The 56,796-nt window shown below is 32.9% G+C and overlaps 7 protein-coding genes, 1 long non-coding RNA gene and 2 pseudogenes across 14 annotated transcripts in view; 5 read left to right on the top strand and 5 right to left on the bottom strand.

Annotated features, from left to right (window-relative positions):
* LOC118036213 (B2 protein) overlaps window positions 1-652 on the bottom strand; it is a 1,545-nt gene extending 893 nt beyond the window's left edge. Inside the window, exons 1-2 of the mRNA XM_035041907.2 lie at window positions 172-652; window positions 1-25 (exon numbers count right to left, since the gene is read on the bottom strand). The exon at window positions 1-25 is cut by the window's left edge and continues 76 nt beyond it. Coding sequence (XP_034897798.1) covers window positions 1-25; window positions 172-565 — 419 coding nt within the window. The 5' untranslated portion in view covers window positions 566-652. The remainder of the gene's footprint in view (window positions 26-171) is intronic.
* Window positions 653-11,355: 10,703 nt separating this feature from the next.
* LOC118036212 (protein BEARSKIN2) lies at window positions 11,356-14,318 on the top strand. Its single transcript, XM_035041906.2, has 3 exons — window positions 11,356-11,615; window positions 13,130-13,407; window positions 13,521-14,318. Exons 1-3 carry the CDS (start codon window positions 11,447-11,449, stop codon window positions 14,175-14,177), a joined length of 1,104 nt encoding a protein of 367 aa, XP_034897797.1. The 5' UTR covers window positions 11,356-11,446; the 3' UTR covers window positions 14,178-14,318.
* A 12,223-nt stretch (window positions 14,319-26,541) lies between these two features.
* Window positions 26,542-29,745, bottom strand: LOC118036210 (uncharacterized). Its single transcript, XM_035041905.2, has 6 exons — window positions 29,341-29,745; window positions 29,136-29,244; window positions 28,922-29,013; window positions 28,505-28,763; window positions 27,656-27,799; window positions 26,542-26,877 (listed from the first exon to the last, which is right to left on the bottom strand). Exons 1-6 carry the CDS (start codon window positions 29,697-29,699, stop codon window positions 26,782-26,784), a joined length of 1,059 nt encoding a protein of 352 aa, XP_034897796.1. The 5' UTR covers window positions 29,700-29,745; the 3' UTR covers window positions 26,542-26,781.
* Window positions 29,746-33,148: 3,403 nt separating this feature from the next.
* Window positions 33,149-36,540, top strand: LOC118036209 (uncharacterized). Of its 4 annotated transcripts, none has more exons than XR_004685337.2 (5): window positions 33,149-33,784; window positions 33,866-33,910; window positions 34,612-35,336; window positions 35,432-35,829; window positions 35,998-36,540. It is a non-coding gene; the product is annotated as an uncharacterized lncRNA (long non-coding RNA). The 4 variants fall into 4 exon arrangements; XR_004685336.2 differs by having other exon boundaries at window positions 35,957-36,540; XR_004685335.2 differs by having other exon boundaries at window positions 34,612-34,717; window positions 35,014-35,336; window positions 35,432-36,538.
* Window positions 34,155-34,236, top strand: LOC118036219 (small nucleolar RNA snoR64a; annotated as a pseudogene).
* Window positions 34,361-34,443, top strand: LOC118036220 (small nucleolar RNA snoR64a; annotated as a pseudogene).
* Window positions 36,541-39,127: 2,587 nt separating the features above from the next.
* On the bottom strand, window positions 39,128-40,505 carry LOC140954171 (uncharacterized). Its single transcript, XM_073407000.1, has 2 exons — window positions 39,909-40,505; window positions 39,128-39,699 (listed from the first exon to the last, which is right to left on the bottom strand). Exons 1-2 carry the CDS (start codon window positions 40,357-40,359, stop codon window positions 39,206-39,208), a joined length of 945 nt encoding a protein of 314 aa, XP_073263101.1. The 5' UTR covers window positions 40,360-40,505; the 3' UTR covers window positions 39,128-39,205.
* A 113-nt stretch (window positions 40,506-40,618) lies between these two features.
* LOC118036208 (GCN5-related N-acetyltransferase 3, chloroplastic) lies at window positions 40,619-43,155 on the bottom strand. Of its 3 annotated transcripts, none has more exons than XM_035041901.2 (4): window positions 42,478-43,153; window positions 41,971-42,029; window positions 41,433-41,489; window positions 40,619-40,973 (listed from the first exon to the last, which is right to left on the bottom strand). In XM_035041901.2, the coding sequence occupies exons 1-4, from the start codon at window positions 43,009-43,011 to the stop codon at window positions 40,817-40,819; spliced, it is 807 nt and encodes a 268-aa protein (XP_034897792.1). In that variant the 5' UTR covers window positions 43,012-43,153; the 3' UTR covers window positions 40,619-40,816. The 3 variants fall into 3 exon arrangements, 2 of the variants coding, with proteins under 2 accessions (XP_034897792.1, XP_073263102.1); XR_012168915.1 differs by having other exon boundaries at window positions 40,892-40,973; window positions 41,971-42,039; window positions 42,478-43,155; XM_073407001.1 differs by lacking the exon at window positions 41,971-42,029 and having other exon boundaries at window positions 40,833-40,973; window positions 42,478-43,154.
* Window positions 43,156-44,515: 1,360 nt separating this feature from the next.
* LOC118036207 (DEAD-box ATP-dependent RNA helicase 57) lies at window positions 44,516-49,766 on the top strand. 2 transcript variants are annotated; one of them, XM_035041899.2, is made up of 12 exons: window positions 44,516-44,750; window positions 44,843-44,963; window positions 45,072-45,184; window positions 45,319-45,410; window positions 45,887-45,983; window positions 46,187-46,267; window positions 46,335-46,573; window positions 47,502-47,696; window positions 47,775-47,865; window positions 48,460-48,582; window positions 48,810-48,960; window positions 49,374-49,766. In XM_035041899.2, the coding sequence occupies exons 1-12, from the start codon at window positions 44,670-44,672 to the stop codon at window positions 49,580-49,582; spliced, it is 1,593 nt and encodes a 530-aa protein (XP_034897790.1). In that variant the 5' UTR covers window positions 44,516-44,669; the 3' UTR covers window positions 49,583-49,766. The 2 variants fall into 2 exon arrangements, with proteins under 2 accessions (XP_034897790.1, XP_034897789.1); XM_035041898.2 differs by having other exon boundaries at window positions 44,840-44,963.
* Window positions 49,767-51,726: 1,960 nt separating this feature from the next.
* LOC118036206 (probable aspartic proteinase GIP1) lies at window positions 51,727-53,432 on the bottom strand. Its single transcript, XM_035041897.2, has one exon. The coding sequence runs from the start codon at window positions 53,224-53,226 to the stop codon at window positions 51,889-51,891; it is 1,338 nt and encodes a 445-aa protein (XP_034897788.1). The 5' UTR covers window positions 53,227-53,432; the 3' UTR covers window positions 51,727-51,888.
* Window positions 53,433-56,796: the final 3,364 nt, after the last annotated feature.

Genomic DNA, 56,796 nt, shown 5'->3' with positions numbered 1-56,796 from the left:
GAGTCCCTGTACTTGTGTGGAAGCCCTGCAGAAAGAATTGGAAGTTCATCGTTATATTCATTTCTTAAGACCATCCGCCATAGCTTCAAAAACATGTTTGCAGTAGTTGCATACTATAAAGTAAAGATTGAAGGAGGAGTTCTTTTGAACAGAAAGATTGTGAGAGATTACCGAAGAGCTGGCGCCGGAGATCCTCTTGCATGGTCTCGTTGTTGCACACGAAGATGTAACCTCCCATGACTTCATTTCTTGGGAGCAGTTCAGCTGGGGGAAGTGTCTTGTAGCTGTACCACTTGGAATTACCGAGCTGTTCTTGCTGTCTATCGAAAGGGTATTGCTGCATTTTAGTTGCCGGATTCCTCACCGATATGTCACTGAATAGAGATTTCCTGTAGCAACCATCTTCATTTGCGCATTGATTTTCCTCCATCTTTCTCAATTGACTATCAAAAGCAAGCCTTGATGCAGCTGTTCTCCATCCTTGAAGCTCATTCGCGGAAGCAATGCCATGCTGGGGCTGCCACATTGAGCTTCCAGTGCTGACATTATTCTTGATTATTGACATTTTGAGTTTGAAAACGATTTTGTACGAACATTGAACACCCTTTTAAGGACTCTTGTCGGCAATATATACTTGCTTGGTTTTGTTTCAATACGTGATCTGCTTTCGGTTTTGTGGGATCTCTTTTCTTTTCACTTTTGTCTGTCTCAACATTTGAATCCAATAGTCCGCCATTGCCAGTATAATGAGATTTTGAAATCCTTATTCTAGTCCTGGCCCACAGAATTGAGTACACAATTAAGCTCCTTTTGCTATTTGAGTTACAACTTCTATTGATGGAGGTATATATTAGTTAAACCCATACAACGCTTTGGGTCGAAACAAAAGCTCTTTTTTTTGACATTGCAAAAATAGAATACGTAGGCGTCACTGATGTATCTTCTAGTGGCAAGATAATTGTGCATGCGTGGCAAGATAATTGTTTAGTTCAAGATTATTAAAAAACTTGAGTGAATTAGTTTTATATAAAATTTTAGGGTAAAAAAAATGGTTACGACTAGAAAATATATTAGTATTTTTAGTATATCTTGTATGAGGTAAATTATATTTATAAGGTAAATTGTATTAATTGGTCTGTATCTTAAAAATTATTGATAAGTTTATAATCAATAGTCCATTTATAACTTAGAATAAATATTTATTTACATAAATAAATCTAAAATTTCAAATTTACTATGAGCATGCATGTCCAAATAAATTTTTATGAAAAGAATTCATGAAGGTGCCCTAACAGGGTTTACTTATCCTGAAAAGCAAAAGAGTTTTTCACAAATTGTGTATTATGATAAAAAAAAATACTCTCAATTAAAACTGGTGAATAACCAAAATAATTTTGAAAATTTTCAAGTCAATTTCTAGTGTTTAAATGCCAGTCTACTTGTAGATCAAACATTTATACCACAATGTTGACCATTAATTCTCATTAATTAAAATTTTTAGGGGCTATTGAAATATTAGTCAAGTTCTCATGAATTCAATCTACTGGTTATTAAATTCATAAATACATGCAAAGATATTTTTTGAATATTTTTATACATAGAAAAAATATTAAATCATACCATATGTTTATATATATTTTTTAAGCAAAATATGATTTTTTTTTTCTTTTCTTTTGAGAGACTTGGCTAAATGCACACAAAATAAAATATATTTTTGAAATAAGAAATCTTTGTCATAAATTTTCAATTTTTTTTTTTATTTTGACAAAAAAACATGTATTTTAATACTAGGTCAACATCATAATTACATTGTAAATCTACAACCTCAATATTAAATATAATTGTTGGAAAAAAATGCGAGGGATCCACAAATAATTTTAAATTAGTCCTTGACATTTTTTTAAAAAAATTGTTAGGAATTTATTTGGTGTCTTGTATGGCAAAATACCTTTTTTTATTTAAAAACAAAACTATCAAAATAGACTTAAAGATGTGTTTGTCACATAATCCCTAAGGCCAACAATTCCTCAATAAAAAAAAGGTAACAAACCAAACAAAATCTTAGTACCCGACCCAAACAAAACCAATTAAGTTGACTCGAAAATACTAGTTCAACCTTGAACCAAACCGAAAACCATAGTTTAACTCGAAACTAAAACAAAACAAACAATTAAACCAAAAACAAATCAAAACTAAAATACATAAAAACATATATTTTTTTTACAAATATAGGTCAAACACCAAGAATATGAAGAACACGATAAACATTCAAACTAAAACCCAACAAAAACAAATCACAAGCTAGACAAGTTTTCATGTAATTAAGGGCAAGGTTTTGTTTGTAATCATGCATAGATAAAAAACCAAGCATCCATTTTCTTCAATTAACACTAAAAAACCATGATTTGGTCAAAATATGTTTGAGCAATTGAAAGAACCCTAGAATCTAAATGTATGAATACGTGTTATTGATGCATTTTAATTCAGGATTATTTGCTAAAGACAACAAAGTAACATGTTTGTGTCAATAATTAACCCAAAACAAGAGGCTAACGCAAAGTTTATATAAAGAACATGAACCTAGAATTTGAAGAATTTCCAGAAATTGAAGAACTCCTGCCAAAACCCAGATTTAGCTTTCTAGGCCTCTAAACACACTACTCTGGATCCTTATAAACCATATTACCAATACCAAGCATAATTGAATCCAAAGAACAAACAAATAACATCAAATTATCAATAACTTGCATAAAAGTTTCAATTTTTAAAATTACCAAATCTTATTCAACCTACATATCTATGCAATATGGATTCAAAATTAGTTTCCTGAACATATTGTCATGAATAAACCTTTAAACCGAATCAGCAATATTGCTTCACAATGCATTAATCAAACAAAACAAACAAACAAACAAACATTGTTTTATCAAAACTAAACCAACTAGAAAGCCTTTATCGCATTAAAAACATCAAACACACCCTAAAAACAAACTTAAACCATAGCATTACAATAATAATAATAAAAACACAACCCTTATTCTCTAAACATCATCATATTTACAAAACATAAAATGCAGACCAAATGACAACCAAAACATCCTCAAGCAAGCCATATGGACTTCGCTTTTAGGTTATAAAATATATCTTTAAAATCCTAGAACAACTACTTCCTTTTTTACTCTTCTTTGTAAAGTTTTGCTTCTACAAATTTAATGCCCTTTTAAAACTAAATCAACCCTTATATTAGGCTTGTAAACCCTCAACTTGGGTATTTTATCAATATTTCTCTCTTTTTTTTCTTTTCTATTTTTCCTCTTTATCAGCTTTGATTTTAAAAGGTTATTTATAAGGTTTTGCTAGGTGTTTTTTTTTGTTAGATTTAATCGAAGATTAATCACGATTGATCAATATTGGCCCAATGAACAGAATGGAAGGGTTTTGGACAAAAACAACCAGCTGCAAGCTCTATATTAGGCTAGTTTTGTAGTGGTGGTTTTGGTTTTGAGAATTGTAGTGGTTTTGCCAAATTTAGAGTCTAAAAAGAGACTGGGTTAATCACTTTCGAGGCCTTGTCAGAGCATTTTTTATTTTAACATTGCTTAAGACCACTTAAAGTTGGTAAATGAGATGCATACCTTTCACTTGAATCTAACCTTGCTTAGTTTTGAGATATGTAACTTCATAGTCATTCTTTCAAAGGTGCCATCTCGATCAGCTAAAAATCTAAAAATGCAAGGAAAGTTGATCGAGGAGAAGATGTTGAAGATTTCTATGGAAAATTTATAGTGTAAATGTCTAATTTCATGAGCATGAGGTTGTAGAAGGGGTTCTTTCTAGTTGAATGATGGTGGTTAAAAATTCTAAGGTGGTGAAGGTGGTCGGAAATGCTAAATTCATTCACCTAAATATGCCTACTTAACCAACTAAAATTGTCAAAGAAAGAGATGAATCGTGGGTCAACGACATATCATGTAGGTTAAACCCTAGAAATTAAGATTTTTTTTAATTTGGAAATTTTCCAATTTCAATTTGGTCCATGATCTTTTAATTCATTTTAATTGTTCTCATAATTATATCTCATATTTTAATTGCATGAAATTGCAACACTTTCAAATTCAAATATCAGCGTCAATATCCAATGCCTTTTACAAACAAGTCTTTATTTTTTAACTTGTTCAATTTCATCATTAATTAGCCACTAAAATTTTAATTTATTTCAATTTGGCCCCTAATTACACCAATTTCTACCTCTGAAATTGCTCACCACTTACATGTTGGTCCTTGGTTTAGGGAATCTGCAATTAAGTTCTTAAATGACCTTCAAACTTTAATATTTTTACAATTAAGGCCCTGATTTAACCAATTAAACCTTCCAAAATCTAATTTCAATTCATGAACTTCAGTTTCTTTCAATTAACACCCAAATTGATTTCAAAAATTGATTTTTCTTGCAATTAAGTTCTCGATAAAATTAATTTAGCCTTTCAAAATTCTCATTCAGTCTTTACCCATCCAAATTTGTATTTCTTTACCTACATAAAATATTTTCACCAATGGGGCCTTTTGTTAGTCAGAATTGATTTTCTAATTTTATCAATCTTATACAATTTAGTCCTCAAACTTTTTCACTTATCATCTTGGTCCTCCACCACCAATCTTGGGCATTCTTTTTTACTTTCTTAATGTATTTCCTCTTGTATTTTTTTAATTTTTATATGTGTGGTAAAAAATAGGTAAGAACAATAATTATTAATTTGGAACTTAAAATTTAATTTGCATATTAAATAAAATAAATTAAGGATTACATGCACTAATAAATGTTAAAAAATTGTTAACTCTACCTAAATACTAAGTTGTGAAGTTGAGAAACATACACAAAATAAGATATTTGTTCTTATATTATGGGGAGCCCTTTAATTTATTCACTTAATTATATGGCACTAGCTTCTTTTCTTCTTCTTTTTTTATATATGAAGAGTAATAATTTAAATTCTATTGAAATAGATTACTTTGCTAGTATAATTCTTATTTTTCTTATTACTATCTTTAATTTCTAGAAAAAAAAAACTAAAATTGTGTTCAATGTTATTTATTTAATAAAAAACCAAAGCATCAAATCTTTATGATTTAAAACAAGGATATAGAATATATATCTCTAACTAAATATATTTTGAATTTTTTTTCCGGAATATTTATTTTTTAGACAACATTATATCATTACTCCAAAACCATGTTATACTTAAAAAAAATTGCATCCTAATATTTTTATGCCATTGTATTTAAAAACATTAAAATACTACACACACTCGTGTGTTGTTGTGGGGAAATCTTTGGCAGTGTCATTAGACTTGTTCCGGTTGGACAATCTTGAAATATCCCGATCCGACTCTTTGTCTAACTTGAGTTTTGAATTAATTTTTTTGAGGTTGACACGATATGATCCAATCAACTTGGAAAGTCTAAAGACAACCGGTAAAAACTAGTTTGATTTAAAAAAATCTTAGGATGAAATTATTTTAAAAAAATATTGAGACGACAATACCAAAATTGGCCCCAAGTTAACTCCTTAAACCTACGATCTAAGTCATGAACTCAACTAGGTTTAACAATTATATTTTGTTGAAACCATTACTTTAATCATTATTTTTTATTTAACAATATAATAAAAAAAACAAATAAAATTAAAAAAGAAGATCATGATGGGTTGTAAAAAAGAAATTGTTGCTAATGTTATTAAAAGACTACTATAATATTCTTCTAAAAAAGGAAAAAAAACAATGAATGATATTTAATAAAAAAATATCTAAAATCTATTATCAATTTTAAAAAATATATATGTAAGATATTTTATATTAATTAAATTTAAAGAAGTTAAATTTTTATTTAAGAAAAAATTAAATAAAAAAACTTAAAATAAGTTGGGCACGGGGGCCTTAAAACAAGTTGAGCACGTGGGCTTGTGGTCCATCATGTTAAATTCATATTTATATTTGGACATGGAATATATAAAACCAAAAAAGCACATACCTAGCAAGCCATTAATTTTTTTTTTTTTTATCATTAACAAGTTTGTGAAAGGTCAACAAAACTATTGGTTAACAATTTTAAATTTTATTGATTTTAGGAATAATAAAAAAATATTTTTACTATATAATAAAAAAAAATAAAAAGATTTTATATCCTCAAGCAAAGCAAAGCTTTAGAAATAAAAATGTAAAGGGTAAAATAGTTATTGTATTGTAAGAGACTTGGAAAGCACTATTCTACCTTTAAGCAAAGCTTCAAATATAAAAGGGTGGAGGGTAAAAAAGTAATCTTAATGTAATTTAAGATGTATTTCACTATATATTGGAACTGAAAAACCCACATAATTTAATTTTTTTTAGTTAATAACTTTAAAGGATGGAACATGGGGGTGCAATTTTATTTTTATTTTTTTACTTTAAGGGCAATAACTAAAACAAATTAATTTATTAAATTTATCAATCCAATATAAAAAGCATCCATCCTTGAGGTCATTTCGATTGATACGCAAAATATTCTAAGATACTATAAATAGTAAGGTCAAGCACTCAAGCTACCTGAGCGGCTCGCCTTGACCGCCTTCTAACTAGGTTGGGCTAAAGCCTATTAATTTTCAAGCAGGTTGCCTAGCCTAGCCTGAACCTTCTTTAGCAAACAAACTAAACCTTCCCTTTTTTACTTTTCAAAAATCATTATTCACCGACTTAAAAAAACTATTCATTTACTGTATTTTTTTTTCACTTTGATGTTTATAATTAGGTAACTTAACATTATTATTTTTAATTTCATTATTTAAAAGTTATGTTACCATGAAGCTCAGATATATTTCGATATTTTTTTTTATTAACGTGGTCCACTCAGTATTTAAGCCTGAAGCTATACTTTTCTTCTTCTTCTTCTTTTTAATTTGAATTGAGTTGACACAACTTCACGTAGAGCCATTAACAGCATTTATGCCTCTTTTTTTTTTAAATTAATATGGTATTTGAAATTAATTTGTGTGTATTTAATTCAATTAATTTTTATAAACTTTGTTAATGATTATATAAATCTTGATGGCTTTGAAGTTTTTGAAATTCAAACTAATAATCTCTACAAATTAAATTTAAAACCTGAATAATTAAATATATAATTATTAGTTCCTTCGTGACTGTTTTTATCATTATATTTATTCCCTGTGACACAGCTAAGGTATTCCAAAGTTTTACAACGTTCTTCGTTAAGATAAAGCTACATGTACGAACCCAGATGAAAGTGCTTCCAGCTCCAGGGCGGTCTCATGTATCCGATTCCCAAAGCAGACAGTTTTGCAGCTGTTTTACTCTTGCAGGACGTAGCTTAATTGTATTCTTTCTTGTGCAAGTTAACGACAGTACTCTTCTTGATCCTGCAGTTAACAAACATAAGCTACCGCAACCTTTCTGAATGATTTTACCGTCCTAGAAATATTCGAAGTAATCCCAGATAACAATGTCGCACGATGCCCTGAGATCAGATGTTCTTTATTATAGCTTCTCAACGTCTGGGATTGAACCATACATGATTAGATGAAACTAGCTAGATTGCTTTGTAAGTCAGCTAAAACTCAAAACCAGGAAAATACTAGCAAAACTTGGATCACTAAACTCTTAATTGCATGCATTAAATTACTATTAGCTTGCTAGTTCTTGCTCATTTGCAATGGAGGAGTTCCAAGAAAAAGGGGACGTGGGGGTTGCACCCTTAAATTAACAATGGCTTCAGTTTTCTAGGCTTTCATCTGTGTAAACAATACATTACCTGTAGTCTTTGTCAAGATCACAAGTGGCCAAACAATATTAATTAATGTGTGAGCACATCTTTTCTGCCCAAGCTAGCTGATTTGATTAGTTCGCAGCAAAGTTAACTTCTTCAATTACAGTTTTCAGAATAATCTGTGTGAATATATCAAATTAACTAGCTAGGGCAACAAGGAATTGTTTGACATGCCATGCTAAGCATGAGGAGCTATATGTAGAAACTGTTGATCCAGGACCTGAACACGATCGGTTCTTCCAGAGCTGAAATTCCAGAATGCGATATATATATATATATATATATATATATATCGTGGGAATGCGCAGAGCTGCTTTTGATTGGTCCAAACCTTTTAAATTTCCACCAAAATAAGACAGATACATATGAACATATGATCTGCTCAAGCTTTAGAGTTTAAAATTTTTTGAACATCTTGCCACGGTGTTGCAGTCCCCAGATCAAGGACAATAAATCCCAAAAAACAGAAGGAAAGCGTGCAATTCAATCAAGTAAATTAATCTGGAGCCCTTAAAGTCGTACCCGCATGTGCAAGCCGAAGCTATGGCGACTGCGTCTCCAACTGTTGTTGTTAATCTGGACTATATAAACTCAAAGTTCGCATAAGAATGCTAATAATGTAGTATATAAAACTAGTCATCACTCAAAATTCTTGGCCGTCCAATCAAAACGCGAGAATTCCAAGAAGGTTTAGTAGCTGTTTCCCCAATGCTTTGCTTTGATAACAATCAAACATCCCATAATTTTATCATTTTATTATTTTCTCGGGATCATTTTTTCCTTTAATTAATTCCATTCAACTAGAAAACCAGGTAGCATGCAGGAAGCAAGTGAAAATCAGGTAGCATGTAGGAAGCCAAGAGCCACCTATATGCTTAGCGCGTGGAATGTAATGCTAAACAATAGCTGTCTTTGTGCTTGTTCATTCCTGAGAAGTATTGTACATTTGAATGGATGCATTTAGATTTTAATTAAATTGTAAATTGTTAATACAAAATCATTACGATAATTTCAGTATTTGATATGATATAAACCTATGCAAGTTTTAATTTTTTTGACTATCTCTTGACAGTGTGTTATAATCTTATATATCTTGTCCAAAATTACCAGGAGACGAATTAGACAATAGTATATGTGTTTAGTTTATAATCATTCAATATATAACATCATGATATATTTATAATTATAACAAAAATCTAGCATGCTTACTATATATATATATATATATATATATATATATATATATATATATAAACTTGTATAAAAATTGAAATACAATCCCAGTTGCATACTAATCATACATGAAATTACATATAAGAGAACTAACATACTTTCTAAGCATATGATAAAAATATACTTAAACAAAATCAATAAAAAGTACTTAATTAAGCATATAACTAATTTGAATTTGTTGTTATTTCAAAGAGTTTTTATCCTTAAAATTTTATTACTCCTTATTTGGTGAAAAAACATTAATTTCAATAAATCTCACAAGATTCCAACACCACTATTAAAATCTTATTAATGTACTCATAAGCAACGGACAACAAATTCAAAGAAATTTGTACTTAATATCTCTACAAAGATCGAATATAAGCTCAAGATTATGAAAAAAAATAAAAAATAGAGCTTAATATTGAAGACAATAAGCTGGAAAATTGGGTAAAATAAGAGCCTAAGTTGTTATAGAAATTCTATCCAAAACAGTGCAGAAAAATCAACTTGAAACACTCCTTTTCAGCTCCCTTTTATAGAGATTCTTGGAAACAAAAACTGACAAAATCTCTACCACTATCAACTTTAATTAGCCTTCATAGAACATGAATTAAATTGAATGTTTTGACTTTAAATTAGATATCTTTTAATTATTTAGGTTTAAAGAAAACTCTTCTAGAAAAAAACTTATCAAGTTTTACCATTTATGGGTTGAATTGGACAAAACAATGGGCTGAAAAAAATTAATGCTAAATATATATTGAAAATATACTTAAACAAAACCAATTAAAGATACTTGTTGAAGTACTAAGTATATAACCAATATGAAATTTATTGTTATTATTAAAAATCAATTATTTGTTCTTGTGATTTTATTTCCCCTCACTTTGAGCAAAAAAATTCACTTCAATAAGTCTTTTAAAATTTTAACAACAACACATTGTTTATGCACACTCCTAAACAAGGTTCATTAAACTCAAATGAATTTGTATTTAATATCTTTCTATAAATACTGAAATTAAACTCTATATTATGAGGGGCCGGGAGAAAACAAAGTTTAGATTGAAGAGAATAAGATGGAAATTTGGGTAAAACAAAAGTCTAAATTTCTGCATAAATTATGTTCAAAATAGTGCAGAAAAACCAATCCAAAATACTCATTGGCAACTTCCTTTTATAGGGAATTTTAGAAATTAAATTAATTGTTTGAAATAACTAGATTTGTGATGATGAAAGTTTCATTTGTGATAAAATTGAGAGGGTTGCTATTATTTATAAAGACAAATAAAGGAGGAAAAAGAAGAAATGGGGAGAAGAAAAGAAAGGGTCGCTTGACATGTTATAATTTAAATATTACTAATGAGTTTATTTTGTTAGTAATACCGTCAATAACAATAACATGTTATTTTTTTTCTAATTATAATTCTCTTGATATATATTAATATAAATTTTTTATTGGTATGTATTGAGGGGCATAGCAATGCAATATTTTATCAGTATTTTAATTTATATTTTTCAATTTCATAGTGCAAATATATATAGTTCATCATTCAGTCATGTAAATGTAGTAAATTTTGAAGTATATTATGCGTAAAGGAAAGGGCGAAGAAACCGTGCTTGATGAAAAGGAAGAAAAACAATATATACCTGGCAACACAAGTTCCCGTGGTTTTCTACCCGCACACCTTTGATCCAACTATGGAAGATGACCACAGAATCAATTCAGCGGATTTACCAAGAGAGAGATCTAGGGATTTAAATATTAAGTGGCCCATTTTGCTAAGATATGTTAAGAAAGTTTATCTAGGCCCTGTAATATTTCTTTTGCGTCAATTTCAGACAAAACAATTGGTTCATGTCAGTGCTAGATGTTTGGTCTTTCAGTGCGTCAGGAAATTACAACGTATGACCTTATCACTCCGAAACCTTCCAATTTATAAGTGAAAATATTAACTTTGTATTTTTCACAGAAAAGAAACACTATGGCCTAATTAATTTGGCAATGCATTTACGTAGTAAACCTGCATATAATTAAGGAAAGGTGTGACCACGCTCCACAAAAGCATGTGGAGATATGAAACCATCCTAGAGTAAAAACACAGCAAAAAAAAAAAAAAAAAACTTGGTTAAATATAAGCTATGGTCTAAGTCCTCATGCTTGCCTTTCACGATATCTTTAGCCATGCCCGCCGGCGTAGTAATTGGCCGTCAACTTTTCTCACATCACCATACAAGTAGTTCCCCGTTGACAATCATCGTCGTATTTAAGCCCCAAGGCCAAAGAAAATGAATGCTATTTACACATTTATACACCCTAACACTTTGAAGAGTTGGTGTCTTCTATACAACTGCTGGTTAAAAGTAACGATTGGTATTTTTTTCAGCTCATCATCCAGACTGTTGTGCTAGTTGCATGGTGATGGCTACGTCTTCTGGTGGTGTGCCTCGAGGGTTCCGGTTCCACCCGACTGATGAAGAACTGCTCCATTACTACTTGAAAAAGAAGGTTTCGTTTCAGAAGTTTGATATGGAGGTCATTAGAGAGGTGGACTTGAACAAGATGGAGCCTTGGGAGTTGCAAGGTAAATATTATTTGAACCATAATCTAAGTTTATTGTGTGGTGTGCATATACTTGAGTTCATGGATTTCAAAGGACTATACAAGGATTTTAATTGAAGCTCTCTTCAAGATGATATGTTTTGGTTGAAACAATTCCACCCTCTTTATGCTGATTTTTGTTTTCATTCATAATGCTTTAATCTTAAAATAATTTGAAAATTACCATTTTCATTGTGAAGGTTTTGTTCATCCCACCAGGTAGTAAAATTTCATCTTTTTTTATATATATTATTATTTTGCTTGACAGTTTTGTACTTAAATGGGAATTACATGAGTAAAAACCTGGAATTATTAGTTCATACCAACCGGTTACAAACAATGAGATCCACTATATCAACCAATTTAAACATTACTTTTATTTTCATCTAAAAAGTTGTAGAAATAAGTAAACATTCGAGCCCGTTTAGTTGTAGAGAATACTTTTTCATTTTGTTTTCATTTTGTATCTTCATTTTTTTCTCTACTTCCTTTCCTTTTGTTTTAAAAAGTGTTTATTTAGTGAATGTGTAAGACTGTTTTCTCACTTTGGAAATTGAAAAGTAGGTTCAAAAACAATTGTTTGTCTCAATAATTTTCTAATCTTTTACTTGTGTGTGTGTGTAATTAACTTGGATGAAAAATTTTATCTACCCTAATTGATTTTAATATATTTTCATGTAATATATTTTCTATGATATATTGTTCATAATATTGCAATTATTTTTTCATCAAAAACATAAATATATATAATAGGTGGAAATGTATAGAGAGCAATTAAATCCTAGAGGAAAAAAGTAATGGTGCTCTTGTACTAATATAAATTACATGTAGGATAGATTAGAGATTTTTATAAATAATAGAGGATGCATGTTTTGTTACCTCAAAAAGGAAACAAGTGTTTTCTAAATTGATAGAAATAAATATTTTCCACACCATAAAATTTTCCGCTAGGTTAGAAGCTAGAGAATCAGAAAAAACGTCTAAGGCAAAAAAAAAAAAAAAAAAAAAAAAGAAAGAAGAAGCTTATTTCAACAAAGAGTGTTATTATTTTCTATTTTTTATGTAGATATTTTTCAAAAATATAAAGTAGTTTCTCGTGTTTGATTAGCTTTGTCACCATAACCGGAGGTTAGAACGTTTTAGGACTCTCAATCTCATCTAGATAAAATAGAAGAATTATTAATTATTAAATTTTATGGCACAGAGAATAATATATATGCCATGTAAAGAGAATACACTGATCCAATGTGATTCTATAAGCCACTCATCTGATTATTAGTCCGTCATCTGCACGGGGATGTTGCGGCTGCAATATTATATATGAGATGCGCTATGCCTTGTAGATTTGGTTATCTGTTCCTATATATATATATATATATATAGTTTATAAAATTGTATTTTGCATCAAGCACATGTGCGTATAAGTTAAAGATTTATACTATCTGTGATGAATTTGATGATTTTACTATATATAGTCATGCATGGATGTGTGTGCAGAGAGATGTAAAATCGGGTCAGCGCCTCAGAACGAGTGGTATTTATTCTGTCACAAGGACAGGAAGTACCCGACTGGGTCACGAACCAATAGAGCAACGAATGCAGGGTTTTGGAAGGCAACAGGGAGGGATAAGTGCATCAGGAACAGCTACAAGAAGATTGGTATGAGGAAAACACTTGTTTTCTATGGAGGAAGAGCTCCTCATGGCCAGAAGACTGACTGGATCATGCATGAGTATAGGCTTGAAGATGGCGATGATGCTCAAGCAAACCTTGGTGTAAGTACTCTCTCTATCACCTCAGTATAATTACAACTCAGTGAATCAACTTCATGACATATTGATTAAGGCATGGCTTCTTGCTAAGATATTTGTTTCGTATGCATGTGCAGGAAGATGGCTGGGTGGTTTGCAGGGTGTTCAAGAAGAAGAATCTGTTCAAGGTCAATGGCGAAGGAGGAGCTACAAGCATGAACTCATCTGACCAACAGCTCCACTCGTCGAGCACCAGTCAACCTCGAACTTTCATGCACAGAGACAGCCAATACTCCCTCCGTCAAAACCATAACCACGGAAATATTCAACAACCCTTTGTACTAAGCAAGGCTGAGCTAGAGCTTCACTATCCTCACATGGCAGCACCTCATCAGTACTCTCTCTTCCAATCCCAAACCCTAATGCCACCTAACAAGTCCTTAGGTTATGACTACTCGGGTCTCCCCAAGGAATCACCGGTCATGGTTAAGCAGCTCATGTCAGGCGCTAGGGATTGCGAGAGTGGCAGTGAAAGTCTGAGGTACCACGCTTGCGAGCCAGGACTAGAGGTGTGCACCTGTGAAGCACCTCAGCAAATGGTTGCAGGAAGAGAAGATCAACAGGGCTTGAATGAATGGGCTATGCTTGATAGGATTGTCACTTCTCATATAGGAAATGAAGATTCTGCTAAAGGGGTGAGGTTTGATGATGCAAGTAACGCACCATCTGCGCACCCAATTAATCAGCTCCCGTTACGTGGGGAGATGATGGATTTTTGGGGCTATGGAAAATAGTGTTTTGGTTTTAGTTCCTTCCATACCTCTTTTTGAATGACTACTATGAACATGGACTGAAACCGGTTCGGAAAAATGGCTTTCCTTTATATTTATTGTTAATTGTAATTGATGATTGTTTGTGGGATATATAAATATATATAGTTGGACTCAATTCAATTTGTTAGATTATAATCATCTCTGGTTAAGTTTAAAACAGAAAAACAAAAAACTAAGAAATAATCAACAATTTCTTGAGGCATAATATTTCCAAGAACATTAGAATGTCAAAAACAATACTATTCAATATATCAACAATGCTAATTTCCACTGATTTTTCAATTCTATGCAACCAATTTACCTTGCGCATAATATTTTCCTTCCATTACACACTACTAATCACATTAAACCAACAAGTGTGAATCAAGTTTTCCAACTTTTCCATGTTACTTTCACACAAAAAAATAACCCAAAAGGTAATCAATTCTACATTTCTACATTCACATGACAACTATTAATAATATTCACACCACCAATTAAGGTGTAACCATTGAATCTTTATACATCCAAAATCCCAGTTAATATCCAAATACTTTATAAACATCAATTACTATTACAATTCATAAATCAATATTCATGCCATCACATTAAACCCTTTTAGTTCAATTTAACTCCCAACATATCACAAAGAAATAATTAATATTCACATTATTAATTTAGGGTTTTAATAAAGAGGTTTCATATTTTCACAATTTCGATCTAATAATCAACACACCCAATTCCTTACATTCATACCGACAAACACATAATAATTTGACCTGTCTCCAACTTACTTTCTAGTAAAGCAAATTTCAACTCCATTAATTTAAATATTTATTTCAAACAACCAATTTTATTCAACATTTAGATTTCCCACACTTACAAATTTATGAAGGGGGTGGCCAAATTTGCTAAATACTTTGGGGGAAAGGCCCTAAATTTTCAAAGAGAAGAAAGAATGAAAAATGGTAGGATACGAGGAACTTTCATATTTTAATTCATTTAAAATCATTGATGAAATTTTTATTGGTGTTGCTAACGTGTTAAATTATTGACAAAAATTTTAATGATTTTTTATTTTTTTATTTTGTCACCAGTTTCATCAGAAATTACTGAAGGAAATGTTGTCATTATTTTTATTGAAAAATATTGATGAAATATATTTTTATTTGTGTTTCAATTGCTTTTTCCTAACTTTCTAGTTATGAGATGCAATAAGCTTCATAACTAGTTTCTCCATGTTTGATAGGTTGAATGAGACTAGATAGTATAAGGTGAAGCACAATAATACGAAGCAATGTTAGATCACAAATCAAAATGAAATGAAAATCAGAGCAAAAGTTTTGGATTTTGGAAAAATAGTTGAAACAAAATCATTTTAAATTTATAAAATAATGGGTATTACTAAATGTATTGATTAAGTCATGCATGAGGTCATTCGGATAAATAGGTGGATAATTAAGAAAGATCAATTTGTTTGGTTAGATTATCTTAGTATGTGCTTATATTAAATGAGATTAGCCATTAAAAGTTAAAGTTATAAAATTATTTTCTATTTACTTTCAAATTCTCATTTATATTTTTAATATTACACAATATTTTATGATTGTTTATTAAATAATTAAACCATAAGTATGGATGGTTGTGATTTCATAATTTTTTTCCCTTCTTATATCATGTTGATAAAAGAGCAATTAATTTAACCATTTATTGATGGATTCCTGGATAATTGAATCAACTTCTAGTTTTAGCAACCTACATAGAGTAATAGATTATAATAGTAATTGTTATAAGAGTATGGTGATGAATAAATTAAGAATGAATTAGGGTTACGCAAGTGAGTGTTCAATTGTAGATGAAGAACCAAATACAGACATGGCTAGGTTTTTTGAAGTTTTGAAAGATTTTGATGAACCATTATAGGATGGGAGCATAAATCACAGTAAATTATTGATCATTGTATAAGTGTTCACTATCAAGTTAGATCATGAGCTGAGTGAGGCTAGTTACAATAGAATTATTAAATGATTGAGAAGCATTTTACCTTAAAGGGATAAATTGAAGCTAGTAAATCAATCTTTTGGATGTTTTTACAACTTTATGGTAAATTGTTAATTGTGATGAATTGATAATTGTTATAGTTTGGGTTATTTAATTGGAACTTGTGTTTGATAAATTTTGGATGTGTTTGGGACTTTGGATGAATTTTCTTCTAGTGTAGGTAAATGTCTTCTTGTGTTTTATGCGATTGAATAATTCAATATACCAGTAACTAACCTTTAAAACAAAAACATAAATATTGAATTAGTGTTTAAGAGTTGTTTGTTTTTTTAATTTCATGCATCTTTTTTTATTTAAGGTTCATATAGTAGTTTTATTTTTAAATTGATTTTATCAATTTGAGAGGGGGGGTTTGATGTGCTAGTTTTGAAATTAATGATGTTATTGTTGTTAATATGAGGTTGTGAAATTGAATTATAGGAGTTTATAGGTTTAGTTTTAAAACATATTAAGATGTTAAGATGTTAATTGAGTTTCATAGATTCTTGTTTAATTTTAGTAATCTAAATATTTAGGTTACATGGGAAAAAATATTTTGGTTTCATAACTTATTTATAGGTTATTCTTCAAATTCATATTTTTTCTTTCCAAAATTAAAAATTAAAAATAAAAAATGATGGCAAAGAGGGCTTATATTTTGGCAAAAGCAAGTTGAAAGGATTTTACATGTAAGAAAAATCATGCTGCAATTTTGAATGGAATTGAGAGCTTAATTATACCTTATTTTTTCCAAAACTAGAGAGATAATGTAGATTCAAAATCAAATTAAATCATTATTAAATGAATCTATATAAAAATTAAGCCTAAGGACATAATTAGATTTTTAATAGACTAATTTGATTTAATCATGGGCAAAATTAAAGTTTTATCATGTTTAAGAATTAATTTGGATCAAATTGAAGGATTTAATTAAGTGCAAGGACTTAATTATACTTTAAATAGGCCAAATTAATTTTATTAGGGGCTTAATTGGTGAAACATTAAGTTTAGAAGCCCAATTTGAGCTTAATTAAGAAAATTAGAATTTTAGGAGACCATATTTAATTTTTATCAAGTCAATTGATTGAAATTAAGGGTAAACTTGCAAGAAAATCAAATTCATGGGGCAACTAAGGGCTAAATTGAAGAAATTCATAGCTAAATGCCATTTTGCAAAAGACGTGGTGCTATAGGAACCCAATTGATTGAAATCATAGGTGAAATTAAAGATAATTGAAAGTTTAATGGTCAATTAAGAGTTAATTTGTATAAATCAAAGATCAAGGACTAATATGAAAAATGTTGAAATTTGGGGCTAAAATTGAAGTTCTTTAAGGGAAAAATTGAACGAAATTGAAAGTTTGAAGCCAATCAGGGGTGGAATTAAGTGAAATAAAAAATCAAAGGACTAAAATAAAATTGAACCAAAACGGTGTTGTTTTGAGGTTGACTATTCATCTTCTTCTCTAAAGAAACTACTTGAATGGCCTTCTTCCCAAGGCGTTTTATGCTTCATCTCTCCATCAAATTGAACAAAACTTACATGAAAATGATCATCTGACACCTGACTACACGCTAGTATGATCTATTTTGGTGACACCACAACGGTTATGGCACCGTCATAAAGTGGCCAACCCAATCATCCCTTTTTCCTGCCCAAACTGACAACCCATGATAGTTACTTTAAGCTAATGGTTAAGATGTTTTCATATTGAATCAAGGGACAAGATTTGGCACCAGTAGAGATGAAACGTCCCTTTTCCATCTCTTATAAATTTGAGTGGATTTCATGATTTGAAGGAGGAGAAAATCAGGTACAAAAATTGAAAAAAACTAGTCTCCCCCCCCCCCTCAGTTTTCTTGCCATTTTTATTTCCCTCTCTCTGTTGTTCTCTACACCAACCTAACATCAACCTCATAGTCAAGCCCCCAACTGCACCGCCCCCACACCAGGTAATCTTCCCTTCCCTCTCTTTTCTCCATCCTCCACCTATAGTGGAGTCAATGCATCCAGAATGATAAATTATTCTACATCCAACGTGAATTATAATTCACATGGTCACTAGGATGGGTTAGTGACCATGTGGGCCTCGAATTAGACCTGTTTTAGCCCAGCCTAAAAAAGGGCCAGGTCTGTTGGGCCGCCAGTCATCCCCACCAGACCTGGTTGGGTTCAACAATTCAAAAAAAAAAATCAAAAGTTCTTTAAAAAAAAAATTGTGATTTTAGCACATGTTTTCTACTAGTTTTGCATAATATTGGGTTGTATTTTTAATATTGTGTATTTTTAAACTGTAAAATATAAATTCAGTATTAAAATACATGGTTTTCTTTGAAACACTTCTTAAAAAGAATTTTAAAATTAAAAAAAAAATCTATAAACTTTTAAATTAATTTCCTTTTTCAAAAAATATATATATAAAAATATTTTGTTATCATCCATACGGCTAGATCCTAAAAAAGTTTTCCAAGCATATTTTCATAAAAAAATAAAAATAAAAATACATTTTTCTCATGTTTTAAAAAATGCAAAAAAAAAAGGGTATCATAACCAGTTTATAATTATCTATTAGGAATTTGACCAAAATATCAAAAACTCTTCACCAATTATTTTCTCATTTTATATTAGGGTTGAGACATAGACTTTAATATTTGGGGATGTAAAACTATACAATAGAGTACATTCTCATGTATTAAAGATATAAAGTGTAAAATAAATGTGATGCTAAAATTTAGACTTTAGAACTCTTAGAATTGAAACCAATGAGGTAGAGACTGTGTCACGAAGGGAGATCTGTCTTATACCTTAGAAAAAGACCAACGAATAGGAACTTAACCTAAAAAAATCAAACAACAACGCAACTTACCTTAAAATGATGCACTGGGGGTGATGTGTCTTCCCCTTGCATAACCAGTCCCTTATTTAGACTCTTACAGACCATAGATTTCCTAGTAACCATAATACTAAGTGGCAACTCCTGAATCTTAATCATAATTTTATGATTAAACCTAAAACTCTTTCCCTTCCAATAACATACCTCTTAAAAGGCTCAGATATTAAGCATGTCAATACTCGACGTTGCCTCTCTTGTGACATTTGGAATTTTTTTTTATTTTGATTTGCATGTTGCAATTGTCAACATAGATTTTAAAATAAATAAATTAAAAATTAGTTATAAATAAAATCAACCAGTTTGTGGCTTCATTTATTGATGTGTATTTATAGGTTTTAAAATTTTGGATAGTCTCTCGTAAAGAGAAGCTGATTCTTTTTTTTAATTTCATTCATCTTTTATTATTTAAGGTTTATATTGTAGTTTTATTTTTAAATTGATTTTAGCAATTTGAGAGGAGGGTTTGATGTATTAGTTGTGAAATTAGTAATTTTATTGTTGTTAATAAGGTTGTGAAATTGATTTGCGGTAGATTAAATGAGAGTATATTTTGAGTTTCCTATTGTCTTAGAAGGTTTAGTTGTAAAGACATATTAGAATGTTAGCATATTATTTGAGCTTCATAGGTTCCTGTTTAATTTTTAGTAATTTAAATATTTAGGTTACATGAAAAAAAACATTTCTTGAAATACTTTTTTTATTTTTATTTGCAACTTGTAATTGTCAACATAGATTTCAATAAATAAATAAATTAAAAATTACTCATAAATAAAATCAACTAGTTTGTGGCTTCATTTATTGATGTGTATTTGTAGGTTTAAAAATTTTGGACAATCTCTCGTATAGAGGTGTTGGCAATGTTTTTTAAAATAGGATATAGTAATAATTTTATTACTTTTTTATTAGATTTGTTTAAATGATGAAGAGAATGGTATTAGAGAGTAATACAGATAGGAGCGTTATTGATTTTTCTAGCAACGCTTCTAATGAGCATGAGTTGTTAAGTGTCGACCATGACCAGGCACCTCATGCATGGGCACCCTCTCTCAACGCAAACTCGTCGAGTACAAAGGCGACTTGTAAAGGGGCTTTTCTCTCTAAGCAAGATGCATACACTAAGAAGTATATTGCTTAGAGGAAGCCCGACCATGGTATGTAAGTTTGTTTTCTTTTCTTGCGCGATAAAAATAAAAAACAATGGATAATTTTTGAATAATTAATTTCAATGAAAAAATAGAATTTTAGGTTTACAAATGTAGAGGCTACTGATATGATAACATCATCGATAAAAGTGTCTTTGTTTATATGGAGTCAAGTTTTCAAAAATCTTGAATTGAAGCTTATGATTGATATTTGGTTCGGGAAATCCAAGGTTAATACATACATTAAAAAAATTAATATTTAATTCGGTTATTTTTTTATAAATAATAAATTAGTTGTTTTATGAAATTGACGTGTAAGGAAAAATTTTATTGTGAGGAGGCTAACCATGATGTTGCCAGAAGAGTGTAGGAGAATCACAACGCTATTAGGTAAGTTTGAGTTCAAACTGTGATATTTTTAAAAAAAAAATTTAAAATTTTATTTTTTATCATCTTAACCATTTTTTTTTCTTCAAACTAGGTTACATGATTTTAGGTAAGAGGCCCGAAAAATATTAAAGAAATATGCAAAAGATAAAGGTCTTTTAGGTTAGCAAAATGTAACCGTGTGGATGGATTTCATACCTTTGCATGTCTCAGGTATCTGGGATATTTATATCCAACACATGATGTTCAAGTGCCTCTTATGGCAGTTACAATTTGATTCAAAGAACCAGACCAAGAAGATTCATGGTTTCATTACAAGGCATATCGGTGGATCCATTTTATTTTATTTTGCATGTAAAATGGATGGTAAGACTTTGTTTTATAAGATAATTTTTTTATAAAAAAAAAAAAACTATTGCTTTATAAGATAATTTTTTAAAAAAACTATTGTATTATATGAAAATATTTAATTAACAATAGCTTCCTTTTGTATGCTACAATGTTTAAGCTCGATCCAAGATCAATGAAGCTTTTTGTTGAAACTCATGCGTGGAATGAGGGCTGTCGAAAAGGGGTGCAGCAACTTGTGGATAGTCAAGCCCATAAGTTCATGGTAAGTTGAATTTCAATAAAAATAATTAAGTTTTTTTTTATTTGCTAACTTATTTTTTTTCAGGAAACATATAACACTTAATTGCATGAGAGATGCAGGAACAATTATTTGACCCATCCAAAACTCTATCCAGATTTGTGGTTGGATTTACTGGTGGACCCGATAAAAATCAGGTTTACAATATTTCCAACACTATGGTCAAGGATATGCAGGTGAGTCGTAGTGTATCGATATAGAGACCTCACAATCAGGATCGAGCCAACAATTTACATTCATCTAGACAATTGTACAAGAATATATCAAGTTAAGATGATCTGACTTAGTGCTGAGACACTCCAACTTAGGGTTGAGACAATCAAACTAGGGGATAAAATGAATATCCTCAAGTAGTTGTTGAAAACCCTTACTGGTATCTATAGTCAATCTCTTAAGAGTTGGAAAAAAAATTATAGAACTCACCACTGTTAAATTCTCTAATAGTTTAATTCTATCAATAACAGGCATATCACCACTAATTGACTTATCAATGACTTATTTTATCAGTAATATATCATAATCATCAATGGATTTACAGAAAAAATTAATGCGGTTATTTTTTTTGTTTGGCATGATATTTTTATTTATAAATCTATCGGTAATTATATTACCAAAAATTGACTGGAAAAATTAAAATCACATATGATACATGTTTAAAGGACCCAAATTCATTGGGTTTTTCCGATGATATGATCCCATTTGTAATTCTATTGATAAATTTATTTTTGACTAAATCAATATTTAAACACTGATAGAATTTTTTATAGTGCTAGTTATTTAATTTACTAGCAAGTTCTTGCCACTTGGGCCTGACCTAACATTTACTTTTCTTTTAGGAGGTTACAGCAAGGAATCAGAGTTCCTCTCCTGACCTAAAATATATTCAGATGTTTGTATTATTTTTTTCCCCTTTATTTTTATCCATCTATACTTTATTTTTAATTTTTTGTTAATTATTTTTTTATTTGTACAGTTTCTTGAAACTTATTGAATTTGCACTTGACAGTTTGTTTTAGATTAAGGAATTCAACTCATGTTGAATAAATTCACCAGTACATTCTTTTACTTCCTGATAGTTTGCTCTCTCTTGGTATGGTTATTGTTGTGCAAGGCATTGCAATCGTTGCAAAGATATTCTGAAGCTATGGAGATTATTAATCTCGCCCAGAAATTGGTTTCTGATAAGCTACCTGGTGATAAGGAGGAGGAACTTCAGTCTCTCTCAGCTCGGAAGTCCTAGGCCTAGAAGACGTTCATCATGCCTTTCGACCTGTTCCCTTACACATACACCCCTCCAATTCACTCTTCCTAGTTTTCCATGTCTTTTTTCCTCTCATCCATGGTTTCTTTTCTTGGGTACCATCATGAAAACCTTGTATGATCACGTTTTCATCTTGTTATTGATTCTTGGGTTTCATATGGTATCATAGATTGGGAAAGAGCTACTCAAAGCATGCGAGATTTCTACGTTATATGCGACGAAAACACAAAAAATGTGTCCAGCCTATTGTAATTTCTGCTCATCATTCTACCATGCTCATCCATCATCAAGACGCTGCAAGATATTACCTGAAAGCTTATATATTTATGCAAGAATATCGCCTAATTAATCTGTGTGTGGGTAATATTGGTGCCTTCCTCTATAAAAATTTACCGCTGGCAGATAACAGCCAGGTTGGGTTCGTTGTCATACGTGCTTGGTTTTAGTTACTTTATGCGATTCATGCTTCTGGTGTCTGTCAGGCACTTGATACCCTGGTGAAAAAGGAGGTCAAGGAATGTAAATGAAGTTGCTGGCATGACTTTATATCTCTGTATGTAGGGGAAGGAAGACATAACTGGACCTCAATGTTCTTGTAAGCACAATACAATAGAGTTCCTTCAACATCATCATCGCAAAATGATTAGTGTGCATCTACTCAAAGTCTGCAAATAAACTTAATCAGTTCGATCAAATAATGGTTGGTTTTTCAAAGCTGCAGACTTTGAGTAGTTTCCAATTAAAATCATTGACAACCAAAATATAAAAGCATTAGTCATTCGATCCCGATGCTATTTCTAATTTGACCGCCTAGAAGTTGATGGTTTCTGGCATCAGTTCCAATGTTGTCTGATGCTCAATGATTCAATTATGTATGTATCTGCATTCATTAACTTATGCTGACTGAGACATAATGATGATAGTTTCAAGTTTCCGTGCTACTTGAGGAAAGCAATTTGATGTCGGTTCCCAGTTTCCGTGCTATTTGTGGATAGACCTGAACTTTTTAGGAAATTTAAGGGAGTTTGGAACTCTATAAATAGGACTGATGTGAAAGAGAAAATTGGTGTGCTGCTGTTTACTTTGTATTTTCTGATAATGGGTGATTTAGACAAGAAGTCGTCCGAAATCTCTTCCGAGAGTAATTCTATGGCTGTTCCAAACAATGCCACTGAACAAGGCCATGAGGAAGTCATGTCTAAGGAGAGGAATCTCAACAGAGAAGGAGGGTATGGTTCTTTTGGTTCAATGCTAGACTCTCTACCAACCCCGAGAAGAGGATTGGCAATGTCTTATGATGGGAAATGCAAGTCCTTCGCAGACCTGTCGGAAGCGAGAACAGTGAAAGATTTGGAGAAAAAAGAGCACCCATTTAACCAGAGGAGGGCATTAGTGAAAGCAAGAAAGATGTGTAAGAGGTCTAGGGCACAAATTGCTTCAGCTGAAGTAGTGGGTAAGGGGAACCAATAAGAATAACCAAAAGAAGCAGAGAACAACCTCTGTTCTTTCAGGCCATTATACTTTTAGCAGAGTTAATGGCCATCAAGTTTTCCCAATTTTGTTGATGGGTCGTTTTAGATGATTCTTGTATTCTTAGCCCTTGTATAGAATCACTGTTTTGTTCAATTAAATGACGGATTTCTTCTTTATTTATATGTTGATATTCTATCAACTTATAATGCTTGCTTGATTCTAAAGTTAGCCATTTGACATGCTTCTTTGGCAATTCTTCTTTGAAGATAAAACCACCTCACACAAAACTTGAAAGAAACAAGAAAGACCTGCAAAAAGCCATGGTATTTTCCAAAGAAAAGAGAAGGGCAAGGGATTAAGAAAAAGCCCTGTAAACTAATTGCCTATAGGTGGCTTATTTTCCCTTTAAACAAGCAAGACTTTACCAATAAGGTAGCATCTTCTCTTTAAATGTTTTCTTCATCACTGCAGAGTAGATGAGAAGATCAGTAAAAGAATTGAATATGATTTCTGTATCCTTTTCAAAAGATTACTTGCCCTTATGTGGATGATGCTTCTTCTTCTTTTTTGCTTTGCCATATGCAATTCCTGGGATCCTAAACTGCCACATGAGATAATCTCAAGTCTTACCATGCACAAATTCCCACATGGAGGAGTTGAATTTCGAACATGCGGTGTCCAATCAGAATAAGCAGTAAGTCTCAATATGCAGGATGAGTAGTGGTTTTGAACATTTCGTTTCCAATATTAAACGCGGCAACAAAAACGTTATGTCTCCTGCGGAGGCGCCTGCGTCCAGTAAGTAGTTTCATTTGCGGTGGCCGGAGGACTAAACCTTTCCACTGGATGTTGGAAATCTTCCATTAATGTCCTACTTCCCAACCGAGCACTCTGTTCTGTTTTTTGGGTGTGTTGTAGAATATCGGAGAAGGAGTCTAGCTTTCCTGTCCCGAATCCTGCTATTTTACTTCTACATACTGGAAATTCAAAAGGCTGATAAGTCCTAGGATTACACACAGGAATTTGTGTTTCTGTAGCTAAGCAAAGCAACCTGGCAATATGAGTTTAATAGGGGCATGCACCTTAAGACCAATAAAATCGTGCTTATTCCCCCTCTGTATCCACTGAAACAAATTTATAAACATATGATCTGTCTGTGGGATTTGAATGGAGCTGAAAATCAAATTCATAAAATCGAAGGAATCGAGGATTACTGCACGATCTATTGTGATGCAAGGCTTGGAAACCAGGACTGGGAATCACGCATTATTATAACTTGCAGACCGACTTGAATCTGAAGAGGGTCTTGACACTTAGTCTTGATAGATTGTCTGACATGATGCTATTTAGGAAGCTAGAAGCCACCCCTTGTTGTATCCTTCTTCGATCTTGAGCCCTTTCAACGTTTGAGGAATCCATAGAAGGTACAAGACAGGATGTTTGCTACGAAAGGGAAACAGCAAAACCAATACCAAAACTAAAGGAAAAGAAAAAACAGTAGCACAGAAATAGCTCACACAACAGCATGGGGTTTGTTTATATAAGAAAAGAAAGAATATTTCATGGTAGTACAATTCTATAAGACCTTCGAAAGATGTGAGTACCATGGAAGGGACCTTACAATTGTAATACAATCCAACAACCAGTTGCAGTGTTCTCCATTATCAATTTTGGTTTCCTTGCCTGGTGTTTCCAAATAATTTTTCTTACTTTGTTGTATAATTGGGAAGTTATTTGATGAATTCAACAGGAAATCTAATAAACTATTAAGATTTTACAAACAAATAAAATAATAAAAAACTCTTCGGGTTTATGCATTTCCTCTATCAGTAGCACTTACTTCGTTTAATTTTCCTGACTTAGGCTTTACAGATTTTTGGTCATTGCATTCCCACTTGTGTTTCTCAAGCAAAAAGTTGTGGCTATTTGCTGTTGTATGACAAGAGAAAAACAAGATCATTACTTTTTTTCTGATAATTATGATTCCTCATTGTACAGGTATAAACTGGTGATCACATGGTTGCCAGTGCCTTGCAGCAACCAATGAAAAAGGAAATATATATCCTTTTCGAAACTTCAACCTTTTATCCTTTTTTGTAAGACAAGAAACAATTATTCATTCACAATAGCATTGTGAAGGCCCCAAAGGTACAGCAAGCAGTACAGGGAACTGCAATCGGATCGATCCAGTTGTGATTATTTCCAGCGGACTGCGTCAAAAAAGATGAATGGTCTTTACAGTTTTTGAGTTTAAAACTTCATACGTTTTAAAAGTGTTTGATATGAAAAAACATTAAATTTTAATAATTTTTTAATGTTTTCTAATGATTATATGCTAGTACCAAAAATAAATAAAAAAATATATAAAAAAAAATCATTTTAATAAATTTTCAAACAAAAAATACTTTCAAAAACTACCTCACATTACATTATCAAACACACTTATCCTATGATGTGAAACACTGGATATAGTGAATATGCAGGAACAAAGCTTATGCAATTTCACCAATATTCATCTGCAATTTTTATTTTATTTTTCGTATGGTAATATAGTTCTCTTATTTGGCATTTTTCAACGACTGCTACATGATAATTACCTTATTGACAACAAGGAACACCCTCGTGGTTGCTAGCAATTGTATCAAATAGAAATGAGAAAATTGCTTGAAGGGTAACTTAAAAGGAGAGCCTGCAATGAGGAATATATTCTGCATTCCATCCCATCTGAGTCCTGATTGACTTAAAGCTTAGATTTTACACTTCTTTCATCATCAATAGTAATCATCACCTTCCCAATTGCCTTCCTATCTTTAATAGCAGCAAACGCGAGACTGGCCTGTCAAAGGCAAAACACCAACATTGTCACTGAATGTACCATTGTTTGCATGGTGGAAAATCCATGATTTATGAAGACAAGAAACCAATCTGTCCATATAATGCACAAACCAAGTCTACCAGTAAACTTGCTGCATTTTCAATGCAAAGTGGAACAATAAGCTTGAACTCCTTGTTTTTATCATTTATGATTTACCCAAATAATAGGAAAAAAGAACTTATTGCAGTGAAATAGTTCTGCTTGGTGCTTCAGAGGGTTGATTAATTTCTTTTCATCAGATCCAAACAGGAAAATAAGTCAAACGTGTTGTGAATTGAACCTGACAATGCATGAATCTAACACCTGCTAGACTACCAATTCACTGTTGGGTTAGACAGATGTCATCAAATGATCTGTCCGTCCATGCTTGGATTGGTAGACGACTTCTTGTTGGTAGATTCATATGTTGGACCAAATGAAGATATTAACACAAACCTAATCCTTCATTCAGAAATGCTGTTACATGACCATGAGTGACCTATGTACAGCAGTAGAAATTTGGTAGTAAATCCATTAGAGTTAGGCATTGATTACAAAGGACATGATCATGCAAGTAAGATTTGCTTGGTTCTTGGAATGCTGCTTAACCATAAGGAACTTTGGTTTGCCTTTACCAGCTCAATTTGTAGGAGAATTGAGCTCAGAATGTTTAATTTAGTTCAGTAAATCATAATGGTAAACCATATTCAAGCTAAAATTTTGCTCAGTTAATTAGAGAGAGAAAGAGGGAGTTCTGGACCTCTGATAAACTGTAAGTATGAGAAATGTGGATGGTAATCTGGCCCTTTGCCACCCAGGAAAGCAGCTCCCGAATTGAGTCTTCGAGCACAACAGGTCGATGTATTTTATAGCTGCCCCAATAAAGTCCATGCACAGTCCAGTTCTGGAAAAAAAGAAGAGGACATTTAAAAACTTGATAATAACATCATGAATAATTTGTATTGTGCAATCATATAACAATGGTAGAATAAAGATCTGCTGAAAGGAAAAGGGCCCAATTTGGAGTGCTTCTCAGTAGTAAAACTGATAATTTTATTAAAATTGGTATTCAACATAGTTCTGCACTGACTAATGTCCTACAAGCTTCTCAAATACTTCTATATATTTTTGAAACAGTTGAGGATTTAAAGCAGGTGCTACTTGAATATATGCAACACCATTCCCTCTGTCCTCAGACACCACCAATACTCCTTGAAACTAGACCTGAGTTTTTTCTAGTTAATATCTAGAATGATATTCTTCATGTTCATAGAGATTCTAGAGTAAGAGGATGAAGCATACTCACAAGAAAAGAAAATGAAAAAGAGGAATATGCAATCAATCTTGTGCCTCATGGCCATGTCCTCATGACCCACTCGAAGTGCAAAACCATGACACATTGTAAATAAACACAAGTTGGATAGTTCTTCTGCACTATTTGGTCATGAACCAACTCTCATTTATTGTTATCTAATCTTGTTCCTTTCTTTCAATATTAATTTTGAATCTCACAGAGCACCTTTATATGTGAATAGGTTTACCATGAGGAGGGAAAAATTGCAAGAATTGATATTAGGTAATCCAAGTATTAGGAAAATGAAACAAGTACCTTGACAAGAGCAATATTTGCAGGGATGACAGGTACTTCCCCACTAGCAAAACCAATAACCAAAATATGAGCACCCCATTTCAACAACTTCATGCTTTCTTTAGTAAGTTTGCCACCAACAGGATCATACAAGACATCAACCCCTTTGAGCTTCCTTTCTTTAAGGAAGTCCTTGACACTTGCAATGACACTCTCTTTGCTCGAGTCCACTACATGGTCCACTCCCAATGACTTCAAAAACTGCACCTTTTCATCTCCCCTGCCATAGTCAAAACCAGGGATGCAACCCCAAAATGGTTCTACTTCTTAAAATTAAAATATAATACTAAAAACTAAAGGCATCACCAAAACAACAGCAACCAAAAGGAATGATTGTCATAAATGATACCTGAAGGAGTACAAAAGCAATGTAAGTACCTTGCAACTGCAATAACAACAGCCCCGCAAACCTTGCCAATTTGAACAGCAGAAAGACCAACCCCTCCAGCTGCACCAAGAACCAACAACACCTACAAAAAATCACATACATCGCCTTAGAAAACACTTCCAGATTGAGTACGCTAGCAATCATCGTTATAAACTCAAAACACATAGACATGGATGGAAATGAACAAAAAAAATGAGTACCCACCTGACCAGAAGTCAATTGAGCTCTATGAACAAGTGCAACATGCGAGGTGCCAAAAGCCACAGGTAATGCACCAGCAGCAACCAAATCACACCCATCTGGCACTTTAAACCTTTACAAATATCAAAATCAAACAAAACACATCTCCATGAACAACTATCAAGCACAAAAATCAAAGAAATGAATGTTCAATCACTTTATAACTCACAAATCAGCCTGGTCAGCAACAAGGAATTCAGCAAAGGAACCAAGCCCAGCAAAGGAACAAACACGGTCACCGACCTTTAAAAGGGAGACACCAGAACCCACAGCATCAACGATGCCAGAATAATCAGAGCCAGGAATGAAAGGAAGAGGAGGTTTCTCTTGATATTTGCCTAAAATTTGCAGGTAATTTGCATAGTTCAAGCTTGTAGCTTTAACTCTAACTCTAACTGATGTGGGTGATTTAAGTTGTGGTATAGGATGGGTTTTGCTTAGAATTATTGGGGAATCATTATCTGCCTCTGATATTGATGATTTCAATGCTGTTGGATCACCTAGTTTCTTGCACACCAAAGCCTCCATTTTTTTTTTCCTCTCTCAATCTTTCATCTTCGTTCTTGCTTCTCCACTGCTACTTAAATATATGGCAAGTTTTGAATGAGTTAAACGACTTGTCGTCTGTCAATGTCTTTTTGTGATGTTTTATTTGCTCACCTACCAGCATAGCTATCAACGCCAGCTAAGAATCCGATTCCAAGAATTTATACATTAATCTATCTCAATTCAAGTTAATCCAAATGATTTTTTTTAGAATCATTTTGTCAGCCATATTGCAGGAATTCAATCCATTTAAAAGTATAATTATAATTATTTTTTAAAATATTTTTCATTTAAAACTATATTAAAATAATTTTTTTATTTTTTAAAAATTATTTTTAATATCATCTTATTAAAATAATTTTAAAATAACAAAAAATTAATTTAAAAAAATATTAATTATAGTGATCTCTATATATCTCAAATTCTCAATTAATATCCATACATAAGGATCACCAATTCATAATACAATCCTTAGTATAATTTCATGCCATGAATTTAAACCCTCTCTTAGGATATTTACACTTCCATATCTCAATTTCATGTTTAATATATCAGAAATCAACAACTAATATTTATCTTATCTATTTAGTATTTTATGAAAGAAATTTTCATTATTTCTATAATTTCAATCAAATGCTAAAACACACACATTTATTTATATTGTCCATTTTCTTTACTTTAACACTTAATGTCCAAATGGTTTGTTTTTCATTATTATTATTTTTATAATTCATCTTAATATCCATATATTTTTTCAATAAATAGATGACTTACTTCTTCATCAATAAATTTTAATATCTAAATGACTCAATTTTTCGACAAATTAATTTTAATATCTAAATGACTTAGTTTTTCATCAACGAAATTTAATATTTAAATGCCTCAGTTTTTCATCAATAATTTTCAATATTCAAATAACTCAGTTTTTTATTAATGAATTTTAATGTCTAATTTTTACTAAGTTTCTTTTGATAAATTCTTAATCATGATTTTCTATCTCATATAAGAATGTACATTTTTACACTTGGTTTAAAGCTTATTTCATTTCAACTCCTCTATTTTACTTATTGAATGACCATATATTTTCACAAAGTTTAGCCATTTTCTTATCTTTCATGCATACAATGTATTCTTTTGTCATAACGACCTATAATTATATACACTCACAATTGTCATAATTGTCTACATATTTACTCATCCATGGCTGCCATAGCAGTCCACATTCGCGCACACAAGAGCTGTCTTAACAGTCCCTGTGCATTCATCTTCATGGAGGTCGCAGTAGCCCATTTCTTGCTCACTTTTGGGTTGTCCAAACAGCCCCTCCATTTCATGCGTGTGGGTTGAAGTTCCATCATCATTAAGGTTCAATTTACTTCGAATTGGTTTTTAATTTCTTCAATAATATACCTTAAATCATGTTATCTAAACCCTTTTAACTAATAATCAAATAAGTTTTTATTTTCCCTGACAATTTCTCATGAACCCTAAAATTAAAAATTTAAGGATTTCTTCTCCCCTCTTTCAATACAAAAATAGAATGTAAAGTTGACAGAAGATTAGTCATTTACCTTAGCTAACACTATTCAATTTAATGAGTTCATGGTAATTTTCCCAAAAGTCTCTCCTTCCTTCTTCAAACTCAAAACATTCTCTCTCTACTATTTTTTTTTCCCCTCTCAAACCCATTTTCTCTCAAGAATTTCCATATTGAATTGGTCTTCTTTGATAAAAATCACTCTTACACGCTTTCTAAGCCTAACATTTTGGAAGATTAGACACTAATTTGAAGAAAACAATGAGCAAAATTAAGTCTCCTCTGCTCCCTCTGCCCTCTTAGGGGTCGTCGACCAAAACAATTAGCAAGATTAAGTCCCCTCTGCTCTCCTAGGGGTCGTCTACCAAAACAATATGAAAGATTCGGATTTAGATAAAATTATAAAAATATCATTAACAAGTACATGTGTTATTTTATGTGTTTTTATCCGACCATCATCAATCTTGCAAGCTCTTTCAAGAATCTAATTGCTTTAAAATTGTAACTCAAGATAAAATAATAAGTCAAAAGAAAGGCTACTTGAAAAATTCCAATATAATCCAACAATTGGATTAAAAAATATGATTGATATTATAAAACTAAATAATATATAATTTTACATTAAAAATTCAAATTCTTCATGACGTTTTATTTAAGTACATCATCATTATTTTTAAAGTAATTTATTGATGACTCCCATCCATAACCATAATTAAATGCTTTTTTAAAGTTTTCACCACTTTCAGTTAAAATAGTGTTATTTTACAAAGAGCTTTATACTAGTGATCAATATTTTTCACGTGTAAAAATTATATATTATTTTTCTTAGAATGTCATTCTATTATTGTTGTTGTTGTTGTTGTTGTTGTTCTTACTACTACTGTCACCACCACTACTAACTTTCGGTCAAAATAGCGCTATTTTACAAGTAGCTTGTACTAGCGATCAATATTTTTTGCTCATAAAAATTATACATTATTTTTCTTAAAATGTCACTCTATTATTATTAATACTACTACTACCACCACTACTACTTTATTATTCTTATTATTATTACTACTGTTATTACTATTATCACCATCACTAACAACATCACCACTATTATTACCACTATCATTATAATTACAACCACGATCACCATTATCATCACAACCATTACTATCATGACTATTATTACTATTATTATAATCACCATCACCACCAATATTATTATTATTATTATTATTATTATTATTATATAAATGTTTTTCTCCTGAATTTATAAAACAATTTCCTTAGATAATTATTATACCCGACTTGAGAATTTACACGATTCATTGTTGAGTTGACTTTTTACATATCAATTTATTACTTTATTTACTCTAAAACTTAAGTTAAATGATTAAAGTTTTCATCCCATCTATAACAATTTTTCTTCTATTTTGAGCATTGATTTACTTTTTTTAAGCCAAGGGTTTACAACTTAGATTTGAAAATATTTCATATTCTCTTTTCACTCAACCCTAACTTAACAATAACATCATCATCATCATTATTTATGTTATAATTAAACATTAAAATCATTATTAAAATAAAATATCATGATTGATTCCAATCTAAAAAGAACTAAAATTATCAAAATTTTCAATTTTACATCATATCCATCCTCACAATAGGCTGCCTCCTTACTCTCTCCAAAACACACTTTCAAAGTTAGTTATAGGCTCATAATCACTCCCTTCATAGTACCCCAAGTTCCTCACCTCTATCAACTAACATGGCTAATTTTAAATATATCTCTATATAATATATCATCAATTCTTAAATGTTATTTTTTTCAACGGAACTTCTCATCCCCAAATTCATAGCGTCTTGTTTTATATTCTTTTCCAGAACATTAACTACTTATGTGGTTGTTTGGCAATGCTAATGCGGCTGCGGTTTGCCAAAAAAGCAGTAAACAGCTGTTTGGTTAACCACGAACCACAGGTTATTTGTACGTGGGTCCCACTAGAAAATGCGTTTCAATTGTCAAAAATGAAAAGCAATTATCTTTTGCTTTTCATGCGTTTCTGCTCTCTCTCATCACCGACAATTTGTAATTGCTTTCTCTAACAGATCTCTCTGTCCCTCATCAATTGAAAATAACCCAATTTCTCAACGGTCACAACAAACACTGGAAGTGTAGATCTTTCATGCGGTTTCCTACGCCCAGTTTCACTACGCCCAAAATTTCACCCAAAATTTCTTCACTGCGCCCAGTTTCCTTCACCTCTCAACTCACCACCGAACTTTCCCAACCACGGATTACGGTCAACCTCTAAACTTTCTAACGGTTGCAGATCAATTTGATGAACTAAAAAACCCCAATTTCCTTCCCCAAACCTTTCTCCTCTCTCTTCTCTTGCTACAACCCCGTTTCTATTTGCCCTAACCACCAACGCCGGACAACCTTCCTCCTCCTCTGTCCATTCATTCAAACACAAACGTTAGGTCCACGGATAAAAACCAAGAGATTGGTCCCGGGAAAGGTCCACGAGCGAGATACCAGGTACTGTCTGTTCCCTTTGTCAATTCTAATTTCTCATGTTTCTCAAACTCTAATTTCTGTAATGGGTTTTTGATTTTGCAGAACACAGCTGCAACACCGCTGCAGAACAAAAACGCAGAAAGTGAGGTAAGTTCCTCCCTCAGCTCCATCTTCATTTTCGATTTTTTTCATTGCTGCTGCATGCTCGATTATAAATTTTTGATTTGTAAATCTTTATAAAAGGGACACTAATGGCGTTCTGAAAAACTCAGCCCTAAACCGCCGTTCACCTTCTCCAAAACCCCCCTTTATCTTCCCTCTTCTAATTATTGCATTACTTTAAACAATTCCTTGAATTTATTTTTTTTCAATCTGGAGAGGCAAATGACGAATCTTTTGAATTGTTGAATGCTCAGACTCTTATTTGGGTTTGGGTTCTTATGATTAGATTCTTGAATAGGAAGATCTGATGCTCTCTATGTTTCTGCTTTTGTCTTCAAGTCTCGGCTTCAATGGGTTTTTCTTAATTACTGGCAGCCAATGATGACAATACTATTTTCATGGTTTTTTTTTTCAATCTGGAGAGGCAGATGACGAATCTTTTGAATTGTTGAATGCTCTGCTTCTTATTTAGGTTTCGGTTCTTATGATTTAGCTTCTTGAATAGGAAGATCTGATGCTCTCTATGTTTCTGCTTTTGTCTTCAAGTCTCGGCTTCAATGGGTTTTTCTTAATTACTGGCAGCCAATGATGACAATACTATTTTCATGGTTTTTTTTTCAATCTGGAGAGGCAAATGACCAATCTTTTGAATTGTTGAATGCTCTGCCTCTTATCTTTGTTTACAGGATTCACGAGGCTATGCAAAGGTCTCGCAGTGGTTCTCGTCGCTGGTCACATTGTTGTTCAGATTTTCCCCTCCGCTGTTAACTATCTTGCTCTTATTCCTGCCAGGTAACGAACTTTTCAATTCTTGAATTCCTTGCGGTTTTGTTTTTCAGATTTCAATCAGTAGAGTAAAGTGGAAAAATGGTGTTTAGAAATAACATGTTATTGATTAAAGATGGTAAAGGATCCGGAAATGGTAACGTGAGGCAGGCAGATACTAGAAGCAATAACACACACACACTTACAGCGTAGACTCGAGTTAAAAAGAGTTACTAATTAAATCTTGTTATATCCATGAACTTGTACATACCTTTCTTGATTATTTCAATGTTGATTTGATGGATTTTTTTTCTTGTTCTTAGTCCTGGAGGAAGCAGCTTGAAAGAGAGGGTTGCATTGCCTGGCAAGCTGGATCTTTTCTGAGAATATTTTTTTAACACTATAGTTTAGGATTTAACTGGATAATTGATTATGAATCTAGTTCTTTTTTTTTTTTAATTACTTAAAAATCATAAAAACAATGTGTTGGACCAGTGCTGCAAGTCAAATATCTTCCAACCATAATATTTGGCACTTATATGAGCTGGATTTACTTGAGATACTTTCATAGGAAACCAGAAACAAAAGTAAGGGGTGATCCAAGTGATGATTTTGCATTCTCATCCTTCTTCCCTGACTTCCTCAGGTGTTTTCTCCTTTTCTTTTAATACACTAGGTTTTTAGTCCATGGAATATATGAGTTTGTTTACGTGCTTCCATCTGTCTCTTATCTGTTTTCAGGCCAGTCATTGATCCTATTGCATCAATATTCCATCGGATGCTTTGTGGTAGATTCGAAACTTCTATTGAAGCCCATGGTTACACCTTGGGAGGTGCTCCATTGCCTGGTTCTGATCCCATCGAGGCATCTAGTCATAGTAATTGAGTTTTTACAGGTGGCAAAAAGTTATAGTTTCTGATCAATCTTCCCCTTGTAGAGAAAGAGGAGCTAGAGCACTGGAAGAGAGATTGGCAGCTGAGAGGTTGGCCACTGCACAGAGTGCTGAAGAGTTGAAAAAGGATGCCTCAGAGAATGTTTGATTGCTCGACTTCACTTTCAAACATAAACAACAAATGCGAAATTGTATCTTTTATGACCACTACAGAGTTTGTGCAGTACTTGGAAAGAAGTCTTTTGGGTTGGTTTCCATATTACAATTTCTTCATGCATATTTCTGTCGATTATCATTCTTATAGTAAAATCATTCCTATATCCTTGTTTTTTTTTTCTTGAACAATGACTGTTCTTGCCTTCGCCACATATAGAGCAGAAATCCTGAAGAACTATCCCTGGGATGGCTTTGCAGAAATAGATGGAAATTTTTTATCTGCCAACGCAAGTTGCTTTCCCAGAAAGATGCGTAACCATCAAGATTTTTTCGGTGGATGGGCTTTTGTTTCCAGATAGGACCCGTTTTTTATTACAGGTGTTGAAACTCTACGCCACTGTTCATTATTGGATCACAATTTAAGATTGGTAGACTGCCTACCATGTTTCGTTTGACACGAGCCTTCTTTTGAATTCGCTGGGATGGACACAATAATGGAATTGGTTGGGAAGATCCGGATCTCAAGATGGCCTGTCGTTTTCAGTTGCTTCCAATTTAATTGCGCACACAAAATCTTAGGAACTGGAGGTGCATTTGCCAAACTTTCTGTTAAAAGTTGGCCTTGGTCCTGGATTCGCTGCCCCGTTCCTCCTTCACATGGGAAAGAAATTGCGTGCCTGAAACCAGTAAGAATAAAGAAATTGCAAGATGATAAATTGATTTGAGAACGCGGAGATACGTCGACGCGATGGAATTGTAAATAGTTTGATGGAACAATAAAGGAGTATATTAATGTATAATGATTTTTCATTTTGTTATGTACTCATAATTACAAAACAAATTATATGTCTTATGTCTATATATGTCCTTTTAATTAATTCAAATCAAATATAAAACACAAACCATGTTACGTGTTTGGGAGTGTGGTTGTTGTTGCTTTTCGAAGTGTTTTTCATTAAAAAAAACATGTCAATAATATTTTTATTATTTTTTAAAAATCATTTTGGATATCAGCACATCAAAATGATTTGAAAACATACTAATAATTCAAAGCAAAAAAAAAAATCTATTTTTTTTGAAAAGTGCTTTTTGAACCACGGTTTTACCAAACACAAAACTGCTTTTTTTCTACCACAATTTCAACCACAGTTTTTTAACCAAACACAAGAAACTGCTTTTTTTTAAACCACAACTTCAACCACAGTTTTAACCAAACACCAACTTTTTTTTAAATCAACCTCACAAAAAGTACTTTTTATTAAACTACTTTTTTTAAACCGCAACCACAAAAGCTACCACAATACCAAACACACCCTATGAATCATTGTGTCATTATGTCAGCACATTATATTAAACATTGGGAATCTTTAGACTTTGGTACTAATTAATATAGAAAACAACGTAATGACAAGCACAAGTAATATAAAAATTTTTATAAATAATATCGCCATACAAAAATTTTAATTCATAATTTTATTAATAAATATTTTTTTTCAATTAGTTTAACAAAATACAAGTTAAGTACTAAGGAATTAGAAATTTCTAAGTTAAATAGAAAAAAAATAAAATTATCAAAATTTATTAAATTAAATAAATAATGAAAATATTGTTCCTAAATTAAATAAAAATAATTACGAAAACAAATTATTTTCCTTAGAATTCAATCTATTTGGAAGTGTGATTGCGATTGGTTTTCAAAATGTTTTTTATTTAAAAATATATTAAAATAATTATTTTTTATTTTTTAAAATTATTTTATATATTAGCTCATCAAAATAATCTGGAAACACAAAAAAAAAACATATTAATTTAAAATAAAAAAATATTAAAAACTCTTAAATTTTTTTAAAAATACTTTTAAAACACCAAAACAAACATCCTTCCCCCTTATAATTTCTGCCTCTTACTCTTGCACACCTCACAACACATAACTCTTGTTTTTTGAGATATTCGGCTAGTTGTGAGCTATCTTCTTTTTTTTCATTCGGTATCCAGGGCAGTGTTTGAATGCTAGAACAAAGCAGAAAAAGGAGAAAATAGCTGGTATAGATCAAGATGAATAATTATACCCTTCAATTTTAGCTGATCCAGATAGTTGTTTCTGTGAGTTTAGAGGGTTACAGATACACCATAAGATATATGATGCAGAATCACAGGCAAATGATTCATCACAAAGCCACACTCTTTCTCAAGTTCCTCATAATAATTCTTGGAAGCTTGGTCTTCCTATGATCTTGTTACATGGATTTGGAGCTTCTGTCTACTCTTGGAGTCGGGTTATGAAGCCTTTGGCTGAGGTCACTGGTTCCAAAGTTATTGCCTTCGACAGACCAGCTCTTGGATTGACGTCAAGGGTGGATGTTTCCACACATTTATCAACTCATGTCCCGTTACTGGCACTAACTTTACGTCTATCCTTCCAAAGTTGTGTAACTTTGGGTAACTGCATATCTTGAAAAATATATATTAAGAAGTACTGAGTGAGAAATGAAGACAGTGAGATGAAAGGCATTTGGATGGATTGGCCATTTTTTGGCTCACAGCATCCCTACTTGTCAACTAGCGAGGTTCCTTCATCTCTAATCTGAATTGCTAAGGAAGTGCTGGCCGAGGAATGGAGCATGGAAGATTCATAAATGGGTCTATGGGGGACTTTTTTTCTCAATGAGGATCTCTCTACTTGGAACTTCTTGGTGTCTTCTTGTTGATAGACAATGAGTCCAGTTGCATAGCATCATTTTTTGAGTCGTGAAAATACTTTCAGCTTTGTCACATTAATTATTGATTCTAAAAGGTTGAATGAAATGCTGATCCTTGTGTATTTGCTGACGGGTAATGGACTCGCAGTTTTGATAATCACGGGTGACAATGATCGAATTGTTCCATCTTAATTGGAACTCCATGGGACTTTCACGAGCTAAACCTGGTTCTTGTCTCGAAGCAATTAAGAATTGTGGCATTCTTCTCATAGCTTGTATGTATTTGAAAAGCTGTTGGTAGATTCAGATGAGAACACCTTGTGAGCTAGGTAAAAGTAGCAGTCAGATTCGACTTCGACAAATTATTCAATTCCTCAACTCAGAGAAACAACTAAGAGTGATATTCTTACCACAACCTGGTCATGCCATGCTTTTATTCTTTTTGCCTCTCTTGGTGACTTGAAATTCTTGCTTGGATTTCTTTTGAATGATATTCAGGAGCATGTTATTTACACTGCATAACTGCAGCTATTGTCTCATGAGGCGCATTTAATCAAAAGTGGGAACGTATCAGAAGATTTTAGTGATGTGGATGGCTAGAACAGGCTATCATCATTAGTTCTCCTCGAATTGAATGAAAACTTTTTTGTTCTCTGTATCAGGATCAAAATGAAATGAACACTCACAAATAAAGCAGAAAATAAGGGACAACCAATTCAAATTCGATAGCATTGTAGCACAATTACAGGAAACTGGAACCCCTTTTATCAGAAAGGAGGATTTGTTGTTATTGTAAGACTAGGATCATGTAAGCCCGTCAGATTATCAAATCCTGACATGAAGTCATCACCAAATATGACAGCACCAGCGGCCAAAGCTCCAGCACCAACTCCCATCGCCAAACCAGGTCGTGGACCTCGGGGTCCAGCTGCTGCTACTGAAGATGGCATATTTATATAATCCGTATTTGGAAGAAAAGTTGGAATGTAACCAACATTAGATGGTGGAGGTGGTGGTGGAGGAGTTCGAGATGGTTGATAGCTTGGACCAGCTGCTGGTGGGTAGCTTGGGCCACCTACTGATGGATTGGAATAATTTGCAGGGTATGGCAGTGGATGATTGTATGCAACACTTGATGAATGGTTTTCCGGTTGTCGGAGTGGACCTAGAGGCACTTCTGAAGGGAAGGCTTTCCCTGACCCTTCAGTAGGTAATGTAATCTTGTTGTTGTGGTCCATGAGCATAATCCCTCCTTCGTTGCCTGTAACGCAGTTTAATTCAACAAGTGCATGCCAAAATTCAATCACAAGATTGTAGACGATAATCCAAGCTCTATATCAATATTCAGGTTGTAATATGCTCCCTCAAAATAAAAATGTAAAAAAGACAGGCACTGGTCCGTGGAGCACAATCTGAAGTTAGCAATCCAGTTAGGTGAGTTTAAGAAAGATTTCTCCCAAGAGAATTTACCTGGGTATAAACTGGACTGTTCCCTTTCCTCGGAGATATGAATTGAAACGTCAACAAATCCTTGAGGTTTACTGGAATTTCTTTTGCGTAGTTGATAGCTCCCTACTTCTTCAGTTCCTGGCCTTGAGGCCTCATTGCTGTTACTATACTTTGCCAGGAATTCTTTGAGGACTACAGTCGCAGTCCCTTCGAGTCTTTCTCTCAGAAAAATGGGCTCCCTGCTGTATACCTCAACGTGCAGTGCCATATCTTGAAAGTCTGAATCATCAAGCAAGGCAGCAAACTTGGTTTTCCATGTGGGATTCGCATTTCCACAGGCATCGATCTTGGTACAATATTTGTTCTTAGGATCAATCCAGCCAACAGCAAACCATTGAAGCTTCCAAAGTGACGAAGTGCGCCGGAGTCCTCGAGCAGAGATCAAGCAAACTTCAACCCAAATTTTACCCATGCCAAGCAAGTGCAGAAGACAACTAACGGTTAGAGAACTTTTCCTGTATCAGGGCTTTATTTCGATAAAGTTGCTTTGGAAAGGAGAAGGTGAAACCGTTGGCATTATCTTTTAGGCTACTTTACTTTGCTAGAGAGAATTCTTATCCCTAAGCATAATTAAGGGGTAATCTTTTGCACCTTTTTCTCCTACAAAGTGCAACACAGCTAAGCGAGAATCTGAGTCTGACAAGAAACCGATGCAAAGTGGTCCCGGGGGGTGAAAATCAACAAGTCTCATGTCTGAAAAATGCTCATAGTCAATTATCCAACAGTGCCTCATTAAATAAATAATAGCATACATGAACGGCTGTAGTAAAGGTTCACGTTTGTACAGAGTACAGACATCATCGAGTGAACGATATTGGCACATTGCCATTCTTTCAATAAAATCACTCGGGTCCAAACCCTCTTAAGGACTAGGACGACTGACGTAGCGGCGGAACCAGCAAAAGTTTTCGACCAGCATATCTAACCATCTGATCACCTTCAATGTGAGTTGATAGAGTCCTTGTATACATCATTGTAGTTGAACCCATTATGTCATCTCCAAATCCACAGGCTTTGAAGAACGGCCTGACAAAGGTTAGGTAAACCATTGTTAATGGCTAAGTTTTCATGCATATGTTCAAAGTATCTGAACACAATAGAAAGAAAATGATAAATCATGCTTTTATCCTCAAACAGGAATTCTACAAGTTCATATATATCCACTGTGCCAAAAGAACTGACGGCATAAATTGAGTCTGGGATTATTTTCTCCCAATTCCATTTCTCAAAACCACATATCCTTCAAGGGCTTAATCTTGTCATGGTGAGTGAGTGAATCCTATCTCTGTCTCTGCAACTCATTTCCCTTCTCCATTTGCTGATTTTTTACTTGACGTCAAAAGGAAAATAATTGGACATTTTTTAAAATATATTTGTAGATACACGAGCCTTTGAGAGATAATTTATATGAACACGCAGTACCATAAAGACCTTTCTCACACTCATTGCAAGTATGTGGCTAATATGGGACTTCCATGCAATTACCTCTCATTGGCCGAGCAAAGGGCTGCAATGTCATAAATATCTCTACTTGTGAGTATTCTGGAAGACAAAAAGGTAAATGTTAGGCTCCAGATCGAGGGAAAACATGATAGAAAAGCTGCTACATTTAAATTTTAAAGCTGAGGTGCTTTTTGATATTCCAGAGAACTGATATGCAGGTAATTGCATCAACAGGTCTTTTCCACTCTAAAGAGAATAATTCCTCGATTCCTGAATCTGAAACCATTGCATCGAACATTAAGGATCAACCAAAAAAATCAGATTATCCTGGAGAGGCCAATAGAACTTGATGCCAGAGACTACAATATTGTCATTTCAACAGGAGCAGTGTATTGCTAAATGTAACAAACAAGCAACATTGCCACTGATGGAAGCAGCACATCAACAAACTTTCAAGCAGCAGCCACTTATAGATTTCCTTGAGATTGGTAAGAATTAATGAACTGGCTAATCTTTATGGAAGTGCAGATCAATCATTGAAACTTTATACGTAAATATAGAGAGAAAGTTTTTGACTAACCTAATGATCCTTTTAATTATCATCGTCCCAATTCCCATCCCCCGTAATGAAGGAGTAACCTGGGAGGCACTGAAACTCAATTATATGAATACAAGTGAAGTTAACTATCCGGCTTTCGCCGATAATATTTATGCAAACTGGAATAATTTATGGACTATGATATAATTTATATTTAATCTGTCAATATTCCCTTATAAATTAGTTTCTAGGCACCAAGTTGAATGACTATATATTTGCAAAACAAATGGAGACTTCACAAGGCTTCAAGATTTCAATCCAGCAATAAATGGTTCAAAGATTGTGGAAAGATAATTATCAAGAACAGGAATTCCGCTATGGACCAGAATTACCCAAATTCATACATAGCAGACAAATTACTAGACCACAGAATAAGGGAGAGGCCCTTGGAAACAATGGATTGCGTCCTCTACCATAAATAGCAACTTAAAAAGAATCTCAATTGGGATTGATAAACAGTGAGCAAAAAGTGTAATCACACACACATACCATGACATCAAAGATGGAAGCAGTCAATCCATGATCAGAAACAGCACGGCCAAATCCCACTAACATGCCAGTGGAAGGTGAAACCACAGGCAAAGGCACCACCCTGTGCAACAAATCTCCCAAACCCAGCATGGGGGGAGTCTCTCCTTTACTGGGTTCACGCTCATTTCCACAATCATCATCACTAGCCAAAACATCTTCTTTATTGCAAAAGACAGAGACAAGGAGATCACTGTGAGAAAGAGCAATGCTTAGTCTCTTGATGTCAACAGGCTCAACTAGTTTTCCCATCTTGTCCATCTTTGGAAACCTGTGGCAGGAGTGGTTACAGCTGCCGTAGAGGTCTCTCAGTTCTTGAGGGTCTATGTGAGAAGGGTTTGTGGATATGAAAATGGGTATTCTTGGTTTTAACTTCGTTGATACTTTGCTGCTGTATTCCTTTCTAGTTGCCCATCTCATTTCCATGGCCTTGATGCCACCATAACCACAACAAGCCTTCATCTTTATGGTCATTGGAGCTGCAGCAGCATCCATCCTCCACTTCTCTCACTCTAAACCACGATAAACACATCCATCAAGGTACTCAGAGTATGAGGATCGGGAATTTTGGATGGTTGGGTGACAGACAATTCCAGCAGGTCAAGCGTTTATCTTTTATTTCGTTCCTTCTCATGGTCCCTTTTTCCTACGTGTCTTTTATATATAATAGATAATTGGCCAGCCTCGGTCAGATTATAATTTTTTAATATGAAAAATTAGTTCATTGTTTCTGATTTTTTTTCTCCGGTAAGAAATTTTTTAAAACATGTTGGAACTGATTTGATATTATCTATAAAAATAATTGGAATGATAAGTAAAATTATAATTTGATTTAAAATAAAATTTTAATATAATCTTCTCAATTTTGTCTGAGAGATATGAAGTTGTGATTTGGCTTGCAAATCACTTAAAGGCTGCAGATTGTTTTCACTTCAAGGACACATAGTGTAGCTTGGTGATAGAGCTTAAGCTGGTGGATAAGGAGAATAATGGCAGAGCATGGTTGCTTTTGCCTGTGCTATGCTCAAACTTACAAGACAAAATATGATTTTGATAGTTGATAAAAATCAATCTTGAATCACAAAACAGGACCTTCTAAACAGTATTTTTAGGATAAATATGATTGTTTTTCAAACTATTTTTTATTTAGAAATGTATAAAATAATTTTTTTATTTTTTAAAAAATTATTTTTGATATTAGCATATCATAATGATATAAAAAAATATATATATATATTTTTAAATAACTTTTAAAAACATAGAACAAATGTTATTAGTATATGAATCAAGTTGAGCACACTTCCTCCTGACTTTTTCTCTAATTTCTCTACCTGGTATTTGACATTTGTTAATTGTTTTTCTAACTCTGGAAATCAACCATGATTTTCAATACTCTTTAAGACAAAGATAAAAGATGATATAGATTTATCTATGTTTTGTTTTAAAATTTATTAATTTATTAAAAGGTTACCATGTAACATGAGCTACCTATTTAGTTTTAAGTATTAAAGTTAAAAAATTAACAAGTTAATTATATGATGATAAACTGATATTTTTATTATCGAGATATTTTAGATATTCTAAATATTTTTAACACTTTAGCCCTTGTATGTTTTTTTTTATTTCAAAAATAATTAACTAGTCCTCATGGTTTAAAAAATTATTAGTTAGTCTCTATATTTTTATATTTATTTGTGACATTCTGTCTATTTCACGTTCTTTTTAAGTTTATTTTGACTTTTTTTATTCTTAACAATGGTAAGAAAATAAATAGTTATGATGGAAATTTGATGAGAAAAGAAAGTAGTTTTTTGGAACAAAATACTATTAAATGAAGCATGATCAACACTTATAAAAGGACTATTTAGTCATTTTTGATACTACAGGGATGGATTTATTTATTTTGATAAACTATAAGGATTAAATTATAATTAACTCATTAAAAATTAATTTGATACATATTTTAAGACAAAAAAAACTTAGGGTTTTTAAACAACGTTGCCGTTTAAGGCGATTACAAAATAGCCATAGCCACAGACAGGTACAGCCTGAGAAATAAACCCTAAACCCCTAAAACTAGCAAAAACATCTCTCCGTTGCTATTTGCCTGCTCTTTCTCAATCTTAAAATTCAGCGTAAAAAAACTTCAAAAAATGGAGAAAGACACCTCCTTTTTACTCACTGGCATCAAATTCAATAAGAAGAGGTTTGCCGGTGATTTTTCCCGCTTCAAGGTAACACCTTTATTTATTTTTATTCTGCTTTTGGTTTTGGGGATTTAACCTTTAATGTTTAATTTGTGATCCAATTTTAATTTATTTAGAAGAGAAAACAAAGAAATGATGATGGTCCAGTGGATGATTTGAGCTACTTCAAAAGGGAAGATACTGAAGCAGAGAAAGTGGTCGTTTCTGTCAATAAGAAGAGGAAGAGGAAAACTAAAGCAGGTTATTGATTTTTCTTTGTGGGTTTCGGATTGTGAATTGAAAGGGAAAGGTTTTGACTTTTTTCTGATTTTTAGCTTTGTTGGTTGTTTATTGATTTGATGAATATAGAAAGGGTGGAAGGGTTCAGTGTGTTTAAGGGTTCAGATTCGGTGCCGGTAGTTACCGATGAAAGAAGTGAACAGGAGGAAAATAATCAGAAGGAATTAAATAGGCAAAATGAGGTTGGTTTGTCCTATTTTTTTTTTTTAAATTATATTTCTTGTCATTGTATGTCATTATTACTAGTATTATAATTGTGTTTATTATGAAATCTGTGTTTGTGATTTTCCTTTTCTTTATTTCTTGTTGAGGTTAGCGGGATTTACGTTTAAGGAAGAAGTATGGCATCCATGTCTCTGGAAACAACGTTCCATCCCCCCTGCAAAGTTTTGCAGAGTTAAGCACAAGGTGGTATTGTAGCTTTATTTTGTAGTCTTAATGTAGATGGATGTATAAACAATGATTTTGATTTCATGTTGCCACGGATTAGCTACTTTGGTAAATGACACTGTTGTAGTGTATTTTGTGTTCCACTACACTTTTTTTTTCTTTTTTTTCTGGAATTTATTCGTAAAAGCAATTCTTTTCTTCTTCAATTGTTGCCTTCCAATATCTGACGTTAGATGATAGTGTTATTGGTAGACTGAATATTGTCATTGTTGTAGTTGTTAATGACATTCTAGGGTGTTGTGTTTATCATACATTTGTTGTGTGGTCCATCATCTTAGACGTCTTATTGTCTCTTAGAGGACACCTTGCTCCCCTTTATTAGCTCTCGATAGTACCACGAACATGTCTGCCTCTCTGCCCTTTTTTGTCACTTTTGAATATATTTGTTGCTATTCTCTAACTGTAGATGAAAATTTTCTTTGATTCACTTGCAGATATGGATGTGAGTCATATTTATTGCACAATTTGGTAAAACTTGGATTCAAGGAGCCAACACCAATTCAAAGGCAGGCTATTCCAGTCCTCCTATCTGTATGGACTTCTGTTTGACTATCTTATGGTGACCAATGATCTTTTCATTTATGTTTTTTCCCATTTAAATTTAGTTAAAAGGAATATGACAGGTGTCTGTTAGAACTGTGCTAATTTCCTTTAGAACTTTGAAATGTGTTCTTGAGAGATCTTTTAGTATCATTGCCTATCCCGTTGACTATTTTCTCATCACTGTTTTCCAGGGTCGGGAATGCTTTGCAAAAGCACCAACTGGATCTGGGAAAACTTTAGCTTTTGTGTATCCCATGCTCATGAAATTGAAGGTACTAATTTCTTTTTATTGGGAGAAATCTGATCCTCGAGCTTTTCTGATCAAAGTTCTATATGCAGCAACCATCAAAGGATGGGATCAGAACTGTTATCTTGTGTCATACACGAGAGTTAGCAGCTCAGACAACCAGGGAGTGCAAGAAAATGGCTAAAGGAAGTAAATTCCGTATTAAGCTAATGACCAAAGAGCTTTTGAGAAATACTGATTTCACAAAGCTACCTTGTGATATCCTTATATCAACACCTCGGCGTTTACAGTTATGTATCTGCAAGAAGAAGAAGAAGATAGACTTAAGCAGGTGACTGCTGTTTCTTTTCACATTTCTCAAAGAAATATTTCTCTTAGCAATATTAAAACTATCTAAGAATCTTAGTTTATTTTTTGAAATTAGAATATTAAGATTACTTAGTTAATGCTCTTAGCATTGATTGTTCTTTCTTTCCACATTTCTTTAAGCAATATTTTTAATGCTCTTAGCATTGACTGTTCTTTCTTTCCACATTTCTTTAAGCAATATTTTCTTTCTTGCTACTATGATATTAGTTACTATTCAATACTACAGTAAATATTATAATTGCTTCCGAAATCCCTATTTATTCAAACCTAGCTTGCTGCAATCCTCCACGGAACACAAATCTAAAGTTGGCCTACACCACTATTACTTTTATTGTATAGATAAATATCTGTTCAGTAGGTTGGACAAGAGATTGTCCAATGTAGAAGGACCTTGATAGGAATAAGAAAAATGAAGCATTCAAGAAATAACCCCTCCATTCCATGAGCAAGTCTGATTGGCACACCCCTGCAAGATGTATTACTCCATATAGAGCCTCAAAGCACTTCTATGGTATACTAATTGGTTGGGGAGAGTATAGCTTACATGGGTATAGATTCTTGCATTTTTACATATTGTTTTAAGAAATTAGTGTGAACTTTTGTTTTTGGTGGGTAAGGTTGGCCCAGATGGATTGGGATGCCGAGAACATGCTCTGGATATTTGAACTGGGTTTAAGATACAAAGATGAGCTTTTCTTTTGTTTTCATCGGAATTGCACATCTATGATTGTGTCAACCAGACATAAATGTTACTCAGATTCTAGGTTATTTTAAGAAAGAAAGATGTATTGGCAACTTTAACCTTAATTCGCAAGCACTGTCAATTCTAGCAACATCTTAACAAATATGTTAGCATCAAGGCACTTTACCACATAAATGTTGCTTTGCAGGGTTGAGTATCTTGTTCTCGATGAATCTGATAAGCTATTTGAGCGCAGCTTGTTAGAGCAGACTGATTCTGTGGTGAAAGCATGCTCTAACCCATCGATAATACGTTCTCTGTTTAGTGCTACCCTACCTGGTTTTGTCGAGGATGTTGCACGCACTGTTATGCATGATGCTGTTAGAGTTATTGTTGGTGACAAGTAAGTATGATGATTTCCCATTATTAAAGAGTAAATCAAATTCCTTTGACATGCATCATGTATTTGAAATTTGAATAGGAATGCAGCTTCTGAATCTATCAAACAAAAATTGATCTTCGCTGGAAGTGAAGAAGGGAAACTTCTTGCACTTCATCAAAGCTTCGCAGAGGTATGCTATGCTGCTGATATCCATGCGGTTGAATTTTCCCCCCTTGGTATTGAATTTGTTAAGTCAATATTAGGATGGAGCTATGGAGTCAGAGCCAACACCATCTAGTCATAAAAGTAGGAGGGACTGCATTTGTTTGTGTATTCTGGAGTTATTCATTACATAATCCAAGTTTCGTTGTGTTTTTGTTTCTTTCTTCAGAGGGGATTTCCTATTTGGGTTCAAAATTTGAACTGAATCTAGCATACTATCTCACACATTATTGAGATGGACATTATGTCTGTTCTTTTGTTTGATAAAAGATGAGAAATGTATTTAAGTTTTGGTTAATTGTGAACTAAATATTAATGAGTTGGAGATTGTTTAGATTTGTAAGCATATTGCTTGTCAGAAAAATGCAGGTTTTACTGTATTTCATGTAGTTTGAATTTTTAGTGAAAAATGCCATATAGTATCTAAACCTAGCATTGTACCTGGCCAGATTATTGTTGAGTATTTTATACTGTGCCTTATCTTTGTTAAGCTATTCTTCCAAGTGTTATAATAGATTTTTATTTTCTTGATCTTTCTGCTGCATCTCATGCTTGGCAGTAGAGTCTGAATCCACCAATGTTGATCTTTGTTCAAAGCATTGAGCGAGCAGAAGAACTATATGGAGAACTGAAATTTGACAGCATTAGAGTTGGTGTTATTCATTCGAATCTATCACAGGAGCAGGTAGGAGTTCCATTTATATGGTCAAGCTTGCATTCTTTGGTAATCAATAATGTGAAGAAGGAAAATCAAGGAAGATCCTGGTGCCCACTCTTGCAGGGCCTTCCAGAACTCTGCTGAATCTGTTTCATTGTTTGTGGCATTTAATATTATAGATTCATTTATCCTAATCAATAATGTTATCCTAGCAGTTACAGTACTTTACACTAGTCTTTTTCACTTGAACTCAGCGAGAGAGTGTAATCGATGACTTCAGAGCTGGAAAGACATGGGTTTTGATTGCAACTGATGTGCTTGGTCGGGGTATGGATTTCAAAGGTGTCAAGTGTGTAATTAATTATGATTTCCCAGATTGTGCTGCTTCATACATTCACAGGATTGGTATGTTTCTGAACCTCTGGATACACTCCTATGTCTATATGTGAGGTGATTGCATATAAGTTCATTAAAGTCTGACAAAAATGGAAGAAGCCATAACCATGTTGTGAGCACCAATAATAGTGAAAGACATTTTGATCCAATTTATCAATCTGTTAGCCTTAGGCAATGAACTGTCATCGATTTTGTATGATTTTCATCTGATAGTCCCTTACATCTGTTTCAAGTAATTATATTTAATTATATTATGGAATTAAATTGCCTCTGATTTCTGAGTCCTGTGGATTTCTGGCATTCAAAGGGCTCTTAACACATAATTGTAGAAAAGCAATAATTGTTGATTCATTTACAAGGATTGTGTTTTTGTTGACAAATAGAAAACTAATGCTGCTAAACTTTCTTGATTTATCGGATAGGTCGGTCGGGCAGAGCAGGGAGGATTGGTGAAGCTATTACTTTCTACACGGAACATGATATTCCATATTTGCGAAACATAGCTAATGTGATGACTGCTTCAGGCTGCGAGGTTCCATCTTGGCTCCTGGATATGCCCAAAAAGAAGTGGAAGAAGCACTGTCCACGAAGAGAATCAATCTCAACAAAACCAAAAGATCAGGAAGAATGAAACAGTATTGAAGCAAACTTAAGAGAATCTTGTGTTTTGTCTTTCGGAGACAGCGTAGCAATCTGCTGCTTTGAATCTCTGCCAACATTTTGTCCCATGATTCACACCTATAGCTTGTTGTCAATCTTGAAGAACTAAAAGTTGTGTTTACTTTCAGAAAATAGTATTTCAATTTACATCTCTAGTTTTTCTATTTATTATAAACATGTTTCTCCTTAGAGAATTAAGGAAACATGTTTATTAACTACATTTTGAATATCCTAGATGGTGTTTTTCAAGCTGAGACCCCCCAGTAACTTGTTGTTCAAGGAGGTTTTTTAATGGTTTGATTTTAATAAATAAATGTGTAGTTGTGGTAAATGAAAGTTATATCGCACCGAGGAGAATTGGTATGACCTAGCAGACCTGCACTAGCAAGACCTCTTCGCATCCGTTGGAGTAAAACCGTTGGCTTGGCGCTCTGCCCCTTCTCGGTATGGTCCTTTCATTCAGGCCATTCCTTATGCACCGATGGTTTCATGATTCCTTGAAAAAAAAAAAAAAAAAATGTTTGCGAGCGTCAAAGCGAGTTTGAGCAATTTATTGACTCTTTATTTTCGAACACTTGTTTATAAAATTCATATAGTTTTTATTATAAATATTATTTTTTTCTATTATAATTAAATATATTAAAATTAAAAATAATATTGTTTGTGTTATAAATATTATTATTTTTATTATAATTAAAAGGTATTAATATAAAAAATAGTATTATTAATATCACAAATATTATTATTATTATTATTATTATTACCATTGAAGAAAAACCATATATTTTTTTAAATAATTAAAAGACATAAGAACTCAGAGAAGTTAAATATTACTATTAATATTACAAGTATCTATGTTTGCACATGATCCAAAATAACTTTGGGTTCTGGCCAGAAAATACCCAAATAACCTTAGATCCGATTGGATGCAGAACTCAAAATAATCTTGGATTTTGGCAGGGATAGAATCCAAAATAACCTTGGATCCCAATCTATACAGTACTCAAAATAGCATTGGATACTGATACAGTTGGGTGATTGCATATAAGTTCATTAAAGTCAGACAAAAATGTAAGAAGCCATATAACCATGTCGTGAGCACCAATAAAACTGAAAGGCATTTTGATCCAATTAATCAATCTGTTAGCCCTAGGCATTGAACTTTCATTTATTTTAAGAAGATTCCTTAATTAATTTCCTCACTTTCACTGTGCCTTGAGTGTCTTTAATTATGATTTTGAATGATTTTCATCTGATAGTTCCTTGCATCTGTTTCAAGCAATTGTTTTTAATTATAGTATGGAATTGAATTGCCACGTTGTGAGTATCATTTACAAACGTAGTAGAGAAATGTGAAAGCAGTGTGTTGTGGAGCTTGTGTGGATTAATAATGGAGTTGTCAAAGGAAAAAAAGAGCAACAGTTATAGGAACCCATCTCCTCTTCCTTGCATTGTTGTGCAAGTTGTTGATTTTGGCCACTAAAAATGACCCCAAAATCAGAATTGGAGGAGCTACGATTATTATTATTATTATTATTATTCTCTTGAAGACCAATACTGGTGGGGAAGCTAGGAGAAAAGGACTTGTAAGAATCTTGCAATTCTTGTAAACAATTGTTGTTTCCTGGCTTAGCAGCAAGATTTGGAAAATTAAATGGGTTGAGTTCTTCATCATCGTCATCAAAAGTCAAAGAAGTCAAGCACTCAAAAGGGCTTTCATAATTCTTATCGATGTTGATACTGCTGTTTCTTCTTCTTTTTTTATAATTAATATTGATATTGGATTAATTTGCATGTGCAAATTTTCAGTAAGAACTCAAACTTATAATCATATCTTGATGACTTAAGTCTGTGATACAATTGTTTTAAATTTAAGTTGACCAAAACGACACAATAATTGTATGAAATTTAAATTCACTTAACGACAGAATTATTGTTTGAAGTTTAAATTTACTGTAACGATATAATTGTTGTGTGAAACTTAAATCAACCATGACAATTAAACTGATATTTCAAAATCTATATCGGTTGCAACGGTGGATCTATTTTTCAAAATTTTAGGTGTTTTTCATGGATGCAGGGGTAGGTAATATACAAACTCATTTTTTTCTCTAATTTCTTTTAATACATGCATCCTTTTATTCATTTATTTGAGAACTCGAACTTTTATTACAAAGCTAGATAGGCCTGTCTTTGCCCCTTAGCTTAACGAAGGTAGAAAAACTCAACGAAAGCATGCAAACAGTACATGATGGATGTTATAAATACATCATCTTCTTAGACTTTTCTGGTAGGAAATTTGTAGTCTGCGCATTTGGTCCCCTTGGACAAAATTGATGAACTGAAACCCAGTTTCTTTGACTGTAGATCGAATTGTAGCAAATTGTCCTCCAACTGGAGACCACCAATCACGATAGACGGGCCATCAATGGTCCCACCATCCACAACACCCAAGCACCAAAGATCAACACTCTTCTTTGTAACCCTCACCATAGAGTTCGATCCAAACATCTTCCAAACCACATCTTGTCTATCCAACACCAGTTCGATTACTGGTACAGCCGGTCCCATTTGTGTCGTCTTCACAGCACCCGCAGGGTAGCAGACTCTGAATGGCTTGACAGGCTTTGTTGTAGTAAGATTGAAAGCAGAGGAAGTTGCTTCCCTCAAGAAAGCCAGAGTAAAAGCCTTGTAAATAGAACTCTGTAACTTCGTGTATGGCACAACAGTGCTGATCCTGGTCCCCCCAGAACCAGACTGACCATCAATGGCCAACAGTGTTCTGTTAAAAGCTACCATCTTTCCGTTCACTTTTATGGAAGTCAGCCCCACATAATACTCAGGAGAGAGAGTGTGGCTATTTGGAACAGAATCTCTTCCAAGCGGGTTAAAAATAAGAGGAGTGTAAAGAAGTGATTTTGAGAGGTCAATTCCATGCAAGAAATTATAAGGCCCTTTACTACCGAAAAGAGCCACTCCAGGTTGAGAGATGGATCCTGACAAGCACATAGCAAAACAATTTGGAGAGGAAGAGAAGGCTTTATTGATCTGCACTGGGATTGAGAGGTTTGAGTTGCCCAGGGAGGCTAAGCCAGTTACACCCTTAGCCAGGCCTTTCAGAAAACCAGTTCGAGCACAGGAAAAGATGAAATTATCGATCGAGGAAAGGGAGCCTAGGTTATTGAGCAAGGCGAGATAGTCAACAAGGGCATCGTTGAGGCCATTAACTTTTTTGTAGTCAACAGGTTTGATGGGGTTATCGGGGAGGAAGAGGAAAGAGTTGTTTGCACAATTTGGACCCGGTGGACCGTCGCAAATGTCCACGCAACCATAAGAACCAAGAGAATTAGCGATGGAACTGTTACAGGGGACATGCTGGTAGGTAGAGGAAATGTAGTCGTCGCAATTTACCCAGCTGTATGTAGCACCAAGATCCAAGAGCAATTTGGTGGGCATGAGAGGGGTTTTTAGGTATGCAGTGATGATATATTGGCTGGTTGAATGGTCCTTCTGGACTGGCGTTTGGAGGGGCGTTTGGAGGGGAGGAGCTGCTTGAGAAGGGATACACGATAAGAGGAAGAAAAAAATCAGAAGAGGGACTGCTAGCTTTGCCATTGATGATTGTTTCGAGTGTTGTTGAGAGCAGGATTAATTATGATCTAGATAATCATGTGAGAGTCGACATTTATAGAGTTGGCATGGAGTCCTGTGTTACATGGGAAGTACGTTCATGTTCTGTTCTGCCGGCGATGAATCTCAAGATCTCTCTGTGTGCTGCACATGACGGCATAGCGCTTAGGAATTTTGCCTGCTGTAATTGATTTGACTCGGATAAAGAAGCAACTTGTAGCATTCTGTGAGTGTGTGTCTTTATGGATAACACAACATGGTTTCCTAAAAGTTGATATAAATGATTAGTTAAAAAATATATATTGGAGAAACGTATTTGACTTTTCGTCCAGATATATTCCCTAATTTTGCAAATATGTATATATATTTTTTGGTAATTTATATATTCTTTAATTAAAACTAGGTTTGCATTAAAACAATAACCGTTCATGCCATGGTGGTGCATTTATTAGTTTAACCCACTAATCTACCTGTACGAAGGTGAACAACAAAATAATTGAGATTTAGTTAGTGTTTACATTCTATAATATAGAATTGATAATGATTATTTTTTAAAGTATTTTTCGTTCAGAAATACATCAAAAATAATATATTTGTTAATTTTTTTTACTATATAAAATTAAATTTTTAGTGTTTTTAAATCATTTTTATGTGTTGATATAAAAAAATTTAAAAATATATTATTTTTGATGTATTTCTAAACAAAAAATACTTTAAAAAGTAACCATTATCAATATTATAGAATGTATATTTATAGGAAATATTATAGTCATACTCTTGTGTTGTAATCTCCACCATCACTATTATATATTGCCCTACACACATATATAAAAAAGATTGGCTAACTAATAGGTTAAGTGATTAGTACTTAAAAGTGCATATTTATCAAGGTTTTATATCATCATTTTGCATTTAAAGTATCAATAACTTCTTAACTAAAACATGTTTTATAATAACAAGTCTAATACTATAAAATGCCTTAATATATGGTAAATGTTCATCTTAAATGCAGGCCTATCACATAAATCAAAGGATTGATTGATGAGTTCAAGTATGGAAATTGAAAGGACAAAGAGAGGGCCAAACTTAAAAAAGAAATGTTGATGCAGTTCAAACTGGAACACTGTTCGGTAATTGAGTCATATCTCAAGTTCTAGATGTCAAAATGATCTCAAAGTTTTACACAAATTCAGTAAGACATAGGCCTACAACTTTCATGTTTTCATCAAGATCTAAGAAGGCCTTTTTCAAGTCCAAATTATAGCAACAACGGAGAAGCTCAAATCTGTCCTGCAGCCTGAATACTGTTCAGTGTTTGACCCATATCTGGAGTTCTAGAAGTCCAAATGACCTTCATCTTTTTTTTTTTTTTTTTTTTTTTTTCTGGAAAACTGAGTCAATTTCCTACAACGTTCATGTTTTTAAATGTACCCAGTTCTGACGCTAGTATTTTTGTTTTATTCAGACAAGAAGATAAGGATTTTCACCAAGTCAAGAGTTGGCCGCCCACTCAACAATTAGTCATCAAATCAATAATTCTGAATTTTGGCCTATAAAAGGAGGCATTTGCCATGTATTTAGGAGCTTGGTTGTTCATATCAAGTTCATGCTCTTCATTTCTCTCTTTATATTTTTGTAACTCTTAAGTTTTACTTTCATTAATATCTTGTTTATGTTTTTCATTTCATTTCCTTTCCTTAGTTAACTTGTATCTTATTTATGTTCTTGTTTTGTTTATTTATGTTTCTTTTCTTCATTATGTTTAGCTAAGTTTTTTATGTCAAGGTGAAAAGGTTACACTAATGGTGTAAGAATAAGTATAGTGTAAACTCAACATGAACCTTAATGTTTAATATTAACATGTCTTATCTTTTTATCTTACTAATTCTTAATACCTTGCTTGTTAAATGGTTAATCTAGATTTGTGTTGTATAACACTTGGTACAAAAAATGCTTGGCACTCTCATAGCCCAACCGTATGGTATTACCTACACCTGTGCTATGAAAGGAACTTGATTTGTTGTCAACATAAGTTAGCATCATGAATTCCTGACAATATTTAAAAGTTTGGTATGTAAATAAGATAATTAATATGATCATGTTAACAATTTATAATGAGCTATTAATGACAAATCATCCGATTGGAACCTTCTTCATGTGTGGTTTCCAGTTGAATAATAAGAGTTTATACTATACTTGTTTGAAATACCATTAGTGGATCTTCTAACCTAGACATTTGTTTTAATCATTGTTTAATCCTTACATTAATCTTCCATATCAAAGTTCTCATTAATTTCTTCCTCCTCTTCCTTTTATTATTATTATTGTTACTACTACTACTACTACTACTACTACTACTACTACTACTACTACTACTACTACTACTATTATTATTATTATTATTATTATTATTATTATTATTATTATTTATATTTTTCTTATATTTTATGTACATTAAGTATGCTCTGTGTTTGATCAAGGATCCTGATATTGTTGGTCTTGCCTTGTTCATTCGCATCAGAAATTTGTTTATTTTATATAGTATATCTCTTTGATCTTTTCATAAACTCAGTATATAGGCTGGAAACCTGTGACCCGATCTTTTAGATCATTCTCAGGTATAACAACGCCACGTACTGAGTATTATTACTATTACTATTATTGTTATTATTGTTGTTGTTGTTGTTGTTGTTGTTGTTGTTGTCTTGTTATTTATAATTTATACAATTAACCTTCCTGTGGTTCGACCCCAGTCTTGCCGGGTTATTTATTACTTCGACACTCCTGCACTTGGGAGAAGACATCAATCTTTTGGTCGTGTCAAGTTTTTGACGCCATTGTCAGGGAGGTAAATTCTTGTACAAATTATAGTATTTATTTTGTTTTCTCTTTTCACTTTTCTTGTATCTAACTTTGTTTCTTTTGTTTTCTTTTTCCTTTTATTCTCTTTCTACACGTGTATGAGTGTTTGGTCACGTATATTAAGTGGTAGACTTTATGGGGTATCCTCATCATTTTCAGAAAATATGGCCGAAGAAGATAACAAGTCACTTCATAATGAGAATAATGAGAATAATCGTGTTAGGACACTTAGAGACCACATGAATCCCATAAGAACAAGTGCACCCTCATGCATAGTTTTCCCTTCTGATGCATCCCATTTTAATTTTAAGCCAGACATTATTCAACCTTTACCTTCTTTTCATGGCTTAGATCTAGAAAATCCATGCATTTAAGAGAATTTGAAAAAGTTTGTAACACCTATAATGACTTAAATTGTAGCATGAATACCATTAGATTAAAGCTTTTTCCTTTTTCATTAAAAAATAAAGCTAAAACATGGCTATAAAATCTTAGGTCAGGATCCATTTGTGCTTGGGATGAAATGCAACAATAATTTTTAAAGAAGTTTTTTCCATCTTATAGAACCAACTTTTTCAAAAGATAAATCACCACTTTCACTCAAAAACCAAGTGAAACATTTTACCAATGTTGGGATAGGTATCGAGACTTGCTTAATACTTGACCTCATCATGGTTTTGAAACATGGAGAAT

The sequence above is a fragment of the Populus alba genome, chromosome 19 (assembly GCF_005239225.2).
Source record: "Populus alba chromosome 19, ASM523922v2, whole genome shotgun sequence".
Lineage (NCBI taxonomy): Eukaryota > Viridiplantae > Streptophyta > Magnoliopsida > Malpighiales > Salicaceae > Populus > Populus alba.
This window is presented reverse-complemented; position numbering and strand designations above follow the sequence as displayed.

What these genes read in the sequence shown, in the direction of transcription:
- LOC118036212 (XM_035041906.2), top strand. Translation starts at nt 11,447, where the DNA reads ATGGTGATGGCTACGTCTTCTGGTGGTGTGCCTCGAGGGTTCCGGTTC. An exon ending in GGAGCCTTGGGAGTTGCAAG is followed by an intron (nt 11,616 to 13,129) that starts GTAAATATTATT and finishes ATGTGTGTGCAG; the next exon opens with AGAGATGTAAAATCGGGTCA. An exon ending in ATGCTCAAGCAAACCTTGGT is followed by an intron (nt 13,408 to 13,520) that starts GTAAGTACTCTC and finishes ATGCATGTGCAG; the next exon opens with GAAGATGGCTGGGTGGTTTG.
- LOC118036206 (XM_035041897.2), bottom strand. Translation starts at nt 53,226, where the DNA reads ATGGCAAAGCTAGCAGTCCCTCTTCTGATTTTTTTCTTCCTCTTATCG.
- LOC118036207 (XM_035041898.2), top strand. Translation starts at nt 44,670, where the DNA reads ATGGAGAAAGACACCTCCTTTTTACTCACTGGCATCAAATTCAATAAG. An exon ending in CTATTCCAGTCCTCCTATCT is followed by an intron (nt 45,984 to 46,186) that starts GTATGGACTTCT and finishes ACTGTTTTCCAG; the next exon opens with GGTCGGGAATGCTTTGCAAA. An exon ending in CGAATCTATCACAGGAGCAG is followed by an intron (nt 48,583 to 48,809) that starts GTAGGAGTTCCA and finishes ACTTGAACTCAG; the next exon opens with CGAGAGAGTGTAATCGATGA.
- LOC140954171 (XM_073407000.1), bottom strand. Translation starts at nt 40,359, where the DNA reads ATGGGTAAAATTTGGGTTGAAGTTTGCTTGATCTCTGCTCGAGGACTC. An exon ending in ACAGTCCAGTTTATACCCAG is followed by an intron (nt 39,700 to 39,908) that starts GTAAATTCTCTT and finishes ACTGCGTTACAG; the next exon opens with GCAACGAAGGAGGGATTATG.
- LOC118036210 (XM_035041905.2), bottom strand. Translation starts at nt 29,699, where the DNA reads ATGGAGGCTTTGGTGTGCAAGAAACTAGGTGATCCAACAGCATTGAAA. An exon ending in CTCAATTGACTTCTGGTCAG is followed by an intron (nt 29,014 to 29,135) that starts GTGGGTACTCAT and finishes GATTTTTTGTAG; the next exon opens with GTGTTGTTGGTTCTTGGTGC. An exon ending in GTTGTTATTGCAGTTGCAAG is followed by an intron (nt 28,764 to 28,921) that starts GTACTTACATTG and finishes TGACTATGGCAG; the next exon opens with GGGAGATGAAAAGGTGCAGT.
- LOC118036208 (XM_035041901.2), bottom strand. Translation starts at nt 43,011, where the DNA reads ATGGATGCTGCTGCAGCTCCAATGACCATAAAGATGAAGGCTTGTTGT. An exon ending in ATAATTAAAAGGATCATTAG is followed by an intron (nt 41,490 to 41,970) that starts GTTAGTCAAAAA and finishes TTTGTCTTCCAG; the next exon opens with AATACTCACAAGTAGAGATA. An exon ending in CTTTGCTCGGCCAATGAGAG is followed by an intron (nt 40,974 to 41,432) that starts GTAATTGCATGG and finishes AACCTTTGTCAG; the next exon opens with GCCGTTCTTCAAAGCCTGTG.